Source organism: Panthera onca (assembly GCF_046562875.1).
Source record: "Panthera onca isolate mPanOnc1 chromosome E1 unlocalized genomic scaffold, mPanOnc1 haplotype 2 h2.Chr16_ul_13, whole genome shotgun sequence".
Classification (NCBI taxonomy): Eukaryota; Metazoa; Chordata; class Mammalia; order Carnivora; family Felidae; genus Panthera; species Panthera onca.
In genome coordinates this window covers 73,843-145,462 of record NW_027675812.1, presented here as the reverse complement: position 1 = coordinate 145,462, position 71,620 = coordinate 73,843, and the positions used below count along the sequence as shown (strand labels likewise).

The 71,620-nt window shown below is 42.5% G+C and overlaps 2 protein-coding genes across 5 annotated transcripts; both read right to left on the bottom strand.

Annotated features, from left to right (window-relative positions):
* Positions 1 to 16,750: 16,750 nt before the first annotated feature.
* On the bottom strand, positions 16,751 to 40,486 carry LOC144615334 (EF-hand calcium-binding domain-containing protein 13-like). Its single transcript, XM_081794746.1, has 10 exons — positions 40,366 to 40,486; positions 39,995 to 40,066; positions 36,821 to 36,964; positions 36,175 to 36,246; positions 32,221 to 32,370; positions 30,651 to 30,701; positions 26,867 to 27,010; positions 25,011 to 25,082; positions 20,715 to 20,858; positions 16,751 to 16,824 (listed from the first exon to the last, which is right to left on the bottom strand). The coding sequence occupies exons 1-10, from the start codon at positions 40,484 to 40,486 to the stop codon at positions 16,787 to 16,789; spliced, it is 1,008 nt and encodes a 335-aa protein (XP_081650872.1). The 3' UTR covers positions 16,751 to 16,786.
* LOC144615312 (pleckstrin homology domain-containing family M member 1-like) lies at positions 40,208 to 60,677 on the bottom strand. Of its 4 annotated transcripts, none has more exons than XM_081794750.1 (8): positions 60,543 to 60,677; positions 57,973 to 58,115; positions 54,724 to 54,812; positions 50,980 to 51,227; positions 48,619 to 49,245; positions 42,751 to 42,977; positions 41,663 to 41,821; positions 40,209 to 40,817 (listed from the first exon to the last, which is right to left on the bottom strand). In XM_081794750.1, the coding sequence occupies exons 3-8, from the start codon at positions 54,769 to 54,771 to the stop codon at positions 40,693 to 40,695; spliced, it is 1,434 nt and encodes a 477-aa protein (XP_081650876.1). In that variant the 5' UTR covers positions 54,772 to 54,812; positions 57,973 to 58,115; positions 60,543 to 60,677; the 3' UTR covers positions 40,209 to 40,692. The 4 variants fall into 4 exon arrangements, with proteins under 4 accessions (XP_078298342.1, XP_081650876.1, XP_078298341.1 ...); XM_078442217.2 differs by having other exon boundaries at positions 40,210 to 40,795; positions 60,543 to 60,674; XM_078442216.2 differs by lacking the exons at positions 57,973 to 58,115; positions 60,543 to 60,677 and adding an exon at positions 55,213 to 55,394 and having other exon boundaries at positions 40,208 to 40,817.
* Positions 60,678 to 71,620: the final 10,943 nt, after the last annotated feature.

Sequence of the window (71,620 nt, the reverse complement as noted above, 5' to 3'; positions counted from 1 at the left end):
TTGGCAGTTTCTTAAAAAGTGAAACATACACCTACCATGTGAACCAGCCAATCTTTGGTAACTACTCAAGAGAAAGGAAAGCATATATTCATACGATGAATATTGTTGTACACAACTGTTCATAACAGCTTTATTTATAAGAGCCCCAAACTGGAAATAGCCTAACGAGCCGCACCAGGTAAGTAGACAAACTTCAGTGTATCAGCAAAATGGAGTGCTATGCCAGTAATAAATGACAATGAACTGCTGATACATCCTACGTGGATGAATCTCAAAATAATTATGCTGAATGAAAGCATCTAGCAAAAAAGAATATACCCATTTTATAAAAGTCTGGTAAATGCCAATGGATCTATACTGGCAAAAAGCAGATCAGTCGTTGCCTACGGATGAGGAAGAGGATGGGAAAAAGGCAGGAGAGATTACAAAGGAGCATGAGGCAGTTTTGCAGGTCAGGGATGTGTTCATTACCTTGATTGTGATGACAGATTTATAGGTGTGTGCATATGTCAAACTGTGTACTTTTAATTATAAAAATATACAGCTTTTGAATATCATTTATAGCTCACAATACTGTTTAATAATAACAAAAGGCAATGGGAAATATGACCCACCTTCAAATTCAGGAGCTGGCTTATTTGTGTTCAAAGCCTCCAAAATTTGTTTGAGACTTACTTCACTATTTTCTAAAAAGTAAAGTATAAGGATTATAAAATGGCAAGGTGTCAATATTAATAATCATCATTAAAATAACCATGACAGGGAATGGTGTGTGTGTGTGTGGGGGGGGGGGGGGGGGGAGGGGACAAATTTTGTTAATGTCTGAAAATTAGCCAGATAAAAACTAATCAATTTAAAATAATTTTACCACGAATCTATTCCCTTAAAACAAGAAAAAATTCTAACGGTATTATTTGTCTTAATTAAATATTGATGTATACATTTTACAAATGTGATGCCAGACAGAGGGTGACTCTTAAAAATATTTCCAAGAGTAAAAAAATATTAATTTTAATTTGTTCTCAGTATGCCTATATTCTCATTATGTTTCTAAGACCTAGTTTATCTAAAACATACATATATAAAACATATCCCAAGCACACAGTAAAACTAGGACTTCAACAGAGATTGTTCTTTTAAAAAGGACTCACCATCAATAGATGCTTGACCCAGAATTTCCTGGAACGTCTTGTTGCTTAATAGAATTCTAGCCTTCCGGAGTTGGGACCTCAGCTCATTTATAGGCATCTTATCATTTCTGATCTTATCAAGAGTTGTAATCTCTTTAAATAAATCTGTAAACATGTCAAGAATAGAGAAGTGATGAGGAAGTTGAGGCAAAGCCCTTTTTTAGACTTAACACCCTAACCTGCACAGAGTAGATGCATTACAAAAGGAATTCTGAGTTAGAGGGCTTTCAAAACATGTCAGTGGGCTCTGTTTTCAGAAGTCACTTAAACAATAAGCAAAATTTAACATACCCCTAGCCAGCTAAAAGTTGAGTTTCTGCAACATTTTGTAGAAGTTTGCTTTTATTTATTAACTATTTCTCCTCAAAGGTTTTTCTACTACATGCTCCAGTCTTTCATAGACTGTAAAGCATTTCAAGAACAGCTTGATAATAAATAGCTTAGAATGAAGTCAAATATCAAAAATAGAACCCAGCTAGTTGGCAAAAGGAAAACTGAAAAATATAAATCTGTTATACTCTGAAAAACAGTCACACCCTCTCCTAGGCATTAGAAAGCCTCTCTTTCTTGCTAGCCTACCTACTAGTATTACATGCAGTAAATCCTTTTTTTTTTTTTTTTTGTACTTTTTTTTAACGTTTCACTATAGGTGAGAAAAAGAAGCATATGGAAATTATCGGAGGTGAGAGAAAATTGTATTAGATTCACCAGGGGAGAAAATGTGTACCTTATACTGGAGCATATACTGAGACAAACTATTTTGCTTTAAGAAAGCATATTCTAGGAATGTAATTCTAAATAATTCATTACAGTCAAAGCACAGATTAAATATGATAAGGAATAAGAAAGCAGATTATAACATCTTGATACAGCAAAGAAAACTTAAGGAATTAAAAATACAGGGGAAAACAAACTATATTTTAGAAAAAGAATACCATTGAATGATCTTAGAAATTTACTTTTAATTTTCATTCTTTTACTATACTTACTATTGAATGGTGTTGATGGTTTAGGTGAATTAATGAAAACATCAATTACATCTTTTAAGATCTTTTTACTTTCTGCAAAGTTAAGAAATAAAATGGAATTTAAATAGATTTTAAGCTCATTAAAGCAGGGATCTGGTATTGTTTCAATTTCATTCAGCTTTCAAACTTCTGTGACCATAATGCATGGTAAGAAATACACTTAGATTATGAGCATGTGCGTGTGCACACACACACACACACACGTACACACACACAAAAAGGGAATGCAAGGAAACACAATCTGGGAATTGCAAGGTACAGTTAGGATTCAGACCTCCCCATCCCCTGCCCCGAGGCAGGTCATAAGACACTCATGTGAGAGATGCCCTTGCTATACCCAGAGGGAGGGTGCATCCTTATCTCTGAAGACTGAGGGTTGGAGGGACACCAAGAGGAATCTGAACGAACAGACCTTACTAAGTTTCCCCTGGTTTACCACCCTCAGCTCATCTCATTTTGTCCTATCACAGTTTTCTACCACTTTCCACACTTCATCAAAGCTAACACCAAAACATTCAGCTTTAACAACTCCTTATGAATATTCCCCTTTCATGTAAAATTTATATTAACTTTGAATGCTTTTCTCTTGTTGATCTGTCTCTTGTTACAGAGCTCCAGCTGGGAACCTAGAAGGGCAGAAGGAAAAGATTGTTTTCCCACTCCTACAGAAGCCTGCTTCAGGGGTCATAGGCTGGTAGCCCACAGACTGAATATAGCTGAGAGTCAGTCATGTCCATTGTCCTAGGGAGTGGTGGGGTTTTCTTTCCATTTGAATTTAACTATCTTCATCTAGGACACATGCTCTCAAGTTACCTTACAGTCCACACCCCTTCCTTTTGTCTTACAGCCAACTCATTTTATTAATTTTGCATTACGTGCCTGGCTACCGCAGGCATTTGAGTTAGCGGACTCTGCAGAGCCTGATTCAAAAGTTACCCTTCTCTATTGAAGTCTATTGTAATTTATCTAAATGGCAAATATTGGAGCTATGGCACTATACCTTTTGAAGTGGCAGGATAATTTGACCCATCTTTCCTATTCGAAGCAGTTAGCTTGGCCTTAAATATTTCCTCACTCCTGAGATTTTTGTAGACTGAGAGTTTTGGTAGGGACTATGTTTGCAAAAACCTAGAATCATTGAAGAAAATATGCCAAATGCCTAAATAGAGAGGAAGAGTTTGTCTGGAGACAGAGACAGAAGGAAAGAGAGGGACAGGGAGGGGTTGAGAGACTAGAGGTTTGATGGGAAAGAGTGAGAATTACCCTGTGGGAGCTTCCCTTCACACAGATGCAGGATTACCACAGGCTCCAACAACAAAGCATCAGTAGAAACACAATGCAAGGAAGTTTTAAAAGCTCTTCCTCTGTCTCCCACATTATGGTGTGACTTTGGAATGGGAGAGGGTGCCAGTAATCAACCACCCTGCCCCCAGGGTCTGATTTAATTTAATTGAAAGAAAAAAATGATTTCAATTTCTGGTATTTAGTAGCCAGATATCTGGATCAGCCCTCCTACTAAAAACAACTAAAAATTCTAAATAAAATTATTGCTATAAAAAAAAAAATCTTGGGGCGCCTGGGTGGCTCAGTCGGTTAAGCGTCCGACTCCAGCTCAGGTCATGATCTCACAGTCCGTGAGTTCGAGCCCCGCGTCGGGCTCTGTGCCGACAGCTTGGAGTCTGGAGCCTGTTTCAGATTCTGTGTCTCCCTCTCTCTTTCTGACCCTCCCCGACTCATGCTCTGTCTCTCTCTGTCTCAAAAATAAATGTTAAAAAAAAAAATTTTAAAAAAATCTTGAATTCATCAATGTGTTGCCAAGAAAGTAAGAAATTCCCAGACCAAACAACTGATGAAAGGCTGTAATCCAGAAACACGGCGACTGTTTTTACCCAAAGAGTGTTTGCCAAAGACAAAACAAAACAAAATTGGATGAATTTTAGTTTGTAGTTTCAAAGGCTCAGACAAAGCCTAAGTTCCTCCCAAAGTGGAGGGGAACGTGGGGTGGTTATCCTCAATTTACAAAAATGTTTCTCTAGATTTCAAGACCCAGAAAAAAATATCAAGAATAAGAAAACGTTCCTCCTTTATAGATAATTTGACTTTTCTCTCTAGCTACCTTTAAGATTTTTCTTTCTCTTTGGTATGTCACAGTTTCATCATGATAACCCTATGTATGGATTTCCTTTCATCCTATGTGGGATTCACTGGAATTCTTGTATTGGTAGGTTTAGGTCTTTCTCATTCTGGAAAATTCTCAGCTATAGTTCTCCAAATATTTTCTCTGCAACCACTCTGTCTCTTCTCTCCTGTGTGGCTATATATCACATCTTTTCATTCTTTCTTTTTCTAGCTTTACTGAGATATAACTGACATGTAACATTATATTAGTTGTAACTAATATATAACGTAATCAGATACACATATATATTTCAAACTGATTGCCACAATAAGTAGACCTCTTCATTCTGCCTTCCTTTTAGCTTCTTCTTCTTCTTTTTTTTAATGTTTATTTATTTGGGGGAGAGAGAGAGAGTAGGAGATGTGCAGAGAGGGAGACAGAGGATCTGAAGAGGGCTCCATGTTTACAGCAGTGAGCCCAATGCAGGGCTCTAACTCACAAACCACAAGATCATGACCTGAGCAGAAATCTGATACTCAATCAACTGAGCCACCCCAGCGCCACTAACCTCTTTCCTATATTCCAACTCTGTCTTTCTATGCTGCATTCTGTATAATTTCTTCAAACTCCTTTGCACTTCATATTTCTCTCTTCACCTATGTTTAATCTGCTAATATTGTTGTCTGCTAATTAATTTTAATTATTATATTTTTAATTTCTTTAAGTCCTGTTTCTTTCTTTTCAAATTTTAGTTTCCCTTACATGTTTTCAAATTTATCTTTTTTTAGAAGAGTACAGAAAGAGTGAAATTAAAAGAATAGAAAATACATATATATCCAAAAATATACTGTATTGCATATTCGCAGGTTGCTCAGAGAGTAAATCTTAAAATTTCTCAACATAAGAAAAAAACCCCTTTTTAACTATGCATGGTGACGTGTTAACTAGATCTATCGTTGTGATCATTTCATTCTATATGTGAAATATATATACAAAATGTCACAAAATCAATGGTAGAGAAGAAAATGATACAGATGAAAACATAAATTGAGGAAACAATAAACACGATAGAGAGGATCAGAAAGCCAGGAATTAGTTAAGAGTTATTAAAATTGACAAACCGCTAGCATAAATGACCTAAAAAGAAAAAAGATGGGGCGCCTGGGTGGCTCAGTAGTCAAGCGTCTGACTTCGGCTCAGGTCATAATCTCGTGGTCCATGAGTTTGAGCCCCGTGTCAGGCTCTGTGCTGACACCTTAGAGCCTGGAGCCTGCTTCAGACTCTGTGTTCCCTCTCTCTGACCCTCCTCCACTCTCTCTCCCTCAAAAATAAATAAAAACATTTTTAAAAATCTTTAAAAAAGAAGTATCTGATTTTATTTATTTTTTAAAATGTTTGAAACATCTTTTTAAACATTTTTAATGGTTATTTATTTATGTTTGGAGGAAGAGAGAGAGGGAGAGAACAGGGGAAGGGCAGAGAGCAGAGAGAGAGAGAATCCCAGGCAGGCTCCGTCCGTCAGTGCAGAGCACTGTGAGATCGTGATCTCAAACCGTGAGATCATGACCTGAGCCAAAATCATGAGTTGGACGCTTAACTGACTGAGCTACCCAGGCACCCCAAGAAGTATCTGATTTTAAAACCTGGATAAAAACAGTACTTGTTTCTACTAGTCTTCTCCAAATAAAGAAGAGTATCCACACACTTTCCAAAAGGGTTACAACAATTCTCAGTAACCAGTTTATAAACATAGCAGTCCCATAACAATCTTCCTAAACCTATGGTATTAGTATTCTTAAAAAAAAAAAAAAAAAAAAAATGAGCCAGCATGAACACGTATAGTCTAAACAGGAAAACTGAGAGGTAACTCAAGAACTCACCATCTGTTTCAGAGTTCAGTAACACCTCAGGTTTTTCTTCATTTAAAGGTTTCTCCAGGCCCTCCAACGCAGATAAAAGGTCTGTAACTTCAACTTTCCTATCAAAGACACTATTAACAACGTTACATGCATCTTCTATTCCTAAACAGAGACATGACAAAATACAAAGATATCTAGTTGGTCAGTCTATCCAGAGAAGCACATAACAACTTGATTTGGGTGAGATGTATTCATTTTCTAGAATACCCAGTCTTGAGAGATTTTGCCTCTCTGAAATATTCTCCAAACTGAAAGCTCTACAACATTTATAGGTTTACAATGCTTATATCAGAAAACAAGACACACTGAAATAGTTTACCTTACTAGTTCAACACAGGAAGGTAAACAAAACAACAAAATACCAAAATTATCTCTAAGAAAATAGTGCCATGATGGGGAAACAAAAGGGGGCACTTGGGTGGCTCAGTCAGTTAAGTGTCTGACTTTGGCTCAGGTCTTGATCTCACGGTTTGTGAGCTCGAGCCCCACATCAGGCTCTGTGCTGTCAGCGCAGAGCCAGCTTCAGATCTTCTGGCACTCTCTCTCTCTGCCCCTTCCCTACTCATGCTCGCTCACTCTCTCTCTCTCAAAAATAAATAAACAAACATTTAAAAAAAGGCAGCCCTTTCTGTCTTTATCTAAACATTTGGAAAGAATGACAGTGTTGTTGATGACATGCCAATAATTTGTTGCTTTACTAACTCAAGTGTTATTCATTTATATCTTTTAATCTCCCTTGTATCCAAGTTACAACTGTCTTCTTTATTATGTCCTCCCTATTTTTTCCCCTTCATCATACTTCCTAAAGAGTTCTTTATTAGTCTTTTGAAAGAACCAACTTTTGGTTATATGGATAAGTGCGTGTGTGTGTGTGTGTGTGTGTGTGTGTGTGTGTGTGTGTTCTATTTCACTAACTTCAACTTTCCACTTTGTTAGCTCCTGACTAGCACTTTTCAGGGGGATTGTACTGCTCTTTTGTTGTTTATGCTGCTGGTTAGCTCTGTAAACTGAACGTTTAAGATAAATTGTTCTGGAGGCGCCTGGGTGTCTCAGTCGGTTAAGCGTCCCACTCTTCATTTTGGCCCAGGTCATGATCATGTCAGCTGCGCTGACAGCAAGGAGCCTGCTTGGGATTCTGTCCTTCTCTCTCTCTGCTCTTCCCCCCCGTCATATGCACTCTCTCTCCGAAAATAAATAAACTTAAAAAAAGATAAATTATTTTTGATATTTCTTGTTTTCTAATAAAAGCATTTAATGCTATAAAATATCCTGTAAGATTGTTTTGGTCACACTCTACACGATTTGATACATAGTGCTTTCACTGTCATCATTTCTAAAATCTTTCAGGTTTCTTTTATTCTTCCACCAAGGAATTACTTACAAGGCAATTTGTTTTTCATCTTAAAAGCAACACTTTTCCTTTCTTTCACAAATAATTTTAATGTCACAACATCATGGTCAGACTATGTGGTCTGAATGACTTCTGATTTTCAGAATTCACTGAAATTTTTATTTGTGGCTTAAATACATCATCTATTTTTGTGGATATTCCATAAGTATTTGAAAAGAATGTGTATGTTTTTAGCATACAGAGTACTCTAATCTGTTTCTGAAGTCAACTTTGTTAATATTGTCACTTCAATCTCAATCTCTTTCTCAATTTCTTTCAATCCGTCTATTTCAATCTTATCTATTTAGAATTCAGTGTTTACCTGGAAATAGATATAAATATGGTTGTGTTTTATGGGCATTAGTAGAAATCCAACTTATATAAAGCATTCTTTGTTATACACGTATTCCATTTTTTCCTTTCTTCATGGAACCGTATTATTACTGAGGTCTCTCTCTGGTGCAAATGTAAATCTAGTTTACTGTTATGACGTGTATGTATGGACCATATTTTATTCAACCATTTCCCAAATCATGGACTCATAGATTGTTTTCATTTCTTCCCTCCCATAATGTTGCAGGGAGCATCCCTGTACATGTCTCTACAAGAAACTTCTCTGGGCTATTTATCTGACAATAGAATTATTGGATCATAAGAAATATGCATACTGAATTTGACAAGTACTGCTAGATTGCAATCTGGAATGCTGTACCATTTTACCTACTCACTAGCAATTTGTGAGTATTGCCAACTCTCTTCATACACATATTTAGCTATGTGGGTTTCTCCTCCTGTATACTAAGTCTTATATCCTTACTTATTTTTCCAATTGATTTCTTTCTTTCTACTGTTGATTTGCAGAATTCCCTTATATTTGAGATATTAATTTTTTGTTAGTTATCTTGTAATTATCTTCTTCCAGTCTGTTACATGTTTTAGAGTCCTTCATTTACCAGAAATCCTTAATTTTGATGTGATCAAATCCTTTTTTACCCCATGGTTGTGCTTTTGGGGAGTAACATCTTTAAGAAGGCATCCATAACCACAAGGCACAATAGTTTTTCTTGCATTTTCTTCCAACAGCTTTATAGTTTAATCTTTGAGATCCATTTTAACATTCATTTGATTCTTTGAAGGTTATTTTTGTATATGGTATGACATAGGGATTCTACTTCATTTTCTCTGCATTGTAAGGCAATTTTCTCAAATCAGAAGCTAAATAATACATCTTTTCCCCCACTAACTGATGATGTCATTTCTATCACATTCCGAGTTCCCATTAATAGAAGTCTCTACTGGGTTCCATATTGTGATGCACTGGTCTATTTTCACAGGTCTATATTAAAACAGCATTATGCTATGTACTAACATGTGACAAAGCAAGATCTTTATCTTTTTTTTTCCCAAAAGGGTCTTAGCTATTCATAGATCTATAATCTTCTATAATGAATATAGCATTAATTTGTCAAGGTTCCCACCAAACTTATCCTGAGATAGTGAGTGGAACTGCATTCCAAGTACAGATTATTTAGAGAGAATCCACTTATTTCAATACTTCTTTTAAAACCCCAGTTTTAGGACTACAGTTCTCAATCTCAATGTCTGTGGTCCAAGGCTGTTTTTAGTGTCCCCATGATAGAACTGTGCTGAAATTTCAAAACAAACCGAAAAAAGTTAAGCATTTAGCCAGTGTTTTTCACAAGGAGATAGAGAGCAAATGTAAAAAAATATATATATGAAGAAATAAACAAGAAAGATAAGAATACAGAGGGGAAAAGTCATTAGATGTGATTTAAAAAAGCAAACCTGTTACTTTGATTATAAGATGGATAACCCCATCAGCATTAGTGAGGACAAAAGAAAGAATATAGCAATAAAACACATGACAAGGAAGAAAGAGAGACAACAGAAATTTTTTTAAATAATTCAAGAATATTACAGTATGGAAAATATGCATCTATGTGTGAAAACCTAGAGTTTACAACATGAACTGAGTTTAAATGAGAAAATGCATAAAAGGGGGGTTTGGTAGAGTATATATAAAGTCTATATACACACATACCTATACATACACCAACCCCCAAAAATGAAGTTTCTGTTCATATGCATTTTGAATTTCATACTTACTGTGGCACTCGATAAATTCATCACTGTTGTTCAATTCTCTGATGAAATCCTTAAAACTCACCACTTCATCTTTTTTTAAAAAAGAAAAAAAGAAAGAATTTAGGTATTATTGTAAAAAGGACCATTTGATGTTATAACACCAGAGCTATAAACACAAAAATAATGGAGAGGACTGGTAATCCTATTGTGACACATGTGATATGCAGAATAGACCTAAAATAAAGCTGTCAGAGATGCACTTTGAACATCAATTCCTCTGATAAAAACCCGTAAATTGATAGACAAGAAACAACTTTTAATTTCTCTTTTAAAAGATATATGGCAGTATATTTCCTTTGGCATTTAGAGTGAAACTTCTGAAATATGCAAAATTTGTTATTTTAAATTGAAATAATTACTCACCGTTAGGATTAGTGTTATCCAAAGTCTCCTTTATTTTATCATCTGTTAGATAGATTCCAATGGCATTTAAATTTTGCTGAAGTACAGGAATGTCTTTAAGTTCATTTTTGTAAATGTTGATGTTGTAAAATTGATTTTTATTTCCTGGGAAGAGATAATCACCTTCAGTTAGAAAGGAATTTTCATGTTTCTCCTTTATATTTTAATTTTTTTTAATGTTTATTTATTTTTGACAGAGAGAGAGAGAAAGACAGAGCATGAGCTGGAGAGGGGCAGAGACAGAGGGAGACACAGAATCTGAAGCAGGCTCCAGGCTCTGAGCTGTCAGCACAGAGCCTGACACGGGGCTCGAACTCACAGACCGCGAGATCATGACCTGAGTTGAAGTCAGACGCTCAACCGACTGAGCCACCCAGACACCCGTCTCCTTTATATTTAAAAAAAAGTGGGGAAAAAAATCTCCCAAGATATAAAATTATACTTAAGAGAAAAGGCAGTATTTGTATTTATTTATGTACCTACAATAATTTAAAATAGGTGACAATAGGTACACAGAAATGTATAAATATAAGTAAGGAAACTGGGGGAAAGAAACAGAAGAGCAGCAAAAATAAGACAAAAGAGAGCAACAGACAAAGTACATTTCATAAGGTCATATACATTAAATTTTGCAACAATATCAAATGTGCATGCATCTAACAAGAGCCTTCCAAATATAGCAAAAACTTGCAGAATTAAAGGGAGGAATGCATGAACCCATAATCAGAACTGCAGATTTGAAAATCTTGCACTTAGTAATTAATAGAACAACTAGAATAAACATCAGGAAGAATTAAGGGCGCCTGGGTGGCTCAGTCAGTTAAGTGTCTGACTTTGGCTTAGGTCACGATCTCACAGTTCATGAGTTAGAGCCCTGTGTTGGGCTCTGTGCTGACAGCTCAGAGCCTGGAGCCTGCTTTGGATTCTGTGTTTCCCTCTCTCTCTGCCCTTCCCCTGCTCGTTCTCTCTCTCTCTCTCTCTCTATCTCTCTCTCTCTCTCTCTCTCTCTCCCTCCCTCCCTCCCTCTCTCTCTCAAAAATAAATATTAAAACAAAAAAAATTTTAATGTTTAAAAAGAATCAGAAATTAGAATATCCAACAAAACTAGCAAACAATCTAACCAAATGATATTTATAGAACACTACCCAACAACTACAGAATATACATTCTTTCAAGTGCACATGGAATATTCACCTAGGTAGACCACATGCTAGTCTTTGAACCAAATCTTAATGAATTTAAAAGAATTTAAATTGTACGAAATAAATTCTCTGACCAAGGTGTATTACATTAGAAATCAGTAACAAGATCCCTAGCACATGTCCAAATATTTGGAAATTAAATAATATAGTTCTTTAATTTTTTTAATGTTGATTTATTTTTGAGAGACAGAGAGAGGCAGAGCGTGGGTGGGAGAGGGGCAGACAGAGAGGGAGACACAGAATCCGAAGCAGCTCCAGGCTCTGAGCTGTCAGCACAGAGCCCGACACGAGGCTCCGACCCAGGAACCATGAGATCATGACCTGAGCCGAAGTTGGACACTTAACCAACTGAGCCACCCAGGTGCCCCTAAATAGTACATTTCTAAATAACTCATGTTTCAAATGAGATATCACAAGGTAAATTAGAAAATATTTTAGGGCGCCTGGGTGGCGCAGTCGGTTAAGCGTCCGACTTCAGCCAGGTCACGATCTCGCGGTCCGTGAGTTCGAGCCCCGCGTCAGGCTCTGGGCTGATGGCTCGGAGCCTGGAGCCTGTTTCCGATTCTGTGTCTCCCTCTCTCTCTGCCCCTCCCCCGTTCATGCTCTGTCTCTCTCTGTCCCAAAAATAAATAAAAAACGTTGAAAAAAAAAAATTTAAAAAAAAAAGAAAATATTTTAAATAAGTGATTATCAAATCACAACATATAAAATTTTGTGAGATGCTGTGAAAGTGCTCAGAGGGAAATTTGTAGTTTTAAATGCTGGAAAGGTATAAAATCAGTAGTACAAAAAGTAGTGGTATGAAATTCTTTTTTCTTAATGTTTATTTTTGAAAGAGAGAGAGCGCGCCTGCGAGCATGAGTAGGGGAGGGGCAGAGAGAGATGGAGACACAGAATCCAAGGCAGACTCCAGGCTGGCACGGGGCTTGAACTCACGAGCCGTGAGATCATGACCTGAGCCAAAGTCGGACGCCTAACCGACTAAGTCATGCAGGCACCCCTGAAACTCCTTTTTAAAAAATTCTTTTTTAGAGTTGTATAATACTCTACTGTACATAGAAACTAAAGTTTATTCAACTAACCTCCAATGTTTACACATTAAGTATTTTCATTCTTTTGCCATCTCAAATAATTCTGTAATGAATAATCTTATGTATCTATATTTTCACATTGTTGGAAGGTATCTTCAGGGAAAATTCCTAGAAGCAGGATTGCTGGGTCCAAAGGTAAAGGCATATGTAGTTTTGTTAGACATTGCCAAATTCCCTCCATTAGACTGGTAGCATGTTAAACGCCCACCAGCTATAGGTAAACGTCTTTTTCTCTACAACCTAACAGTTGTGAAGGTTTTCAATTTTTGCCAATCTAATGGGTGAGAAATTGTATGTCCATTTCAATTTGCATATTTCTTATTATGAGTAAAATCAAACATCTCTTAATATGTTCATAAGCCATTTAAGATCTTTTTTATGATTTATATATCCATGACTTTTGCCCATTTTTCTATTTTTCTTCTGTGATATACATTATAGTTTCTACCATATTGTTATTTGTTCTTTGACTTTACCTATGATATTGTATTAATAGATAAAATTGTTTTTTTTTTAAATTTTTTCCAAGATGGATGTCAGAGAGCTTACTGCCTATGTTTTTTCCTAGATTTTTTTTAAACGTTAAAAAAATTTTTTTAACATTTTTCATTTGTTTTTGTGAGACAGAGAGAGAGAGAGAGAGAGAGAGAGAGCGAGCATGAGCCGGGGAGGGGAGGAGAGAGAGGGAGACACAGAATCCGAAGCAGGCTCCAGGCTCCGAGCTGTCAGCACAGAGCCCGACGCCCACAGACCGCGAGATCATGACCTGAGCCAAGCCAGACACTTACCTGAGTCACCCAGGCGCTCCTCTTCCAGGAGTTTTATGGTTTCAGGTCTTACAAGAGCAAGTATTTAATCATAGTCTAAGATAGGAATCCAGTTTCATTCTTTTGCATGTGGTTGTCTAGTTTTCCCAACACCACTTATTGAAGAATCTGTCCTTTCCCCACTATATATTCTTGCCTCGTTTGTCATAAATGAATTGACCGTATATGCAAGGGTTTATTTCTGAGCTCTCTGTTCTGTTCCACTGATGTCTGTTTTTATGCCAATACCATAGAGTTTTGATTACTATACTTTTGTAATAAAGTTTGGAATCAGAAAGTATGATGGCTCCAGCTTTGTTCTTTCTCAAGATTGCTTTGGCTATCAGGGTTTTCTATGGCTCCATACAAATTTTAGGATTGTTTGTTCTAGGTGTGAAAAATGCCATTGGAATTTTGATAGGGATTGCATTGAGCCCGTATATCGCTTTGGGTAGTATGGACATTTTAACATTATTAATTCTTTGACTCCACAAGCATGGAATATCTTTCCATTCATTTGCATCATCTTCAATTTCTTTCTTCAATGTCTTATAGTTTTCAGTGTACAGGTCTTTCACCTCCTTGGTTAAATTTATTCTTAGGTATTTTATTCTTTTCAATGCAATTGTAATGGGATAGTTTTCTTAATTTCTTTCTGATAGTTTATTAGCAAATAGAAATGCAACTGGTTTTTCTATTTGATTTCATATGGTGCAACTTTACTGAATTTGTTTATTAGTTCTAACAGTTTTTTTTTAATAGGGCCTTTAGGGTTTTCTACATATAATATTGTGTTATCTGCAAATAGTAACAGTTTTATTTCTTTCTTTCCAATTTGGATGACTTTGTTTCCTTTTCTTGCCTAATTGTTCTCGGTAGGACTTCCAATACTATGAACACAAGTTGAGTAAAAGTAGTGAGAAAAATTACGGCATAGGGAATATAGTCAATAACACTGTAATAACATTTTATTGTGACAGATGATAACTACACTTATCATGGTGAGACGTGAGCAATACATAGAATTATTGAATCACTATGTTGTATGCCTGAAACTAATATAACATTTTATGTAAACTATATTTTAGTAAACAAAACAAAACAAAAAAACTGGCAAGAATAGGCATCCTTGTCTTGTTCCTGATCTTAGAAGAAAAGCTTTCAGTTTTTCCCCATTGAGCATATATGTGGCCTTTCGTATATGGCCTTCATTAAGCTGAGGTATGTTTCTTCTGTACACACTTTGTTGAGAGGTTTTTTTTAATCATAAATGGATGTTATCTATCATAAATTGATGTTTGGCAGTTTCTATCAATTTAAATATATATCCCAGCAATCCCATTTCTAGGTATTCAACTAGGAGAAATGAAAATATATGTCCACACAAATACCTGTACATAAATATTTATAGCAGCTTCACTCATAATCACCAAAACCCAGGAAACTTCAATAGTTTATCAATTGGTAAATATACAAACATTACATTCATGTAATGGAATAATACTCATCAATAAAAATAAACACACTGCATGCAAAAAGTTGATGAATGTAAAGTATAATATGCTATGTGAAAGAAGCCAGACTCAAATGAGCTTCATATGTTATGATTCCATTTACATGACAACCTAGAAAAGGCAAAACTTTAGAGTCAAAGAATAGATCAGGGGTCACCAGGAATGAGGGTTAGCGAAATGGATGGACTACAAAAGGACACAAAGAAACTTCTGTGGTGATACAGTCTATGTGCTGTTTAGTAATGGTTACATGACATTATTTTTAAGAATTCAAAAAACAATATACCTAAAAAAAGGTGAATTTTACTACACGCAAGTTATACTGCAATAAATATAAATTTGCTCCTCAAAAATATAGTCAAGAGAGTAGTTGAGAATACATAAAAACAGAAAAGATAGGTATAAAATCCACTTTGCTAGGTTGGTCAAAAGTTTTAAAGTTGTCTTCTTTTTATTTTTCAAATTTTTATTCAAATTCTAGTTAGTCAACATATAGTGTACTATTGGTTTCAGTAGAATTTAGTGATTCATCACTTACATATGACACCCAGTGTTCAACGTAACAAATGCCCTCAATACCCATCATCCTTTTAGCCCATCCCCCGCCCACCTCCTTCCACCAACCCTCAGTTTGTTCACTATAGTTAAGACTCTTCATATGGTTTGCTTCTCTCTTTCCCCCACCTTCCCCTATGTTCATTCGTTTTGTTTCTTAAATTCCACATGTGTGAAATCATAGGTATTTGTCTTTCTCTGCCTGACTTATCTCACTTAGCATAATCCAGTCTGGTTCCATCCACATTGTTGCAAATGGCAAGATTTCATTCTTTTGATGGCTGAGTAATATTCCATTACATATACATATACATACACCATAACTTCTTTATTCATTCATCAATCCATGGACATTTGGGTTTTTCCCATAATTTGGCAATTGTTGACAATGCTGCTATAAACATCAGGGTGCATGTGGCCCTTCAAATTAGTATTTGTATACCTTTTGTGTAAATACCTAGTAGTGAAATTGCTGGGTCATAGGGTAGTTCTATTTTTAACTTTTTGAGGAAACTCCATATTGTCTTCCACAGTGGCTGCACCAATTTGCATTCTAAAAATTATTTTCTCATTGTTTATAATATTCTAATAAATTCAGGTCAGATATACCTAGTGAATAATCTCAGAGAACAGTATATAATCTAATATTTTTCTAGCACTATCAAAGTAAAACCACCCATAACTTTGAGTTTGGGGTAAATTTAGCAGTCTTTGCCATATAATTCAAACACAAGTTATATAAACTAATACTGTATTGTTTTATCTTTAAAAAAATTTAATGTTTGTTTATTTTTGAGAAAGAGAGAGACAGGGAAACCGAGAGCGAGTGGGGGAGGAGCAGTGAGGGAGGGAGACACAGAATCCGAAGCAGGCTCCAGGCTCTGAGCTGTCAGCACAGACCCTGATGGGGGGCTCCAACTCACAGACCACAAGATCATGACCTGAGCCGAAGTCTGACGCTTAAACAACTGAGCCACCAAGGTGCCCCTATATTGTTTTATCTTTATATTGTTTCTTACTTACCTGTGCTTTATCTAATCCTGTGTGTTTTTTAAAAGATGTTTTAAAAAACATCTTTTTTTTGAAAACATCTTTGTTTGTTTGTTTGTTTACTATTTTAGGGAGAGAGAGAGCACAAGCTGGGGAGAAGGATGAAGGGAGAGAGGAAATCTTAAGCAGGCTTCATACTCAGCGCGAATGGATGCAGGTTGAGCCCATGACCCTGGAATCATGACCTGAGCCGAAGTCAAGAGTCAGTTGCTCAACCAACTGAGTGACACAGACGCCCCAATCCTGTGTTGTTTTAACATGAAAACCACTGCCTGTCCTTCCACACAGAGCCAGTAGATACATATTAAGTGGAACTCACCTGAGGCTTTAGGCATGTTCAATGTATCACAGAACTTAATAAAAAAATTCTTCAAAGGTAATCTTGCCATTTTCTGTAATGCAAAGTAAAATGTAGATGAAGGAATTACTGCTTCTGAATTAATCTGTCAGCAGTTAATAGTCAAGTTATAACAAAGGTGAAAAGCCCGGGGGTCAGCCTGTACTGTTCCTTCTTCCTTAACTTCTGCATACATATGATTATCAATTTCTATTCAATTATTTCCAAATACTGCTTGAATATATCACTATATTAGTTAATGCCTATGCTATTACAATAGCATTGCTAAAAATCTATCGCATCAGTCTCATTTCTCTCCATTTATTTTAAACAATGCAGCAAGAGAGGTCTTTCTCTTTAAAAAAAAAATCTGGTTACTCCTCTGAATAAAACCCTTCAGTAGCTCCTACTTGTCCAAAAACTACAAAAGCAAAACAAAACAAACACACGGTGGGCAGGCAAAGAGGCTATAGGCCAATATTCCTTACAAATGTGTTAACATCTAAGTGAAATTCTAGAAAATAGGGTTTAGCAGTATAAGCAGAAACTAAAGTTCTAGATACCTTTAGGACATGCATTTTCACTGAGGGTGATAGGCTTTCAGGAAGGAAAACAGGTTCTTGGAGGGGAAAAAATCTTAGCCATTACAATGGTTTGTGGCCACAGTACATAAGCAAATATTTATTTTTGGCATTAAACATTCATAGCGTGTGGGATGGTGAAAAAGACAAAAATGTCTAAAAAGTCTCCTTAGGGGAGTGATATTTTTTTTTAAAGGTTAAGAAACACTACTTTTAGGATAATGGTAACCACCTAAATTTACTCTGGAGAAATCTAAGAAAAAGGCTTAGAAATCCATAGGACCAAAGATGGCATCTTGATGTGGAACTCAGTGCACAGAATTTGGTGGTGAAGGAAAAGAAAGAAGCAGTTAAAGATGAAGTCCCTACTAAACAGTATCAAAATGTCAGAAGGCTCACTACCCCCACCTCCCACCCTCTGCCCCAAAGGTGCCATTAAAGTAAACGGACTTCATTTACTTCAGTAGAAACTGAAGACAGAGCTCCACACTGAATGTGCCACCCAACACCCTCAACTCTTTCAACAAATCAGGATAGAAATGGACAAAGGAAGATCTGAGATGGGAGCCAACAACTCAGAAAATAGACTGTGTAGAAAGACCAAGTCAGCTCCAAAATAAAGACTCAAGTAAAGTAAAGGTACACAAGGTAGAATGGATATGACAAACTATAGTAAGGGACATAAAGGATAGACATGAAAAGAACCAAAAGGAAAAAAAAAAAAAAAAAAAGGAGGGGGAGAGAGAAAAGGAAGAAAAAAAAAAAAACCCAATGCAAAAAAAAAAAAAAAAAAAAGTAGAAAAGTTTACAGCAGAAGTGACAGAGCCCAGAAATAAACCCCACATATGCTCAACTAATATTTGACGAGGCAGCCAAGAACATTCAATGGAGAAAGGATGGTCTCTTCAACAAATGGTGTTGGGAAACTGAATAACCACTTGGGATACTCCCCAAAATTACCTCAAAATGAATTAAAGATTTAATTGTAAGATCTGATACTGTAAAGAAAACATAAGGAAACAGCTTTCAGACATTGGTCTTGGCAATGATTTTTTGGACATGACACCAAAAGCACAAACAACAAAAGCAGAAATCAACAAGTAGAACTAGATGCCATTTAAGATTTTTCTTTTTTTTAATGTTTATTTATTTGAGAGAGAGAAAGACACAGAGCATGAGCAGGGAGGGGCAGAGAGAGAGGGAGACACAGAAACTGAAGCAAGCTCCAAGCTGTCAGCACAGAGCCCGACATGGTGCTTGAACTCAAGAATCATGAGATCAAGACCTGATGTCGAAAGCTTAACTGGCTGTAGTCGGACGCTTAACCGACTGAGCCACCCAGGCACCCCAGAACTACATTCAACTTAAAAACTTTTGTACAGCAAAAGAAACAATCGGCAAAATGAAAAGGCAACCTACAGAATGAGAGAAAATATTTGCAAACCATATATCTGATAAAGGATTATTATCCAAAATATATAACAAAGAATTCACACAGCTCAATAACAAACAAGCAAATGAACTATTTTAAAAATGGGCAGAGCAATAGAATAGGCATTTTCCCAAAGAAGACATCCAAATGACCAACAGGTGCATGAAAAGGTGTTCAACATCACTAACCATCAGGGAAATGCAAATCATAACCACAATGAGATATTGCTCAAACCCGTTAGAATGGCTATCATCAAGAAGACCGGAGATAAGGATTTGTGATGATGTGGAGAATGGGAACCCTCATACACTGTTGGTGGCAATGTAGATTGGTGCAGCCACTATGGACAATAGTATAGAAATTCCCCTCAAAATTAAAAATAGAACTACGATATGAACCATCAATTCCCCTTACAAGTGTATATTCAAAGGAAACGAAAACAGGATCTTGAAGACATACTCCTGTGTCTATTTCAGCATTATTCACAATAGCTAAAATATGGAAACAATCTAAGTGCTCATCAACAGATGAATAAACAGAGGTAGTGTGAAAATAGACAACAGAATATTTTTCAGCCATGAGAAAGAGAGAAATCCTGTCATTTGCAACAAGATGGTAGGATCTTGAAGTCCTTATGCTTAGAGGAGATAAGCCAAAGACAAATGTTGTATATATCGCTAATATGTGGAATCTAAAAAAGCCGATCTCACAGAAAGAGAGCAGAATGGTGGTTACCAAGGACTTAGGGGGTGGGGTGATTGGGGAGATACTGTTAAAAAGTACAAATTTGCAGTTAAAATGAATAAATTCTGGAAATCTAATGCTGTGCTGATCTAATACTGTATTACATAATTGAAAGTTGCTAAGAGACTAGATCTTAAATGTTCTCACCACAAAAAAAGAAATTGTGATAATTACGTGATGTGATAGAGGTGTTAGATAACATTACAGTGATAATTATATTGCAATATATAAATGTATCAAATCAACACATTGGACACTCTAAACTTACATAATGTTATTATATGCCCATTATATCTCAATTTTACAAAAAGGAAAAGAAAAACTCTGTGGAGGTGGAGTGGGGGGAAAAAAAAGCTCTAAGTCACTAATATTGAGGATGAAAATGAAGGTATCATTACAGATGAAGCAGAAATCAAAAAAGATAAAAAGCAGATGTCAAGGACAACTTTATCCAATACATTTGAAAAGTCAGATGAAGTGGACAAATTCCTATAAAGACACAGCCTGCCAAAATTGACAGGAAAATAGAATATTTTCTTGGTAATACCATACAATTTCAGAAATTAAATCAATAGTCCAGAATTTTTCCATAAATAAAACTCTAGGCCCATAAGGCTTCACCTGTGAGTTCTGCTTAACATTTGAGGAAGAAAAAAAATCTCTTACAGAGAATAGGAAAGTAAAGAATATTCCCCAACTCTTTTGAAAACGTAACAAAAATGATATTCAACAATACCAGTCATTAAAATAACGCAGTTATTTTGTACATTTATAAACATCTGCTTCCTTGAGCCAATGCCGCAGGCAACACCCCCTGAGGTATTCCTGGATATCAGCATAGTTTACCTTCCAAAGGGTTAACACGTGGCGAAGGGCCTCACGGACTCTGTTGTACTCTGTGCATGGCATTCTGACTGAATACTGCCCGTGCCAGTCAGTTCACAAAGTGACCTCATCTCCCAAGTACCACCACCCACAGGGATAAAGTAGGCCCAGACTCACCCATCTGTTCAGTTTCACAGAGCTCAGGCTTGGCACACTATGGTGGCACTGGTGCTCACCAGTCATCTCACTGCAGCGCCCCCCCCCCCCCAGGGTGCCCTCCATTGCTGTATATCCCATCCATACATCTCCCATCCCCACTGGTAGATGATGGCCTTTACAACTAGATGCATTCAGACTACTAACCATGTTCAGGTCCATGTCTTAATACTTCATCAAGTAAAACATTAGCTGCATGAAAGTCATTGTTCATCAATAATGCCTTGAGGCTAGAGACATCAATTAGATCATTCTGGAGAATTTGAATAGTAATGAAGAGTAGCTGTGTAACTGAGAAAAAAAAAAAAAGAGCAAAAACGTGCTTCAACAGCAGAAATAAGAGTACATTGTTCACTTTCACTTAATGGGCTTGAGTTGCATAAAAGAACTTTACATGAAATTACTAGTAGTTTTAAAAACCATTGTGTAGGGGCGCCTGGGTGGCGCAGTCGGTTAAACGTCCGACTTCAGCCAGGTCACGATCTCGCGGTCCGTGAGTTCGAGCCCCGCGTCAGGCTCTGGGCTGATGGCTCGGAGCCTGGAGCCTGTTTCTGATTCTGTGTCTCCCTCTCTCTCTGCCCCTCCCCCGTTCATGCTCTGTCTCTCTCTGTCCCAAAAATAAATAAAAAATGTTGAAAAAAAAAAAAAAAAAACAAAAAAAACAAAAAAAACCATTGTGTATTGTAACAGCTAGCAGTTACTGAACACTAAGTGCTGGAGACTCTTCTGAGTACTTCTACTTTACCTACTTAAGTCTATTATTACCTATAATAATTCCAAGATAGGCATTATTATCCCCATTTTTCAGATGAAGGAATTGAGGTTAGTGAGATTTAAAAAAAAAATTTAATGTTTATTTATTTTTGAGAGAGACAGACAGACAGACAGACCACGAGCGGGGAAGGGTCAGAGAGAGACAAAGATGCAGAATCTGAAGCAGGCTCCGGGTTCGGAGCTGTCAGCACAGACTCCAACGTGGGGCTCAAACTCACTAACCGCGAAATCATGACCTGAGCTGAAGTTGGGCGCTTAACCAACTGAGCCACCCAGGCGCCCCGAGGTTTGTGAGGTTAAGTGATTTACTAAAGAATACACTGGTATTAAGTGGCAGGGCCAGGATTCAAATCCAGGCACGATATTTCCAAAGCCCATGCTCTTAACTACTGTGCCTTTCAAGTAGACGTATGTAACTGGTCAACCATGATGCCTACAGCTACATAATACTTCATATGTGGACCCTGAAATAATTGTGAAGCATTACAAAGAAGTTTACATCAAAACTTTATTGCCTTATTTCACTTAAAGTTATGTTACAGAGACAAAATAAGAAGAAGAAGAAGGTGCTGTTTCTGTAAGTCGTGCTCTTTATATTTATCTTATAGCCCCACAAATCTTGACAGCCTTGGTCACTTTCCAATGCCTTCAAACAGTTGTGGTTGTTGATGCTGTTTAATTTAATCCACATTTTACTAGCTGTTCTCAGCAGGAGGGTTGGTTTCACATAAGCTACTCCATCATAGTCAGAAGTAGAACCAGGTAACTCAAGCTTTATAGGTAAATTTGATGCCCTGCTCTGGTTGAAAATTACTGTTTAGGTTATTACTTTACTACAAAGCTATAGTGATTAAGACCATGTGGCATAAGAATAAATAAAAATCAATGGAATGGAACTGGGAGTCTAGAAATAAATCCATACATTTCTGATCAATTGATTTTTTACAAGGATGGCAAAACCATTTATTTAAGGGGGAAAAGAATGATCTTGTCAACAAATGATGCTGGGGTAACTGGCTATCTGCATGCCAAAGAATTAAAGTGGACTCCCATCTCACACCACATACAAACATTAACTCAAAATGAATCAAAGATTGAAATTAAAAGGCTAAAACTATAAAATTCTTAGAAGAAAACATTAGTATAAATCTTAATCATCTTGGATTATGTTTAGACATGATATCAAAAGAAGTGACAAAAGAAAATATAAACTGGATTTCACCCAATTTAAAAACGTTTGTGCTTCAAAGGACACCACCAAGAAAGCGAAAAGACCCATAAAATTAGAGAAAAGATTTGCAAATCATCTATCTGATAAAGCTATAGTATCCAGGACATAAGAACCCTAACAACGTGACAAATAACCCAATTTTAAAATAAGCAAAGGGTACATATCTCTAAATGGCCAGTAAACACATGTAAAGATGTTCAAAGTTATTAGCCATCAGAAAAATGCAAAACAAAACCACGGTGAGATACTTGTGAGACTAGGCTAGAATAAAAAAGACAGACAATGTAACAAGTACTGACAAGGATTTAAAAACTTTTTTTTTATTTTTTAATGTTTTTATTTATTTTTGAGACAGAGACAGAGCATGAACGGGGGAGGGGCAGAGAGAGAGAGGGAGACACAGAATCGGAAGCAGGCTCCAGGCTCTGAGCCATCAGCCCAGAGCCTGACGCGGGGCTTGAACTCACGGACCGCGAGATCATGACCTGAGCCGAAGTCGGACGCTTAACAACTGAGCCACCCAGGCACCCCAGTACTGACAAGGATTTAAAGAAATGTACAATGCTGTTGGGAATGTAAAATGGGGCAGCTGCTTTGGAAAATGTTCCAGCAGCTCCTCAAGTTGAATGTAAAGTTACCACGTGACCCAGCAGTTCCATTCCTAGGTAGGTACCTGAGAGAAATGTAAATGTACGTCCACACAAAAACCTGTACTCAAAAAAATGTACACATGTTCATAACAGCATTATTCTTAGTGGCCAAAAAAGGGAAACAACCCAAATGTCTATGAACTGATAAATGGCCAAAGAAAATGTGGTATAACCACAGAATATTATTCTACCACGAAAAGGAATAAAGTACTCATTTATGTTATAATGCAGGTGAACCTTAAAAACAGTATGCTGGGGCGCCTGGGTGGCTCAGTCGGTTGAGCGGCCGACTTCAGCTCAGGTCATGATCTCATGGTTTCGTGGGTTCGAGCCCCATATCGTGCTGACAGCTCAGAGCCTGGAGCCTGCTTCAGATTCTGTGTCTCCCTCTCTCTCTGTCCCTTCCTCGCTCTCTCTCTCTCAAAAATAAACATTAAAAATTAAAAAAAAAAAACAAACAACAGTATGCCAAATGAAAGAAGCCAGACACAAAAAGCCACAAATTATATGATTCTAGTTATATGATGTTCAAAAATCAACACAGATAGAAAGCAGACTAGTGGTTGTCAGTGGCTGGGGAGAGTGGGGAAATAAGCACTACAGGGTACAGGGGTTTTTTTGACGTGATGAAAATGTCCCAGAATTAGAGTGTGATGGTTGCACAACTTTGTGAATATACCAAAAACCACTGAATTGAACACCTTAAAAGGATGAGATTTGGGGCTCCTGGGTGGCTCAGTCGGTTAAGCAGCCGACTTCGGCTCAGGTCATGATCTCGCGGTCCGTGAGTTCGAGCCCTGCATCAGGCTCTGTGCTGACCGCTCAGAGCCTGGAGCCTGTTTCAGATTCTGTGTCTCCCTCTCTCTCTGACCCTCCCCCGTTCATGCTGTCTCTCCCTGTCTCAAAAATAAACATTAAAAAAATTTTTTTTTTAAAAAAAGGATGAGATTTTATGGTACGTGATTTATATCTCAGTAAAAATGTACATTTGATAAATAATGCCATTGATTATAAAGGTGTTCTAATTTTAGAGATATTCAAACGTGAAGAAAAAAAGACATTTGTTTCCCCAACGCATTTAGAAATACATTGTTGGCAGGGGTGTCTGCATTTGCGGAGAGTTCTTTGGTAGGTGTTCTCTGTAGACATGGGCGTTTAGGGAAAGATGCTGGTGTTGAAATGGTTTCCCTAATTTCAAGGAGCACGAGAGGAACTTTGGGGACAAAGACCAAGCAATTGTCTTTATGCAGCAGGGGCAAAATGATGTGGTTAGGCCACAGAAATGACATGGTAGTAAGAATGATACAGGGATTAATGGCCCAAGCATTTAAAGAAACTAGATAGATGAAGCTAAGATTTCTATAAATGAAATCAATGGCCAGTCCATTTGGGTAAACCTGAAAACTCCAAAGGCCTGTCTTGAGACAGCACAGAGGGTAGTGGTCCTTCACCCAATTTCCACACCTGATTTAATTCATAGATCCAGAACCCCTTGAGTGAAGAAAAATTTATCTCCTCTTGAGGAAGGACTTTATATTAACAGCAAAGGTATTTACTGTGTATCTTCTTCGACCCTGTTTTATTTCTTTTCCCTCCTTTATAACTTTGTCCCATTTTCACTTGTTTTTTTTTTTTTTTTTTTTATATCGCATAAGCTGCTTGAAATCCTTTTTGACACTATAGAGACTACAAATTAAACACTTGAAATCCATTTAGTGATTTTTTTTAAATGTGATTTCATTATCTTTATTTTACAGTCACTTCTTTAAACTGGAAGTATTCACTTACCTACGGACTCTTTGAAAGGTGGACTTCCTTTAATTCTTTCAAAGAAATCTTTTAAATTCACCTCATTATTATCTGGAAATATCAAAATCAAGCATATTGTCATTAAAACCCTGATACTCAGTCAGTACACAAAATAAAGGCTCTGATTAACAATACCTAAAGTCTCATTCTACCTTATTTTCTCTCTCAAATGGCTGAAACTATTTCAATGTAATTTTTCATACTTTCAGGAACCACACCTATTGATCAGTTAATGATATTAATAGTTCACTTTTTTTGACTTCTTACTCAAAAGTAAGAACTTAAAATAACTTTTGAGTTCCTTATGTATACTAAGTATCCTTTTATGATGCTTCACATTTATTAACTAAAATATGCACAAGAATTCATTCTATAACATGCTTGATGTGCCTATCCTTAAAAGATGAAAGCAAAGAGAAATTAAATAACTTGTCTAGGTCACAAGAGCCAGAAAGTGCTCGAGGCTGTATTTGAACTAAGGCAGTCTAAGGCCAGAGGTGACAATGTTAACTATTGGGACACACACACACACACACACACACACACAGGAAATAAAATGCAGTAATGTAACCACAGCAGAAAATATAGGGCTATACCTACAATGAAAAGACTTTAACTTATAACAAAATGGCAAGCTGGGTAGCACAGGAATGATTACAAATTCCTAAAGATGCTGTATGAAATACTTTATTCTATAAATGCATTATCAAGTTGTATGAAAAGGAAATAATAAAACGTTAAGTGGGCACAGAGATCCAGAGGGGAAAACCAAGTGAATACTAAGCCTACAGCTATTTGGGGATACATATTAGATCCAAAAGCAGCAAGGTGCTTGATTTAAATGTTCATGCATATTCATAAAAGAAATCTTGGGTCCTGCTACACGGAGAGTTTGAATTTAGATACCAAATGAAACTGGGATGCTTAAAGAATTTCAATCCAGTGAAAGGGAGATTAAAATATTATATTCACTGGCCCATGTAAACACCAGGGTGACCTAAATCTTCCCAATTTTGAGAGGCAGTGGGTAAAAAAGATCACCTGTGAAAAATCTCCTGCAACTCATGTGGGCTTAGGGTCTAAATTTATACCACTCTCATGATATGAAAAACTCCAGGTCAAAACATAAAAATTGATTGAGGTCAATAATAATCTATGGCAAAAGCAATAACCAATCAATGCTGGGGAGGTACTCTTAAACCTAAGACATGCTCATGGGATTCCCATAGAAAAAACAAGCTGGTTAAGATAAACCCCAAATAAAAAGCCACCTAAAACTGGTAAAACTCACCAGCTTCTAGAAGTATTCCCACACGATTTGACACTTAAGAGTGGATGTAAATAGGAAAGGAGATCAAGTTCACAATACATGAAGTCAAAGATGGAAAACAAAGATAAATATGTGACCACTTGGAAACAATGATCAAGACTAAATAATTATTCTTCTGAGATGTAATGAAACCTTGGGTATTTCCTTTGGTTAAAAAAGCAGAATGGGACAAGCAAAATAAAAGGTGAAATTGGGTCTCCTCTGAAGAAAGACTGCAGATCAAAATGAAGCTGCTGATGTCATGTCTTTGTTTTATTACATAATGGTATTTTCCCACCCATGCTTACAAGAAATGAATGCTAATTATCTAAATAAGCATATGTAGAGTATGAACAGATAGATACGGTCAGTAAATAAATTAGCAGACTATTTTGGCTCTAATTTATATCAACCTAGGCCTCACTGCGACTGCCTTTAGCATTTTACCTCCATATAAAACACTCTAAAACTGGTTCCTATAAACAGGAAAAAATGAGCAGAATCTCAAGCCAAAAAAAATGCTCACCACCGATGTCACAATATTTAAGGGCTTCACTGACGTCCTCCTCAGCTAAATTAACATTCAAACTTTTCAGGGCATGCTCCAAGTTACGTATGCCAATCTTGCCATTATCAACACTTGTCAAGATATAAGCAGCTTCTTTAACTGCTACAAAGATAAATAAATATATATAAGATACTATTATTTTAAAAAATGCAAAATAGTTTGCCCAGAGTCCACTATAGGTGAACTCTCAATTTAAGTATATATATTTAACTAAAATCTCTGCAGAAAAAAAGCAAAGTATTTTCTACTTGTAACTGACAACCTATTTATTTCAAGCAGCATTTAAAAAAATTAAGGGCGCCTAGGTGGCTCAGTCGGTTAGGCATCCAACTTCAGCTCAGGTCATGATCTCATGGTTCCTGGGTTTAAGCCCCGCATTGGGCTCTGGGCTGAAAACTCAGAGCCTAGAGCCTGCTTCAGATTCTGTGTCTCTCTTTCTGCCCCTCTTCCACTTGTCCTCTCTCCCTCTCTCTCTCTCTCTCTCTCTGTCTCTTAAAACTAAACATTTTAAGAAAAGAAAAAATTAAACCAAAAAATTATATGCAGAATATGATGGGTTACCTGAATCCACTCATCCATTAAATACTGAGTAAGCTGTGACCCTTTCTTAAATAATAGTAACATCCTGTACATGTAGATCTAAAGACTTCTATCAACTGATGAAATAAACGAAAAAAAAATGCTAAAATTTGAGATTAAAGCTCTTGATCTCCAGGGCCACTACCAGTCTATATTGTGCTTTTGTGTGAATTGAAAAAAGGCACCCCTCTCTATGTATCAATTACAAAGAGGCATACCTTCCTCTAGGTAGCTGCAATCTAGCATTGGTGGTCCTAGCCTGGAGAGCACAGTGGAATGTAGAATGCATTTCAGTCTCTACTTGTACCCTCTCAACCAGGCATCTTTGTGCAAGCACAACCCATACAACCAAATGTAGTCCTGTTGATACCACACCAATTTAAAATATAAAACATGATCATTACTGGGAGTTTCAATTTTTTGTCAATACCATTTCTCACCCCATTTCTCTCTCAACCCCAAAACGAAGTTGTCATGTATGTTTCCACAGTCCGAAAATCGTTGCATTATACTAACAGATCTAAACCTTCAGTTGGAAAGAATACCATAATACCATTTTAGACCTATATTCATTTTTACTAACATTTATCTTATAGCTACTAAGACCAACAATGAAAATTTCAGCCCTCTTAAAGAGTTTCCTTTAAATTCCTTGAAGACAGGGACTGAATTTGTCATGTCTGTAAATAAAATTATAATACATTATATAGTTGGTACTATGAGAAAAATGTGTGCCAGATATGAGCACTGAGCACTCAGATATAAAGCACTGAGACAGTTCACCTAACCTATAACTCTGAAAAGTCTTATGGGTTGAGGAGTGATGTTTGAGCTGAGTTTGGGGGGAAAATGTGAATTTGTTTGACAGAAAATATACAGAAAGGAAACAGCACATGCAAATATATGGAACCAAAAGCACATGGAAGATATGGAACCAATTTAAATTATAATAAGTAATATGGTTACAGAATAAATACAAATGCAGAAGTGATGAGAGATGAGGCTAATGAGATAAGAAGACAGATTTATTGTCATTCTTTAATTCCATAAATATTCACAATTATATAAGTCAATAATATAAAAGATTTGAAACAATGCCTAGCACAGTAAATATCATCTAATATTAGCTATTAAATTAGCTATTAATAAGGGGCTTCTGAAAGCCAAAATTGTGCTAGGATCTGGAGAAACAATGCTAGGACTTGTAGCAAAATGGAAACATGGTTCTTGGCCCAATGATGCTTCCAGGCACGTAAGAAAAAGAATCATTAACCAAATAATCAAAAATATGACTAGAAAACAACCAGATTTTAACATGGGCAGAAGACCTAAATAGACATTTTTCTGAAGAAGACATACAGATGGCCAACAGACACACGAAAAGATATTCATCACCAATCTCAGGGAAATGCAAATCAAAATAACAATGAGATATCACCTTACACGTGTCAGAATGACTAAAATCAAAAACATAAGAAGTAACAAGTGCTGGCGAGGACGTGGAGAAAAAGCAGCCCTTGTGCAATGTTGGTGGAATGTAAATTGGTACAGCTGATGTGGAAACAGTATGGAGGTTCCTCAAAAAGTAAAAACAGAAATACTATTTGACCCAATAATTCCACTACTGGGTATTTACCCAAAGAGAACAAAAACACTAACTCAAAAAGGTATATGCACCCCTATATGTTTATTGCCGCATTATTTACAACAGCCATGATATGGAAGTATCTCAACTATCTATCAATAGGTGAATGAATAAAGATGTGGTATATTATGGAATTTGACAAAACCATGGAAAAGAATGAGATTTTTTTTGCCATTTGCAACAACATGGATGGACCTAGAGGGTATTATACTAAGTGAAATATGTCAGACTGAGAAAGACAAACACCATATGATTGCACTCATATGTGGAATCTAAAAAACAAATAAAAAAAAGAAAAGCAAAATCAGACCTATAAATACAGGAACAAACTGATGGTGGCCGGAGAGAAAGGGGGATAATGGGTAAAAGGGGTAAAGGAGAGTAGGAGATACAGGTTTCCAGGAATGTAATGACTATGTCATGGGAATAAAAGGCACAGGAAAGGGAATATAGTCAGTGATATTGTAATATTGTTGTATGGTGACAAATAGCTATATTTGTGGTGAGCATAGCAAAATGTATAGAGAATCACTACACCTGAAACGAATATAACATTGTGTGTCCACCGTACTCAAATAAAAAAAGTTTAATGAGAAATTATATTATTTTGGTCTTAATGAATTAAGATAATTCAAAGTTCTCTAATATTTTTGCTACTTTTTTTCCTAAGTAAGCTCTACACCCAACATGGGGCTTGAACTCATGACCCTGAGGTCAAGAGTTGCATGTTCTACCAACTGAACCAGTCAGATGCTCCTACTTTTGTCACTATATAAGCTAAAATATATTGAGCATTTCTAGTGTCATTTAAAAAAATATTAATGGGTATTTATAGTATGAAGTAAATGCTATGAAAAAGACATAGTTTAATGAAAGCTTATAATAAAAGAAGCTGACCTCGACTAGCAGATAATGACAGGCTCCCTAGAGGAAATTGACATTCATTCAATTTTTTTTTTAATGTCTATTTTTGAGACAGAGAAGGAGACACAGAATCTGAAGCAGGCTCCGTGCTCTGAGCTGTCAGCACAAAGCTCAGCACAGGGCTCAAACTCACAGACTACGACATCATGACCTGAGCCAAAGTGAGACACTTAACCAACTGAGTCACCCAGGCACCCCATCACTCATTTGAAAGATGAGTAAACATTAACTAGGCAAAGAGTGTCAGGGAAAACTATTCCAGGGAACAAAATACGCAAAAGCTTTGTAGTTGGAGTTCTAAGGAAATGAAAGAAAGCCATTGTACTTGAAAATGCAGAAAGCAAGGGTAATGGTACAAAATTATACCAGAGAGCTAGGACATGCAGGATTTTGATCTTTAACAACAATGAAAAATGTTTAAAGAGTTGAAAATAGGGGGACATCACACAATCAGATTACTTTTTTGAAAAAAAAAAAATTACTCTGGCTGGAGTGGGAAGAATGGACTAGGAATCCATTGGCACCTGGCAATGATCCTAAAAAATAACTCCTTCATAGGGAATGCTTTCTTGTATACATATATAAAGTCCTTACCATCTGCTGTTGGTAGTTTCAGATTTGAAGACAAAGCCTCTTTCCTAAAGTCTGCAAATTTAAATAGAGAGATTATGCCATAAGGAACAGCATCCTGATTTTACCCAGTTTGGAAGAAAACCAATGGATAAATTACATACTTCATTTCTCAATAACATTTAGCATTGACCATCCCCTTCTTCTCAAAATCCTCCACTAGCTTCCAGAATAACGTTCTCTACTCATCTTCCTCTTACTTCTTAGACTCCATGGATTCGTCAAGCTCCACCAAGCTTCTTAAATGTGGCTGAGATTCTAATGTTACAAATGCTTCCTTTATCCCTAAGAGAACAGCTTAATCCCCAGGCTCATATATTCAATAACGTGTTTAATTATTAGTCTGAATTGTCCTTTTTTAGTCCTGCCTGCCTACCTATCTATCTAATTCTGGAGCTTTTCCTAAGGACAAGGTGCAGTTATACGCTTCATCCTATACATTTTCTACACAAATGCAAATTGATACAGAGATCTATTTGAGGGACAAGTGATAGAAACAAAATATGTCCATTTGCATAGATGGACCACATCGCAGTTAGAGAGCAGTTTAGAATAACTCACAACTAGTACAGGTATTACCTTGAAGCAAAAGGAGGTTAGAATCAAGATACATTATATTTACATTAATTTTTAAAATGTGATCCAAGCAGGATTAAAAAAATATAACTAACCTATTAAAAAGTACTTTCAAAATAGTAGGTTTGGCAATTTTACAAGATAACTCTAAAACAGAATTTCTCAACCTGAGCAAAATTACATTTGGGGCCAGCTAATTATGTGGGGGAGTGCTGTCCTATACATTATAGGGTGGTTAGTAGCATCCCTCACCTCTACTCACCAGATCCCAGCATTCCTCCCCCATCAGTTTTGACAATCTAAACTGTCTTTGCAGATTGCCAGTTTTCCCTGAGACACAGATCTGATCTCATTTTTTAGCTGAAGTTAAATTTAAAGTCAGGGGATGGCTTTCCAAGTATTGATAAAACCCATCTGGGTATATCCCAGATAAGAATATGGATGGATCAGGTAAATTCTTTGTAAATAGAGCAAATAGCCAGATCAACACTTACACAGAATGTTATATAGACCAATGGTTTAATTGTTCAACAATAACTTGTATTTTTCAAAGAGCCTGTCACCTAAAAGAAAAAGAAAGCTAGACAACTATTAGGACCTCTCTAAAATTCATAAAAGGAAAGGGATTAACTTTGAAATGAAATTACTCTAGAAAGAAACATTTTAAAGCCATATGACAACGTATATAAATACTTTCAGACCAAGTTTACAATGCAGTCCAAGAGATCATCCAGGAATTTGATACTGTAATAACTAAATCTCCGTGAATATAGAATATAAGATATATCTCTAAATCTGATCTGTAGTAAATTGCATTTCAATACATTTACAGTAGTATTTAGGAACTAAGTATTAAGATTTAATTAATTAGTATTTGGTAAAATATTTTAAAACCTTGGATAAAATTTTAGAAGAAATTTTTATTACAAGTTGCTGGTTATCTGCTCAATCAACTCACCGTCGAGCAAGGAATCATCCAACACTTCTTGAAAACTATTATCAGTGAAATAAATTCTATTGGTGTTTCCAAGTACATCTGCATAGTTGTCCTTGCCAGACTGATCACTTTCTTCCATACATTCCAATGTACCGATGATGTCATTCAATACTACAAACACAGAGAATATACATGCAACATGTAATTCAGTCCATGGATCTAAATTTTTGGAACATAACAGTAAAACTGATGGATTCTTCCAGTTTTGCACTGTCCAAAATGGCAGCCACTACCCACATGTGGCCATTTAAAAAGGTAGAGCAATCCGTTCTCCACTATAGTTTTCTATAGCCCCTTATCTTTATTCTTAAAATTATTTTGTTAAAACTCTGGGTTCTGCGTGGGCTATTCCTTTATGAACAAAAAAGTATGCCAAAGTTTCTCTAGTGATTCTATTAACGAGCTCACCATTTCATAAAAAATACCCTCCATTCGTCACACCTGCTCCCAAACTCCAATCCTTCCCTTTCTACTTTCTTTCCCTACACCCCTTGCTCCTGTCAGCTCACTTTACCCAATTTAGAGAATCAGCAAAGCCTATTATGTTTAGCATGATAATATCAAACATCTGAACTAGGAAATCCATGACTGACCACCCCCCCCTTAATTAAAACAAACAAAAACCTCTTCACATTTCTAAAGTACATGTCTAAAAAAATAATCTTTCAGAATTCATTAAGAGAAATATATAATAAATTACTTTAAAATTAGCTAATTTATGTGAAAGTATAATTTAATATATTATGTTGTTCCATGAGTTAGTCATTAGTCATTGGTAAGAAGTTTCAAAAATAGGCCATGTGAGGAATGGTTGAAAGGAAATCTGAGTCCAGAGAAAAGATGATTCAACATAAAAGAAAGAAAATATAAGAGCTCTCCTCCCATCCCTGGAGGGCTACTGACGGGGAAGAGTCCAAATGTTAAGTTTGGGAATGGAATTATAAGGCAGGATTTCCATCAAATATGTGGAACAATTGACTAGTTCTACAGCTGTCCAAAAATTATGGAATGCGCTGCTTCAAAGAGTCATAAGGATTTCCAAGACAAACAGTAGGATGAGTGTCCCTTACGATTAGCCTGTCCCTGAAGCCCACTAATGTGTTTTTTTAATTTTTTTTTAATGTTTATTTCTGAGACAGAGAGAGACAGAGCATGAGTGGGAGAGGGGCAGAGAGAGAGGGAGACCCAGAATCTGAAGCAGACTCCAGGCTCTGAGCTGTCAGCACAGAGCCCGACACGGGGCTCGAACTCACAAACCGCGAGATCATGACCTGAGCCAAAGTCGGACGCTCAACCAACTGAGCCACCCAGGCACCCCTAATGCGGTTTTTAAATAAACATGTAAAAATCGAAAAAACTCCGTATCTAATTAACACAGAAACTATCAAATCCTCTACTATAGACCTCATTCTCTGACCACAGTAAACTAAAAATAAACAACAAAGAGAGGACAATAATGAAATTCAAATTCAAATTTAAAATTTTTAAATTCATTTAAAATTTTTCAAATAATTGCTTTCAAATTTAAGGTTTTTCTCTTAGGCAACTCTTACATCAAGGAGAAAATCAAAATACAACTGAATATGCTTAGAAAAAAACAAGAATAAAGACTTTGATAAACCAAAGTCTTACTGAAATGAAAATTGATAGTCTTAAACATTTATTTCTCAGTAAGAAGAAAAAAGTAAGTTCATAATTTAAACAACTTAGAAAAACTACAAAATGGACAAAAGGGAACAATAGAAAGGACATCCTAAAGATAAAAGCAGAATTTTTTTTTTACTACAAATAGAAACACTAAAGATAAATCTAAGATGTAGAGCTTTAAAAAGAGAGATAATTAAAAGATCTGCTAGGAAATCTAGAAGAAGATATATATATATATATGTGTATATATGTGTGTATATATACACACATATATACACACACACACACACACACAAATATATATATACAAATTTAAGAATGAGAAAATAACCAGACACAAAAAAATCAAAAGAATTATCACTGCATAGGATTGTACTAATATTCCCAAAAAACACTTGAATAAAATAAATTTCCTAGGAGAATAAAAATTACCAAAACTGACAAAATAAAACAGAGGATGGCAATAAGCAGTCCACCAAAATCAAAGTCAAAGATGAATAATAAACTAGAAAAAAAATGGCAATAGACAAGACAGAACATTAATGTCCCTTATATATAAAGAGCTATTTAAAAAAAAAAAAAGAGCTATTTATAAATTCATATGAAAAAGACAATCTAATTAAAATAAAAGAAAAGCATATTCGACAATCATATGAAAAATGTTTTACCTCACTAGTCATTAAAGACATGCATATTAAAACAATAATAGAATTCTTTTACCAGCAGAATTTTCAATAAATAATATCCATTACTGATAAAAGTGTGAATTTTTACAAACTTTTTGGAGGATAATTAAGCAGTAGCTGTTAACATCTCACATCTGCATATATTTCAGTCTAGCAGTGTGACTTCTGAGGGTTTTATCCCCCAGGAGAACTTTATGCACATATATACATACAACAATGCTCATCAAAATGTTTCAGTGGTGAAAAATTGGCAAATTTTCAGATTTTTAATTGGCAAATATCATCAAAAGTGTTGTGGATAAAATGACAGTACATCCCCCAAATGGAATATTATTGCAGTCTTTAAAAAGAATGAGGTTGCGGGGCGCCTGGGTGGCGCAGTCGGTTAAGCGTCCGACTTCAGCCAGGTCACGATCTCGCGGTCCGTGAGTTCGAGCCCCGCGTCAGGCTCTGGGCTGATGGCTCGGAGCCTGGAGCCTGTTTCCGATTCTGTGTCTCCCTCTCTCTCTGCCCCTCCCCGGTTCATGCTCTGTCTCTCTCTGTCCCAAAAATAAATAAAAAAAAAGTTGAAAAAAAAAAAAAAAAAAAAAGAATGAGGTTGTTTATGATACAATGGAACATGGAACAATATCTAAGATACACTGTTAATTTCTTTAAACCTGCAAGTCGTGGAATATTATGGACATGGTAATTTTATTTTAAATTTTTTTTTTAACGTTTTATTTATTTTTGAGACAGAGAGAGACAGCGCATGAACGGGGGAGGGGCAGAGAGAGAGGGAGACACAGAATCGGAAGCAGGCTCCAGGCTCTGAGCCATCAGCCCAGAGCCTGACGCGGGGCTCGAACTCACCGACCGCGAGATCGTGACCTGGGCTGAAGTCGGACGCTTAACCGACTGAGCCACCCGGGCGCCCCCATGGTAATTTTATTTTAATTAATTAATTATTAATTAATTGATTTATTTATTTAGAGAACAAGCAGGGGCAGAGAGAGAAGAAAACAGAGGATCTGAAGTGGGCTCTGTGCTGACAGCAGAGAGCCCAATGTGGGGCTTGAACTCACAAACCATGAGATCATAACCTGAGCCAAAATCAGACATTTAACCAACTGAGCCACCCAAGTGCGTCTAATTTTTAAATAATATCAGAATACACAAATATTCATAGATTCAAATAAAAAAGGCTAAAGGGATATTTACCACACTTTAACAGGGATATTTCCAGAAGGTGACATTACATGAGCCTTGCACTTTATATCTCTTACATTTCTGGTCACTAAATTTTTTTATAACAGTTTCAAAATTACCATTATTATATAATAAAATGTCCTTACTTTAGCTATTGGAAAACATCATAACCTTGTCATTTTCCCAATCTTTTCCATTCAAATACAAATTCTTAAATGAAAAACAAATGTAATCAAGTTTGCCATAACTGGAAGAGTTCAAATGTAGATGAAACAAACATTTGGCACAGATACTACAAAGAAGATCTGAGCACCAAATATAATGTTTGGCTACGTGACCTCTGAATGAGTCCTGTGTTGTTTGCCATTCAACAGTTTTACCATAAAGTTCTTACCAACAAAAGTGGAAAATTTCTGAGTGTCCTTCAAAGCCCTCATACAGTCTTTAACATTCACCACGTTGTCATCTGTAAGAGAGAGAGGGGAGGGGAACAGACAAGAATCCCTGGAAAACGTAATATTAAAAAGCTCATATGAAAATCAAAACCAGCATACAATTTCTTTACTTTACATACAAGATACTTGGGATTCATTTTCACCCACTGTGCCTTGCAATTAACCTTACAAGATTGTAGATATGCTAGTTCTGATTCTACCTGTAAGGCAACTAACCTACTAAGAAAGTTGTAAGTCCAATAACTTTACTTGGTACAAACCAGCAAAGCTAGGTTTTCTATTCACAGAGCTGGAATTTCCAAACTATGTGTTAGTCACTAAATCAAGATCTATCTAAAGAGAGTGGATACCAATGAGCCCACTCCCCCACAAAATTTCTACCTGCTTGCTAAGAGTATTCTCATTAACTGTAAAAAAGGACTTTAAAAGAAAGTCTCCTCTTTAAGGACATTTACAGCAATACAAGCAAATACCTATAGATATTAGCTCAAAGGAGCCCTATTCGCTTGAACAAAAACCTTGCACACTTTCTTCAGTTACTCCTACCCAAAACAAAAAAATGGATAATAATATTTAAATGCTTACCAGAAACAAGATCTGACTGAAGAATTTTCTCTACCTCTTCTTCAGGTGACTTAATCCCAATATTGCCTAGAAAGCTCTCCAAGTTCTTCCCAGATATCATGTCACCTTCAAGCCCATCAAGAGCTAAGACAATGTCTTGTAACTCTAGAAACAGAAAAAAGTGATTCGGTAATTGAACTAACCTCTGACTTAAAAAACAACAGTAGCCATCACTCAAGACTTTTGTCAGTGGTAGTCCATGATTTATGATCACCTCTTGAATAAGAAATCTCAGTGAAGAATCCAGCCCTCAGGAAATTCTAAGTCCAGCAAAACAATATGCTTGGTCTGCCATGTTTCTTTGGTGCTAATATAAAATTGGCACAACCAAAATGGTTGCTATGGCTGAATTTTTCACTGCAATGACACAAAGTAGTTATTTTAAACTAGAGCTCTAATGGTAGCAAACAAAATTAACTCATCCTGGTGGAAGTGAAATAGATTTCAGAATCATGAGAAATGTAAAATTGTAAACACAAGTATCACAAAGACTCACTCACCTTTTCTTTTCAATTCTACCAAGATCCAGTTGTACTCTGGCATCTGGAATTTTGCTTTATTTCCAGCCCTTTCAAAGGAGGCAGTGTTAAGTACATTCAAATCCTGGCTCCAGGATTTGTGACCTGAAACTATCTGACCTTGAGCAAATTATTACTATTTAACCCCTCTATCAAATTCAGTAGTCTTATATCTAAAATAATTTAATAATACTATCTACCTCACACAGTTAATATGGAGATTAAATATATGATGTATGAAAAACACTTAAAACAACATTAGGTATATAGCAAACACTAAGTGTCATATTAATAGCAATAAAGTTACTATTATTATTATTATTATTATTATTATTATTATTAAGCCTTCAGGAATAGCTGCAAACAGTAATCACAGCTTCTTAGTACCTTCGATCCCGCTTCACTTTCTGTCCCCCTAACATCTCAGCGAGGCAACTGCAAATGACAGTCACCTAAAAACCTGTATCAGCTCTGCTTGTTTTACCTAAAGCTTGGTTCCCTTTAAAATATGGTTTCTTTGCACAGACACCTTAAGAGGAGTCTGCTCATCCTCCCATGCTCCACATAGGACCAGGAAGCAGAGAAACACTCCTAAGATTCTGCTGTCTGGCTATTTTAGTTCCACCTTCAATCAAACCTATCCCTCCCCTGAGATTCAGGCCTGTCATTGACCTACACTACCCTCCGGACACCATCATCTACTGACTTTCTGATCACTCTTTCACCTTCTTGGAGGATCTTTGGTCACCCTGCTCATAATCCTCCCTCAGCCCCATTTCCCATTATCATCTGATGACAATAAGAATGACCTTGACCTCTCAACTCCAAAAACTTTCACTTCCTTTCCAAAGTCATCCAGATCAATGGCTATCCTTAATCCTCATCAATACCTAGAACTGCCTGCCCAACCTCTAAAATCTTCAACTACAAGATCAGACACTGACCATAATCCCTTAAAACTGTGTGTATACTGAAGGAAAGCATAGAACTTGATCCACAATATGCCTGTTTTCTCAGCCCCTCCAAGTTTGTCAACAAATAGTCCAGGCACAGTGAACTAACCTTATCAGTCAGTAATGAAGGGAACAGTCTGAGCATATGACAGTCAACCTTGCAAGGAGACTTTTCTAAAAAGAGCAGTTTCAGGCCTGCTATGTTAACACTTTTCTTCCAGGGTGGCCCTTCCTCACTCTTCCCTGTAATTATTGGCCTTTTCTTGCACTGGCTGACAGATTCCAGTGTCAACCCCCAATCATTATGACCAGCTCCCAGATTCAGGTACCTAAACTACACCTTTCTCCTTTTTCACTGTTCTCCTTTCTCAATGGTTTAGTTTCCATTTTTTTTTCCTTCCTCCACATAAAAAGTTATCTGTCCTGAATACCAGTCTTTCTGAACTCTGTTTTCTGATTTCAAAATTAACTACCATTTACCAAGTATATAGTATGTGCCTAATAATTAGATTATGTGCTTTATATGTGTTTTTGCAGTTGATCCTGACAACTCTAGGAGAAACGTGATTTTATTAGCTTCCTTGTTTTAAAGATGAGGAAACCAGAATGACCTACAGAGACTACCCAGCTGGTAAGTCAAAAACCCACAAACCACCATGTATCAAACTCCATAGCCCATGTTCTTTTCTACCTGTATGCATTGTTTCCTATAGCACAGCTAATCTATTTCACTATACTATATTGATGCTAATTATGTTATGTGACCCAGGTAACATATTTATATGTCAACAGGGAATTATTAAGTACTTTTCTTAACCTAAAAGAGAAACAATGATGTTAAAAATTTTATACCAGGGCAGAGTGGTTATGAAAAATCTGAAAAGTATCTATCTACTTCTTTACACCCAGAAATGACTCCGCTTCCGTTTTCCTAAACATATACCTATGTTGTTATTCTTCTCCTGACAGCGCTCATTGACCAAACAGTCATTTGAATGTTATTCAAATAAATTACCAGTGATAATTAAGTTTTAAACTTATTTTCCCAATAGAAAAGTACACAAACTCCATGAGTATGATCTCCATTGGTTTTAGGTCTATGATTTAACTTTTAAGCAAAAATGGAAGTCAAGTGGTAGGAAATAGCCATGGTACCAAAATGCACATGGTCACTCTTGTATGTTAACAAAATCCAAAGAAAGGAACATGAGGAATGTCTACTAAAGGAAGAGGTAGAAGATTTCTGAGAAATTCTATAATATATAAGCCTTTACACAGGGTAGAGTCCTAAGTCTGAGGCTAAAAATGGTATAGAAAATTTTCATATCTGAAAAATTGTAAAGCTAGTATCTGACTTTACATAAAGTCCAGAACAAAACACACACACACACACACACACACACACACACACACACACACAAATAACAACAACAAAAAAAGGGATTTAAAATAGGTTACACAGGCCCCATTCCAGAAAAAGGCATTTTTCTTTCATCATGGATGCTGCCAACTTTTAATCAAAATCAAGTTTTGCCTGCCTTAAAACAGATCAATGCCAACATGGTAAGCAGAAATTAACAGAACTAGAAATTCTAAAAAACAAAACACAAAGACATCCATTCAATAAAAGTAAATTTAACAGTCACAAATAATTTACTAGTTACCTTTTAACCTGGAGGCATCACGAATATCCTTTACCACTTGTCCAAATTCTTCTATTTGTACTTCATCATCTTCTGCAAGAAAAACATTTTTTTTCAGTTTATTTATTTATTTTGAGGGGGGGGGGGAGGGGAAGAGAGAGAGGGAGAGAGAGAATCCCAAGCAGGCTCCATCCTGTCAGCACAGAGCCAGACAAGGGGCTCGAGTCAATCAGATTCTCTATCCCAGCCCCTTGGACTCTGGGGCTGAGACTAGCCAGTCTCCGTGACTGCTCAGAACATTAGCCCGTTAACTTGGGGGCAGCCACAGTCTGTCCTCTGGAATGGGGAGCAGAATATACTGCTCTACAAAGAAAGTAGTGAAGGAAATGCACGAGGAGGCAGAAACTTGTCAGGAAAGCCACACTGACAGTTCCCAGCTCCGCCTCCGTTCTCTTCCAGAGAAGAGACCCCTTGGGTAAGCTCGGTGAGACACCTTGTCCCCTCCGAAGCCATCTCCCTCAGCTAACTCAAGTTCCTTTGCTACTGTGTCCAAAACAGTTTTAATACAACATCAGAGAAAGACCCAGATCCCAAGTCTTGTAAGTCCCAGTTCCAAGCCCGCCGCTCTCCCACATTTTTCTAGATGGTTAGAAGGGGTGGAGTCCTTGCCTCCTGTCCCCTCCTGTCACTACATCCTTCTTGGGGCTCTGCCTGCTGACTTAGTCCCACAGTGACCTCCTCACCAGTTCTTCATTCCCCCTGCTCCAGACACAATCTTTTTCACACAGTTGATGGTTGAGAGAAGATCGGGGCTCAGCAGTTCTGAAGGGGAGACAGAGAATACCTGTGAGAACACAGAGGACAGTCCCAGAGACTGAGGCACACACCGGCTCTCCCCGCCCCCCGGGGGCTGAGTCCTTCCAGATTAGGCAAGGGCTCCCTCCCAGAGGCCCATGGAGATATCCCTACAATGGCTGCTAGAGGTCAAGGGTGGCTAGGGGTGGGGGCAGGAGGGGCAGGAGTAAATGTATGTTTACTACCACACATCCTAGCTAGGGTACATGCTGGTTCGCGCCACGTTTGAGGGTTTCTAGGGAAAGGAAATGTCAAAACAGGCAGCACAGAGGCCGAGGTAAACCTTGCCTAATGAGAGAGGCTCTTCAGGTGAAGAGTGCAGGGATGTTGATCAGAGTACGAAAGAGGGAGTAAGGGGCAAAGTCATGGACCTGTGGAGCCTCCACGAGTGGCTCTGAGGTGGGGAGTTTGCCCTTGGCCTCGAATCAATCAGGCCATTGACCAAAGTCAGGACTTGATGGTTAGAGCTGAGCCTTCAGGGCCACCAGTCTGGCATTCAGCACTGGTTCTATGAGCCTCAGTTTGCTCGTCTGTAAAGCGGGGATCATAATAGTTTCCACCGCATGAGAAGCTGGCATGTGAAGTGCTCAGCATACAACACACTCTCGCTAAATGTTGGCCGCTGCTGTCCTCTGTTACTGGGTGTGCAGAGCCTTTCTGGAGCCTGCACCCCGGAGAATCTCCTAACCGGAGGGGCATCGTAGCCACTAGTGAAATCCTCTGCTCAGCAAAGGCACTCCTGGGTGCATTCCCAGGCTTGGAGTGGGACGAGAAGTCCTGTGAGTAGACCCCACTCATCCTCTCCCCTCTCCCACCCTGAGACCCCGGCCAGACCTTTGCAGTCCTCGTGGCAAATGTTTTCCGAGTGACTCTTGTGATCATTGCACCAATAGTGGCTGTTGATCTGGAAGACGCCATAGTCGAAGCTGCCGTCTGCATTTTCATTTACCTTTGATAGGTTGAAGTTGCTCTCCACAAAAGCCAGGCACAGCCCTTAGAACAGGGAGAAGAAGGTTTTTAGAGGGCTCTGAACTGAGGGACAAAGGACACGGAGGAGAAAGGGAGACGGGGAAGCAGAAGAAAGGAACAAGGCCTAAGAGGCTAGACGGGGCGAGCTGGCCGGAAACACCCATTAGCTTCTCTCCTCGCCCTTCGGTCCATCCACCTGCCCCTCAGTACAACCGCTCATCATCCCGCTGTCCATCCGCATCTCCTGCACTTGATGATCGCCTACTGTGTGCCATGACCCGTGCAAAGCCCAGTGAGGGACATTCAGCTGGGGCAAAGGCAGCTGGTGCCTTCAGCAAGAACGAAGACGCACCCCTTAAAGGACCACAAGACAAGATAAAACGAGAAGGACGGCACAAGACAGGTGTGTGCAAAATCTGGGCAAAAGGAAGCTAGCCCCACCAGGGAGGAGGACGAAGCCTTTGCACTGCCTGCTCCCTCTGCCTGGAATGCTCTTCCCCAGACATTTGGGTGACCCGGTCCTTTGCCTCATTCAGTGCTGCTCAATGTCACCTCCTCAGAGAGGTATTCCTTGACTTCCCCTTCAAGGACAAGGTTACCTCTCACTCCCCTGGCTTTATTCTGCTGCATAACATTTATCACCACCAGGAAGTGCTTCATATGTTTGTGTGTTTGTTTGGGACTCGCCTCTCCCCCTAGAATGCGAACACTGTGAAGGAAGGGGCTTTGTTGATGTCTCTGTCCCCAGCCCCTAAAATAGTTCCCGGTACATAGTAAGTGCTCAGTTAATAATATTCAGTGGAAGGAATATAGAATGTTGGGAGGGGCTTCTCGGGGAGGGCTGCTTTTTGAACTTGGCTTTGAAAGATGAATGATGGAAAGATGGCCACATAGGAGGTGACCAGGAGCAGAAGAGGAATGGGGGGGCGGGAGTGTGAGAAAGCAGCACTCACAGTCACTCAGGGAGTAGCCCTCACACCTATCCAGATCCTCCTTGTGCAGCACTCTGGCCAAGTCACAGCGACTGATGAGCTTGGCCTCATTTATGGCAACGAGGCAGCTGACCAAGGACATGAGTAGCATCCTCATCATCTTCGGAGGGGAGAAGGTGCAGCTGAGGGCCTGTGGTCCCGAGGATCTCCCAGACGTGCTGCTGGTCTCCTCTGAGCACCTGAGGAATCTGGAGACAGCAGCCAAATGTCCCGGCTCACTCACGGCTCCCCGCCTGGCTATTTCTCTTTCCTCTCACCATTTTATACTTTCTTTTACTACAGAAACTTTCAAACATTTACAAAATAAGAGAGAATAATATCATGAATCTCCATGTAGCCACTGCCCAGCGTCAACAGTGAAAAACCGAGGCTGATCTCCTTTCATCTATAGGTTTTCTCCTGTTTTAGCCATTCTCACTCTTGTAAAGGACACCTGGCTATGGGCAGCATTTGGGTACAGGGGTGGGGAGTGAGGCTGGCAAAGGAGACTGATGAGCACTGGACTTTACTGGTACTTGCGTGTGTGGGTTTGAACATGTGCTCTCGTAGGAAGGGCCAGGCCACTGGGTGTTGGTCTGCCCTCAACCCCACGCTCCCAGACGCATGATATGTGACTTTTCCCAAGGGTATACCCTGCCATGTGCAATTCCTGAGAGGCTGTCTTATAAGCTCTACACCTTTGTTTCCACTCAAAACTGGGGTCACTCAAGTAAAAGTGACCTTGTTGAAGAAATAAACTTCACTTTCACACTCTGTGTGTGTGTGTGTGTGTGTGTAGGGGGAGGTGCAAGGGGCGGGGACTCTGGATTCACATCGCCTGCTTTCAAAGGTTGGGCTGCAGTGTGACCTTGGGCAATATACTTTACCTCTCCGGGCCTCATTTGTAAAAGGAAGATATGCCAGTACCCACTTACTAGGGTTGTCATGATGATTAAACGAAATGATAAATGCCTAAATCTTGGTTTTGCATTCCCCCCCAAAATAGGAAGCAAGACTTCTGGGACAAAGGTTGATTCCTAGGCTGGAGTTAGGAAAGAGTATAAAATAAGTCTGAATTATCTTGTGCTAGAAAGTAAGAAAGTGCTCAAAATATGGATTGGGGCACGTCAAATGGACATGAGAGCCAGCTCAGAGGGGCACCCACTGGCCAAATCTGGAACACTTTCTTGGTAACAGCTTTATTGAGATAAAATTCACAGTACATAATTCACATACCGCACAATCACTTAATTTAAAGCGTGCAGCTCAATAGTGTGTTTGCAGAGCCGTGCGACTATGATCGCGGTCAATTTTAAAACATTTTCATCAACCCAACAGGAAACCCCATACCCATTAGCTGTCACTAATCCACCCCTCCTCCAACCCCTGCCCACCACAAGCCTACTTTCCATTTCTCTAGATTTACCTAACCTGGACACTGCACACAAATAGTCACACCATAGGTGGCCTTTGAGCCCGGCTTCTTTCGCTTAACGATGTTTTCAAGATTTATTCATGTTGTGGCAGCCACTGGGATCTCATTCCTTGTGATGAATCCTTCTTTTGTCTCTCTATTGATCGTTTTATAGACTTTTGGGCTACTTTGGGGCTATTATGAATGACGGTGCTGTGAACATTCACGCACAAGTGTTTGTGTGGACAAATGTTTTCATTCCTTCGGGCATATACGCCAAGGAATGGAACTGCTGAGCCATAGAGTAACTTCAAGTTTCAACTTTGGAGCAACTGCCTGACTTCAAAGTGGCTGTACCATTTTACATTGCCATCGGCTTTTCCACATCCTTACCAACACTGGTTACTTTAAAAAAAAAAAATTATAAAGTTTATTTAGTTATTTTGAGAGAGAGAGAGAGAGAGAGAGAGGGTGCACAAAAGCTAGGGAGGGGCAGAGAGAGAGGGAGAGAGGGAGAATCCCAAGCAGGCTCCTCACTGTCAACGCAGAGCCCAATGCGGGGCTTGAGCCCACAGACTGTGAGATCATGACCTGAGCTGATATCAAGAGGCTCAACTGACTGAGTCACCCAGGTGCCCCAACGCTTGTTTGTTTTTTTAATTCAATTTACTCTTTTTTTTTAAGTAGGTTCTGCCCATGACCCTGATGTTGAGAGTCACCATGCTCTATACCAACTGAGCCCACCAGCACCCCCCCCCCCACTAACACTTGCTATTAACTGTCTTTCTGATCAAAGCTCTCCTAATGGGTGCCAAGTCGTACACATGATGGTTTGGATCTGCATTTTCCTGGTGGCTAATGACGCTGAGCATCTTTCTATGTGCTCTTTGGCCATTTGCATATCTTTGGGGAAATTCAGTATTCAGATCTTTTGCCCATTTTCTAGTTGGGTTATTTGTCCTTCTTTATTGAGTTGTAAAAATTCTTTATCAGATGGGAATGCAAGCTGGTGCAGCCACTCTGGAAAACAGGATGGGGGTTCCTCAAAAAACTAAAAATAGAACTACCCTACAACCCAGCAATTGCACTACTAGGCATTTATCCACGGGATACAGGTGTGCTGTTTTGAAGGGACACATGCACCCCCATGTTTATAGCAGCACTATCAACAATAGCTGAAGTATGAAAAGAGCCCAAATGCCCATCGATGGATGACGGATGACTGTATATATATATACAATGAAGTATTACTCGGCAAGCAAAAAGAATGAAATCTTGCCATTTGCAACTATGTGGATGGAACTGGAGGGTATTAAGCTAAGTGAAATTAGTCAGAGAAAGACAAACATCATATGACTTCACTCATATGAGGACTTTAAGAGACAAAACAGATGAACATAAGGGAAGGGAAACAAAAATAATATAAAAACAGGGAGGGGGACAAAACAGAAGAGACTCATAAATATAGAGAGCAAACAGAGGGTTACTGGAGGGGGTGTGGGAGGGGGGATGGGCTAAATGGGTAAGGGGCACTAAGGAATCTACTCCTGAAATCATTGTTGCACTAGATGCTAACTAATTTGCATGTAACTCTTAACAAATAAAAAATAAAATTAAAAACAATAAATTAAAAAAAATAAAAAATAAAAAATTCTTTATGAGATACATGGCTTGCAAATATTTTCTCGCATTCTGTGGGTTGCCTTTCACTTTCTTGATGGTATTCTTAGAAACAAAAGAATTCAATGATGATGAAGACTGTTTTCTCTATCTTTTCTTTTGTTGCTTACGCTTTTGGTATCGTAGCTACAGAATTAATACAGAATGGTTTCTAAGGTAGTCTGGGACAGTTTGGCCATCGACACAAATAAAGATAGTGACAGGGGAGCTTGGCCGGCTCAGTTGGTGGAGCGAGCGACTCTTGGTTTCAGGGTCATGAGTTAGCACCCCACCTTGGGCCTAGAGCGTCTTTGAAAAAAATAAGGATAGGGACAGATTATAATCTAGTGAAAGAGATAGGAATCCCTGAGTCCTTAATAGTAATAAATAGACAAACAGATACATAACGGGGATGGGGTTGGAGCTCTTCCTGACAATAAGATGGTGAGTGATAAACGTGGAGGTGGTCATGAGGTTGGAAAATCATCACTCTGCAGCCATCATAGATTAGTTTGGGCAAGAATCATCAATGGATATTAAATCTAAGGTGGTGGGAAGCTTGGTGAAGAACTGGATGGGGCACCTGGGCTGGCTCAGTCGGTTAAGCATCCAACTTCGGCTCAGGTCATGATCTCGTGGTTCATGGGTTCAGGCCCAGCATCGGGCTCTGTGCTGACAGCTTGGAGCCTGGAGCCTGCTTTGGGTTCTGTGTCTCCCTCTCTCTCTCCCCCTCTGCCGCTCACACTCTGTCTCTCTCTCTCTCTCTCAAAAATAAATAAACATTGGGAAAAAAAAACTATCAATGCCATGAAAACACAGAATGGGGCTATTTCTGTCACCGTGTGCATGTGTGTGTGTGTGGTGGGTGTGTGCATGCGTATCTTTCCCCTGAAAGCAGGTGTATGTTCCTGAGAGCAAAGGCCTAGGTTCCTCCACCCACAGGCTGCTGCTTGGGCAAGATGGCTGCCCTAATGGCCTTGTTTCCTCACAGATGTCTTCTAAGCTCACTCCGTACCAGCCCGACTCTTGATTTTGGCTTGGGTCATGATCTCACAGTTCCTGGGATCAAGCTCTGCATCACGCTCTGCACTGACAGCGAGGGGCCTGCTTGGGATTCTCTCTCTCTCCCCCCGCCTCTCTCTCTGCCCTTCCCCCACTCATGCTCGCTTGCTGTCTCTCTCTCTCTCTCTCTCTCTCTCAAAACAAGTAAATAAACTTGAAAAAAAAGTTTATCATGTTCTACCTATTAGATGAGCAAATATCCAAAAGTTTGATAATACCTTCTGCCTACAAGGCCGAGGGGGCACAGGTACATTCCTGACAGAGTGTAAACAGGCGATTATCTATGAAAATTGTAGATTCATTTATCCTTTGCCTCAGCAATTCTGTTTCTGGGACTTTACTGAACAGAGATAGTTGCATAGAATTCAAAGATCACATACACACGGTTATTTACAGAAAGAGTGAACTCCAGTGTCCAGGAAATACAGGGCTGGTCAAATAAACTAAGGTACATTCATACAATGGAAACACATGCCATAGGGGGGAAAAAAAATTAAGAAACTGATATGAAGCTCCAAAACAAAAATCCTGATCTCTTCTAAGACAAGGTATCAAACAGTATATTTATAATAGCTTTGTGGGGATGGGGCAGAGATAAGAAATATAAAAGACATTTAAAAGTCTATTACAGATCTATTAACAGATATTAACAGTTATTAACAGATCTATTCATATCTGTTAGATGCATTTAGAAACATCAGAAAAAGACATGTAAAGGGGGTGCCTGGGTGGCTCGGTCAGTTAAATGTCTGACTTCAGCCTAGCTCATGATCTCACGGTTCGTGAGTTCGAGCCCCACGTTGGGCTCTCTGCTGTCAGCACAGAATCTGCTTCAGATCCTCTGTCCCCCTTTCTCACTGCCCCTCCCCTGCTCATTCTCTCTCTCAAAAATAAATAAATAAACTTTAAAGAAAAGAAAAAGAAAGATGTAAGGAATTAATAATTATGGTTACAAAGGTGGAGAAGACGTTTCACTGTAGGTAGACTTTTTTTTCTTACCATAAAAATAAATCTATTAAAAAATGAGTGTTTAAAAAGGGCCTGAACGAAGAAGGCTCTGCTGGGGTGAGCATGGTACAACATAGAGAGATGGTGACTCACTACCTTGTACACCTGAGACTAATGTAACACCGTGTGTCAACAATACTCAAATAGAAAAAAGTTCTTTTAAAGAGACAGCTCTGCCCAGCGTCCCTTCTCTAGTCAAGTTCATTGCTCCCTGTGCTCTTCCTCCACTCACTCGCTTGGCCCCTTTTGTGCACCACCTCCTCCAGGCCTCATTCAGGGTCTGTGTCCTTCAGAGGCCTTCTGGGAGGTCGCAGCGGAGCACCCAGACGCGCTGGGCTTCACTGCGTCTTTTGGAAGTTGTATATCTAACTCCGAACCGTTGGTTTCCGCCCTAGAGGCAATAATATTTTACACGAAGCCTCAGAGAAATTAGGTAACTGGTCGAAGATCAGCCAGGGGCAGAGCTGGAGCCTGATTCAGCTCGAGCCCTCCCTGAATCCATTCTCCTCGCTGCCCCATGTTGCCTCCAGTTACAAGTCCCGGCAACTCCAGTCCCTGAGGAAGAGCCACGATCCCCTTTTCCTTTATGCCCTTAGAGAGGTCAATGCTCAGTGACAGGCAATCACATGCTATAGGGAGGGAGAGAAAGAGGAAGAGGAGAAGGAAGGAAGGCAGGGGGAGGAGAGGAGTGGGGGAAGGACACTCACTCTTGCAGAGACGGGTCTGAATCATCGGCATTTGCTGTCCCCAGGTCGGAGTCGTAGGACATGGGCTCCTCGGAACGGTCTGGACTCTTGGAGCCATTCTCTTGGAGTAGGCAGCTATCAGAGTTTAGGCTGCAAGACAGCTGGGATGAACCGGCGGTGTCCAGGCTGAGGGAGGAGGCCGTGAGCTTCCGGTTCCGTCGGATCTTATGGCCTGAGTGCTGGACTTCGATGTCCTCCGAGCCTGAGGAATGGGAAATTGAATCCAGAGACTCTTTCCGCTGTAGTTCTGTCCCAGAGGTGGTGAGGGGGTCGAGCTCAGAGAGCGGGCAAAGCCCAGAGAGAGCCAGCGGGGTGAGCGTCCACTCGTTTAAGATGGCGGACTTGTAGGAGGGCTCGAAGGATAAGGACGTCAGTCCCTGCAGGAAGCTGAGGAGGAACTCGCCCTCCTCGGCGTCTCGAAGCAGGGCTGTGGGCTGATAGTACTCGCACAGGCGGGCGGGCTCCTGGAGGAGCAGCTTCAGGTAGCACTCCATCAGGCCGTCATTGAGGGCCAGCCTCAGCCAGGCCCGGCAGCGGCCCACGTCCGTGCTGACAAAGATCAGGTGCTCCAATTCCGAGACGATGTGCCTGGGGGTGGAGAGGACAGGCTTGTTTCAAGAAGTGAGTTCAGATCACAGAGGATCATTTTATCCACTGGTGAGCAGGAGCCAGTAATAACGACTGCAAGTATATACAGGCTTGGGAAAATATCTCAGATAGCAGTGTTCTACAGGGAATTGAGAAATATTTAGCTACAACTCCCCACTTTTTCAAGGTTACTGTCATGCAGGATAATTGCCATTTTAGTTTCAACTCCCCAGGCGCCCTTGACATCACCTGCTCATCCGGCATACATGTGATGAGCCCCTAAGTGCCAGGTCTTTGGAGCTGTGAAGATACAGGATACAGACATGGTCCTGCCCTCAGTCCAGGTTACTACCTTTCAAGGGCACACGGAAGTGAACCCTGTTGTCAGTAGAGCTGGGGTGGGGGGAAGGCAATCACTTCCAGGTTGCAGTAAGGACAATGCCTTAGGCAAGGCATTGCGGGATTAGGCATAGGGATTAGGCACAGGCAAGGCATTGAGCTGGGCCTTGAGCGATTTCAAGCCGCAAAGATGGAAGGGGAACCTCAGGCACCAAGGACTGACAGAGAAAAGGCACCAAGGGTAGGGAAGCAGCAGCTGTGTATCAGGAGTGGTGAGCACTCCCGTTACAGCACGGGGAGGAGGAGGAGTGGCTGATTGGGTTGCAAAGTCAGGTGATGCAGGGTCTTGAGCATCCAACCGGTGAGGCAAGGTGGGGCAAGGGTCCCCACACCTGGCTGTGCGTCAGAATCACCTGGGAACCTGGTCAGGATACAGATTCCGGGGCCCCAACGAAGTGAATGGAACTCCAGGCTAGCACTGGGGAGCCTGAGAGTTTTTACACCGGGAAATGACTTGACCGCAGTCGCGCAGACTTCTGGGTGGGCTGCTCGGGATAAGATCATGTACCCAACTCAGTTCCCGAACCCTTGGTCTGATGTAAATGCCCTTCCTCTGACCATCACAGTGCCCTGAGCACGTCTCGCCCATAGGAGTGCGTGCGCCACAGGGCTCAGGGAATGAGCTCGGGTTAGCTTAAGCTCAATAAATGTTGACCAGCTGCCTGACCTAAGGACAGACACAATGAGATAAGGGGGACAATCAGAAAGCCACTGCCACCTAGGAGTGAGGTAAGAACCTGAGATAGGGCGGTGGCAGTCAGCATGAAAAGGAAGATACAGACTGACAAGGCACCTTCAGGCTGAAGGTGGCATTTAATAGCCCTTAGAGGCAACGTGCCAGCAGCTGCTTGCTCCAAAGCCCAGGCAGTTAGGGCCAGGGCCGCAGAGGCAAACGTCCCAGGGTGGATATTCAGATGATCTGGATTCCACGTCTTTAAAAAATGCCATAGCCTGTTAGGATATAATACTTAGCATAGAGATGTTCAAACATTCCAAGGCAGGGTCAGCAAACCTCTTCTGTTAAGGGCCACTTAGTAAAGATTTTAGGCTTTGCAGGCCACACATTCTCTGTTCCAACTACCCAACTTTGCCACGGTGTGGCAAAAAGGCGGCTCCTGCTAAAGGCGACCAGCCAGGGGCCTGAGCAGCCCCAGGCCATTGCCTGTGCGCTGAGGGGCTCTTGAGGCTTGGTCTAACAATAACCCCTATCTCACCCATCTCCATTCTAGAACACAGAGCATCTCTGCTGCTTTCCCATATAGCTGTAGAGGGAGAGCCCAGGGTCACCCACACTGAAGCTCCTCCCCAAAGCAAAGCCTCCCCTGCTGATCTCACTTGTGGGTGACAGCTTTCAGGAGGGGCCAGAAGACAGGCTGAGGCAGAGGCTTCTGGTGGGCGCTCTTCTTCCTTTTCCCTCCGGCCTCGGCTCGGATGTGCTTGGCATGCAGGCCGTGGATAAATACGGCCTCCAGGGCACTGCACATGGTGTTGGCATCTCCGTCTTCGCTAGTGACCACTGTGTCCGAGGACACGTACTGCTTCTGCAACGCCTTCACAGATCCCACTAGCTTCTTCTTGATGACCTAGTCGGTGTCAGACATAACACAGGCCTTTAGAAGATCCTGCGGTGACCCCTGGAAGGTAAGTGCTTATCACCAAATACACGCACACCCACACACGTGCTCACGTCTACCTGTGGGTGTGTATACAGCAAAACTAGCACAAGCTAATCATAGAAAACAAAGATGGGCGCCTGGGTGGCTCAGTCGGTTGAGCGTCCGACTTCGGCTCAGGTCGTGATCTCACGGTTCATGGGTTCGAGCCCCACGTCGGGCTCTGTGCTGCCAGCTCAGAGCCTGGAGCCTGCTTTGGATTCTGTGCCTCCCTCTCTCTCTGCCCCTCCCCCACTTGCACACGCACGCACGCTCTCTCTTTCTCTCAAAAATAAATAAACGTTGGAAAAAATTTTAAAAAAAGAAAGAAAACAGAGACAAAGCATAGAGGAGAAAAGGAAAATTACGTACTTATACCACCCAGAGATAGTTATTTTTTTGCAAAGATATTTGTATATTTTTCTTTTGTTTTGCTTTTTAAACCGAACTTCAGTGATTTGATAGCCATAGAAATCTTGTGTTTAAATACCGGCTCCATCATAGTTACAGGTGTGGGAGCCTGGGTGATCCATCTAGGGCAGGGGTGAAGCTTTCCACCTTGTTTAGGGGTCTACGATTCCATGAAGAGGCAACAAGTGCCACTTTAGAACCATAAAAACACCAAGAAAACAGGAGCATGGTCCACATTAAGAAAGATCGTAGGGGGGCGCCTGGGTGGCGCAGTCGGTTAAGCATCCGACTTCAGCCAGGTCACGATCTCGCGGTCTGTGAGTTCGAGCCCCGCGTCGGGCTCTGGGCTGATGCCTCGGAGCCTGGAGCCTGTTTCCGATTCTGTGTCTCCCTCTCTCTCTGCCCCTCCCCCGTTCATGCTCTGTCTCTCTCTGTCCCAAAAATAAATAAAAAACGTTGAAAAAAAAAAAATTCAAAAAAAAAAAAAAGATCCTAGGGGCACCTGGGCGGCTCAGTCAGTTAAGCATCTGACTCTTGATTTCAGCTCAGGTCATGATCTCACGGTTTTTGAGTTTGAGCTCCGTATCTGGCTCTGTGCTGACAGTGTGGAGCCTGCTTGAGATTCTCTCTCTCTCTCTCTCTCTCTCTCTCTCTCTCTCTCTCCCTCTCTCTGCCCCTCCTCTGCTCATGCTCACTCTCCCTTTCAAAATAAATAAAATAAACGTTATTTATTTAAAAATATCTTTTTAATGTTTATTTTTGAGAGAGAGAGAGAGAGAGAGAGAGACAAAGTATGAGGAGGGGGGAGGGGCAGAGAGAGAGGAAGACACAGAATCCGAAGCAGGCTCCAGGCTCTGAGCTGTCAGCACAGAGCCTGATGCAGGGCTCAAACCCACGAGCCGTGAGATCATGACCTGAGCTGAAATAGGACGCTTAACTGACTGAGCCACCCAGGCGCCCCTAAAATAAATAAATAAACTTTAAAAAGAAAGAAAGAAAAAAGGAAAGATCCTTGACCTGGCAGTCAGAGGCAGATGTTAGTCTCAGCTCTGTTGGTCAACAGCTGGGTCACTACAGACATTTCACTTAACCTCACTGAGCTTAATTTCCTCATCTGTTAAACGGAACGAATACTTCCTGACCTACAGCACAGGAGTTGGGGGGCGGGGGGATTACTCTGAGGGCAGGACTTGCTTTTTTTTTTCATTCTTGCATCCTCAACACTTGGCTTGGTTCCTGACACATGTAAGTATTCCGTTAAGGTCTGTTACATAAATCAATTATAAAATACATATATGTAAAATCCTTTGGAAAGATAAAGACAGTTCTGTCATAGTATAAGCATGTCAAAATTACCTATGTGTTTTGGAAAAGGATTGGGAGGGAATACAGAAAACCTGGTTTGAACTGTTAGCTGATAGGATTATGGATAAATATTTTACTGTTTTATTTTTATCTTAGCCCAAACAGTTCATGTTAATGTTCTTTGAAAAGTCGAATGTTCTTTTTTTTTTAAAAAAAAAAATTTTTTTTTTTTAATGTTTATGTATTTTTGAGACAGAGAGAGACAGAGCATGAACGGGGGAGGGTCAGAGAGAGAGGGAGACACAGAATCTGAAACAGGCTCCAGGCTCTGAGCGGTCAGCACAGGGCCCGACGCGGGGCTCGAACTCACGGACCGTGAGATCATGACCTGAGCCGAAGTCGGACGCTCCATCAACTGAGCCACCCAGGAGCCCCTGTTTTTTTTTTTTTTTTTCTTTATAACAGCTTTAATGAGACACAATTTACATTGCCTAAAATTCACTCATTTAAACTATACAGTTCAGTGATTTTTGGTATGTTCACAGAATAGTGAAACTACAGCCACTACCTAATTTTAGGACATTTTCATTGTCTCAAAAAGGAACACTGTGCCCATGAGCAGTCACTCCTCTCTAGTCCCCTCTCCCTCAACCCCTAGCAACTACTAATCTACTTTCTGTCTTTATGGATTTGCCAATTCTGGACATTTTGTGTAAATGAAGTCATACAGTATGCAGTCTTTTGATGTTAGACATCTTTTCATATGACTTATGGGTCATATACTTCTTTTATTGTTTGCTTATTTGACTGGAGAGAGAGAGAGAGAGAGAGAGAGAGAGGCAAAGAGAGAGGAGGACAGAGGATTCAAAGTGGGCTAGGGAGTGACAGCAGCAAACTCCCAAATCGTGAGATCATGACCTGAGCCAAATGGACGCTCAACCGTCTGAGGCACCCAGGCCACCCTAATGCCCTCTTTTCTTTTTTTTAATGTTTATTTATTTTTGAGAGACAGAGAGAGACAGCATGGGAGGGAGAGGGCAGAGAGAGAGAGGGAGACCCAGAATATGAAGCAGCCTCCAGGCACTGAGCTGGCAGCACAGAGCCCGATGCGGGCCTCCAGCCCATGAGCCGTGAGATCATGACCTGAGCCGAAGTCGGATGCTCAACCGACTGAGCCACCCAGCTGCCCCTTCTTTTAATGTTTACTTATTTTTGAGAGAGAGAGAGAGAGAGAGAGAGAGAGAGGGAGAGAGAGGGAGAGAGAGAGAGAGAATGTGCATACATGTATGTGCCTGTGGGGGAGGGGGCAGAGACAGAGCGGACCGAGGATCCAAAGCAGGCTCTGCTCTGACAGCAGAGAGCCCAATGCAGGGCTTGACCTCACAAACTGCAAGACCATGAGCCGCTTACGATCATGACGCTTAACCGTGTGAGCCACCCAGGCGCCCCATATGTATGACTTCCTTTGAGAAATCCTTGGTCTTCAGGCAGCCCCTATTAAAATCCGTTGTTTTTTATCAATTCCCATTCTATCACCAATAAGATGTTCTAGAAAGGGCAGGGTCTCCTCAGAGCCTGCTTCTGCTATAACTCTTTCTCAGCCCGAAGCCTCGCTTTCCAGACAGTACTCATTCATTTCAAAGTGAGGAAGACCAATGACATGGCTGTCCCGTGCCCCCTTCCCCACCCTTGAGCCTCTCCGACTGCCTACCGGGATGGCAGCCCGGGGGTCCAGTCCATTCTCCACCACCGAGAGCATTTCCGCTCACACTGCAGCTCCCTCGGAGAATCACATGACACCTGCAGAGACAGACGGCGCGGCCAGATGAGCAGGTTCCAGCTCACCACCCCCAGCCAATTCTCCCCCTCCCCCCAGCAGGCAGCGGGTCAGCCCATCTTCCTCAAACTGCAATGCAAAGGCCTCTGAATTCAAAAGTAAAAGCCAAGAGTGGATTTTAAGGAAGGAAACAAGGGAAGAGAAGAAATCTGAGGGCTCGAATCTCAGGAGGTGGGGAATCCTATGTGCCGTGGGTGGGTCCACCCTAATCAGGGCATGGAGAGGCCTCTGTATGCCACACCAAACGCTGGCACAAAAAAGCAGGGAATGAGGGGCCGATTTGGATACAGAACTAAGGGTGCGAGGGGGATGCTGCCGCTGGAGGTGCCAAGAGCCCACGTGGACCAGGAAGCAGGGGCTCACAATTCACATTCGGAGCCTCTGACTCCTGTGCCAGCCCGATGTCTGCCAGCTCGGCAGGGACAAGCACAACTGAAGGAAGTTTCCAAAGGGAGGGCCTCTTGCTACATAGCTGCTTCCCCTCCAGGCACGAGGGTCCAGCTGGAGCAGCACAGGGACACGCCTAAAGGGAAACAACACGGGTTCGAATCTCAATTTGCCACTAACCACTTAGGCATGCTAGGTGGGGCACCACGGCAGACGTCTCAAACGGAGGTTATGAATGTGGAAAACGCCCAGCACAGTGCCTGACGGTACTAAGGATAAATGGTATCTATTACCCCGGTTGGATGTGGCCAAGCCTTATAGGCAAAGGCCACTGTCTGAATGAGTCCGCTCAACTACCTGAAGTCAGTACACAGGTAAATCCCTCAGGGCACTGGCTTCCCCCCCACCCCCCCGGGGGTGGCTTAGGTGGGGGGGGGGGGGGGGGGCTCAACCTGAGCCTCGGGGGGTGGCTGTTGGCTCGCCTGGACCGCCCCAGCCACTTGGACGGACCAGGATTGGGCAGGCACATTCCCATCTAAACAGATCTCTAGTGACCACGCTGCCGAGCATGGAGGGACACCAAAAAATAGGTCATCGCTGTCTCTGTTCTCAAAAACCTATGGCCCAAAGAAGTTATCAAATGGAGGCATGATGAATGGATTTTGTACTGTTTACACACATTGCTTCATTCATTCCTTGTAACCACCCTAGGCGAGCTCTTTTATTATCCAGATAAATCAAAGCTGACCCAGGTCAGGGAACTTCCCAAGATCCCAGGGCTGATCAGTGGCGGGCTCTACCACCTTCGGCCAGGATGACATCCACCCTTCTGGAAGAGGCGGGTGTGAGCTAGGGCTAAGGGGTGGCTGGGGAGGGGGCAGGGAAGTCTTGGGAGGAGGGCTCTCCAGCTGGGGGCCCAGGTGGCGGGATGCAAGGGAGCATCAGGGTTGAGTCTGGCAGGAAAGGTTTACAGGCGAACAGTGAGGCATGGAGAACGGCAGGGTGGCCCTAAATGATGAAAGACGCTCTGATTCAAGCCCTGGCCTCTGGATCCGGCAGAGGGTGAACAGGACCCAGCGCCGACCTTCCTAAGTAAGGACATGCAAAGGCAGATAGGTGTGTGGAGGACGGCCCCCACGAAACCAGCTCTGGTCAGCGCACAACAGACTGACAGGAGGAACACTAGCCCCTGGCCACAGCCCATCAGACTGTCTCTCCCTCCACCACTTTCCCAGCTCCTACCCACTGGGAATCCTCAGGACCCTTCGCTGGAGACCAGCTCCATGCTCTGGCCACCAGGGCACCGGGAGAAGGGGACATACTATAGAGTCGGTCCTGAAACCGTGCCTGATCCTAGAGGCTGGGTTTCTTCAAGGCTACCCTACGCAGCCCTGCAGGCCACGTTCAGGCTCGCTGGCTTTGAGACCCTGGCATCCAATCCCCTCTGGCAATTCCGGGGGCCTGCCCTTCTAGACAGAGCCTCAAGCCCTAAAACTGCCCTTCCCTCAGCCGGCCTCAAGGCTTGGGCCTCAGCAATCTGAAGAGGAAGACCATTGAGGCCTCATCAACTAATTCACTGAATATAATATTCACTGGAGGGAGGGAGGCTTATCATTAAGTGGGTGCTCTGGCCAAGTCAGGGTCTGCTGAAAAAACAAAGTAAACTGACACTGAGGTCAGAGCAGGGCCAGACAAGAGACAACTGTGACCTAAAACAGTGTCGGGAACGTCACAAAAGGACAACAGTGCAGAGAAACCTAGAAGAATTGCCACTTGACAATTCACAAAACAGAACTGAGACGTGGGGGTCAGGCCAAAGTTCCGGGCACATCTTTCCTTGCAGGAAGCCAAAGCTCCCTACATAGGCCTGTCGGTTCTAGAACGCCTCAGGAAGGCAGGAAATGGCTCAGAGGCAGGACCACGACCATCTACGATGTGAGATCTCTGGGCTCTGGGTCTCCTGACTGCTAGGTCAGCACTCCAGCAGGCTCCTTGGGTGAGCCAGACCCCCATCTACCATGCTATGGGACTGGTTTCACTTTCTATCTTCAGAGCTGTCTTCACTGACACCAAGAAGCAAACGAAAGAGGGGTGGGTCTTCAGGAGACCCAGAAGAAAGAGAGCAAGTAGAGAGTTCAAACATCCCTGATACAGTGGAGCAGAAAAGGTGAGTGCCGTGTGCCTTTAGGAAACTCTTAAGTCACCCTTCGTCTACCTCTGCCCCTCTGTATTGGTTCACTCTGGCACAGGATCTCATTCTCTATCCTCATTTAATTCTTAAAACAATCCTGTGAGAGAAGGATGAGTATCCCTCATTCACAGAAGAGAAAACTGAGGCTCAGTAGAAACATGCCTCAGGTGAGGGACAGAATTTTCTCATTCCAAGCTCTGTGCCTTTCGTCAGTTCATACTGTCCCAGGTCCTTGGTTCAAAGAGTTTCAGGCAAACTTATTATTCACAGACTCTTCAGAAGCTCCACCTTATCAAAGAAGGCCTAACACTGACAAGAAACAATCTTGCCCATCAGATCTGTGGCCCCAACTAGCTGACCACAGGTCCTTTCCATGGCAGCCAGGTTTCCGAGCTGTCCCTCCTCAAATGTTCCAACACACAGGAAGGAATCGTTGGGGTTGATTCTCTTCGTGATACTGCCTGGCCTTCTATAAACATCCAATTTCACTTCCTCCAGAGACTAAGGAAGAACGAAAAGAGGAGAAGGACTCAGATGAGACTTACATTAGAAGAAGAAATGGATAACCTGGCTTCACCACTTTCGAAACACTCCGTTCATCAGTAAACAGCAACCTCTTCTTCTTAGAGACTTCCCCGCCATCCGCGACAGCCTCGTCTCTACGGCCTGACTCCGATCCTGCACCTGGCTATGCAGGACAACAGGCCGGTGTTTAAGCCCTCCAGCTGCTGTACCAGGTGATGAGTCAGGGTTTTCAGCTGGAAACAAATGACAAAGTTATCTTCTGATTCAGAAAGACAGCTGATACTTCAGACATGTGAGTGCTGAGTAAACAGCACCTCCTTCTACCTGAAGAAAGTTGGATTTCTAGACAAGAGCCCTGTGGGGGGTGGGATGGGTGTGGGGGGGGGGGAGTGGGTAGGGCGACAAAGCAACTGAATATCAGCTGGAGGGCAAGCAACTTCTAGCTCGTGATTCCCAGTCCAAAGGCTAGTGGGTGAGGCCAGAAATGTGAGGTCTAGGAACACTGGGTATCTTTCTTTCCTCCCTCCCTCCTTCCATCCAACAACACCCATCTCTCCCATATTCTTGTCCCAGATCCCTTAAGATTCTGGCAAGGACCAAACTCTGAGTGAATGAAAGCAGGACCTTTGCCTGACTCATTCACCATTGTCTTTCTAATGCTTCAAACAGTGCACGGCACACAGTGGTGCTCACAAAATACTTGCTGAATGAACAGATGAGTAAAATAAAAAGGCTCAGACCGTTTCAGACTGTAAGAAGTTGAGGTATACAACTTCTCAGTGGTGGGGTCACTGCAGAACTCCTTCCATTACACCAAGCTGCCAACAGGCTGAAACCCTTCAGAGATCACACCTTAACGGAAGGGGATATTGAAGGTAAAAGGACATCCGATTCTCAAAGGCGTGAGACTATAAATGCAAGCAAACACAAGGGGTCTTCTTTGGGGTCCTTTACAATGGCTGTCAAGTGGCCAATCCTTTGGAGTTTGGTCACCAGAACTTAGAGGGGATGTGCACCCCCAAATCCCAGGAGATTATAAATGTTAACCATGGAGCCTGGGTGCCTCAAGAATGTCTAGCTACTCTGAGATAACTTGACTCTCTGTGTTCATGGGTAATCAAAATGGTCAAAACTCAATGATCCAGCACCTGCAAAAAGAGGAAGCAATTCAACAGCCTCCACGGAGGCCTCGGCGTCCCCAGGATCCACTCATCTCTACTCTTCACAACATGTAACGTCACCTCTGGCACATTCGGTAGCGGGACTAATCTACAACCAGTTCTGGCCAGGAGGAGCACTGGGTGAGGGTCCTTTCTGAGCGGCAGGGCAATGCACATGGACATGATTCTGTGACCACAGCCAACCCCACACAGTGGAACCGCTTGAGTTTCTCCAGATCGTCACCCAAAAGGAAGTGATAAGCTTCCACTGCCCCAGCTGAATGAGTAGCTCCCTCACCTTCCAGGTATTTGGATGATACCTATCATTCCAGCAGCCAACGCGAGTAATGTAATATGGATGCCAGGAATACAATCCTTAAGGACAGGTACAGGGGGCCTGACATCCAGGAAAAGCACTTGACCCACGGGAGAAGGATCTCTACTCCTCCACACTTACTTACCATCTGAGGCCCTGCCTCAATTGAGGTGTTCGGCAAGTGCCTGGCTCTGAGAAAGCAGGTGGGGTTGGCAGGGGACTGCACTAGGTTCTCAGATCAAATGGGGACCACATCAAGGGAAGAGTGGGCACAGAGCTGGGATGAAGAGTTGAAATGGGGATAGGAAGACGTCAATCTAACAAGATTGGGTAGGGGTGGTGGGAACTAGGGCAGCAAGAGTTGGGGGGTGGTTTAGCAAAGACTCAGGAATGAAGTGTCCTCAGGCTGGCTGGGGATGGAAAGAAAGTATGCGGTGGGCTTGGAAGTTAGGGGTTGAGTGGGTGAGGGCAAGAAGATACATACAAGACTTGAGATAGGGCTGAGATCAGAGTTATCAAGAAGAGGGGGGTAAGCGCAATAGGGCATCTACTGTAGTGGTAGGTATTAAATGAGTGGGGGGAGGTGGGTGTTTTGGCTGAGCAGACCTTGGGGGGCTGAGCAGGGGGGCTGGGATAAGAAAGCTGAGCCTGAAAAGGGGTAAGCCAGAAAGACGGGGAGGGGGAGGGGGGGCTCGAGGAGGTTTGCGTGGAGCACTGGGATTGCCAAAGGGGTTGAGGGGTGAGAAGGAGATGCGTTAGAGGGAGGCGGAGGGAAGTGGCTGTCCTAGGGGTTGGAAGTGGGCTACCGTGGGGTCGAGTGTGGCTGCACTTACGCAAGACCAGTGGTGAAGGGGTGAGGGTAAGGGCTGGGCTCGGGTCACGGGTGGAGAAGAGGAAGGGGACGGGTCAGCACTGGCTGTTTGGGCTGAAGGCTCGGGTCCGAGTGGGGTAGGGTGCGGGGCTCAGGCCGGGCAGGGAAAAGGCTCTGAAGCAGGACAGTTTCAAAGCAACCAAGGGTTTGCGATCACGGACAGGGCTGGTGACCCATCGCCCGTTCTCGTCTCGGCCCCGCCGTCCCCTTCTCACCCTCCTCGCCCTCTGACCCCTAACTCACCAGAGGGAGCGGGGAGGGGGCGCGGGGCACTCCTGGCCACTGCAGCCCCTAAGCCTCCGACCAGGCGCTGCGGCCTCCGGGCCAGGGACAACAGGAAACGGCGCTCGCGGCGCCTGACGCCATCACGTTGGTTCGGCGTCCGGCCCCGCCCCCGGACCGCGGAGCCCAGCGCAGGGCCGGCGGAGCCTCGGGGCGGGGCCAGCGCTCAGGAAAGCCCAAGTTCCCAGCTCCAGAGCAGGTGAGTGATCTGGGAGGCTGGGGACTCTGCGACCCGAGATGCGCACGAAGAGGCGAGGCCACCAGGCTAGCCCACCAGTGTCGGGCGGAACGTGTCCTACTGCCCGCCCCCAGCAGTGTCTGCGTCTCACTAGATCCCGGCCGCCTTCTGGGTTCACGACCTTGCCTGGGCACAGCACTATCTACCGTGCTGTCTACCGAGGCTGTCTGTTGGCCTCCTGCCCGGAAGGTTCCCACTTGTAAAATCGGACCAATAACGTCTACCCTAGTTTTGCCTCCCTGAGGGCATCAGTGCAGTTGGTGCTTCCCGCCTGGTGGTTCTCAGGACAAGCATACAGGTTTTGATCACCCCTATCACCAAGGGAGCACCTTTAGGTACCCGTCAGCCCCCAGGCATGAAGCTTAAGGTTCTGGTTATTCTCATCTAGCCAGGAAGTTGTTTGTTTCCTTTACTTGGTAGAGTTGACATTTCTCTTTCACATGGACCCAGAACAAAAGGTCAAGAGTGTGTGTTGGTGGGGGTGGGGACAGATGTCTTGTGCTTTGGACACTTCATACCTGCAGGCTCAGGTCAAGTGGGATCTTAGGGCCTGAGTGTGGGGTGAGTACTGGGGTGGAGAGGTACTGCTACCTGCAGGTCCAGGGGGACTTTGGGGGTGTCTACAGGGCTGGTCTGGGAACGGGACAGTTCTTGGAAGAAAGCTCCACTGATCTGGGCCAGGCTCTCCATCAGCCTTTCTGGGAAGGGGAGAAGAAGGGGTCCCAGTGCCTGTTTCCATTTATAAAACCAGCTGTTGGAGATGTGGCACCTGAGTGTGTGCGGGCTGCCTCTTCAATAATTCTGTCTCTAGGAGCGAGAACCACCTCTCCTCGATTTTAGACTAGATGAATCTGAGTACATTTAGTATGGTTAACAGTTGAACAGAAAGTTAGAAATAAGGACACGGAGGGATGCCTGGGTGGCTCGGTCGGTTAAGTGTCTGACTTCGGCTCAGGTCACAATCTCACAGTTGTGAGTTCCAGCCCTGCATTGGGCTCTGCGCTGACCGTGCAGAGCCTGCTTGGGATTCTCTCTCTCTCTCTCTCTCTCTCTCTCTCTCTCTCTCTCTCTGCCCCTCCCTCGCTTGTGCTCTCCCTCTCCAAAGTAAATAAACGTTAAAGATAAATAAATAAGGACACAGAAGCAAAGCATTATCTTAGCGTTAAACAACTTGGAAAGTAAGGAATTTACTGGGAAATCCAGTTTCCTGGGCAAAAGGATAGTGTTTCTGGTTATAATTATAGCACATCAAGAGCATCAGTGTCTTGATACAAGCATGCCCTCCCCCAGATGGAGCCAGCAACATTCCTCAGTTCTTCCAATGAATTTTTGCGCAGCCGCTGTCTGCAAAAGCTGTGGGAACCCCGCATGGTAATCTCTTATCTATCTTTTCAGGAGCCCCTGTCTCCTGGTCTTCTCTTACTTCTCAGGCCTCTCGGCCCCTCTGCAAAGTCTACGGGCTTGTCCTCCTCTCTCCATCTTACTCTGGCGCACATTTCCACCATTCGTGGGCCACGAGTCCACCAGGTAATCTGAGGCCGGAAAAAAAAATCTCCCATTACCCTGTTATTTGAGCAATAATAAAGGTACGTGCAAAGTGCCATGGTGCCAGGGAAGAGGCCTTGAAGGTTATCCTGGCGGAAGCAACTTTTATCTGAGCCTTCCGGGTGGACACAGGAAAGGGCAATGCCTGCGAAGAGACTGGTAGAGAAACGGCCGGTGGGTAGGAATGCAGACTGAGCTCAGGGGAGGGTGCACGGAGAGGTGGAGAGGAAGCTAGGAAGTAAGGCTAGAGTAAGGGGAGGGGGCTTAGAATGGAAGGGGGAGATAAAGACAGATTGGGCAATGGGGAAAGGGAGGAGGCACAGACAGAGCTGGAGGCCAGTGCAGGAAGGGCTCAGACGCTCACAAAGGCACTGGTCTGTCAGATTTCAAGCACTACGCATAGTCATTCAAAGCCAGGCAGGAGGACTGCAGGCATCTGAATTTCTCGGGGGTCTAAGGTGTAGATTCCTGAACCCCGCCCCTGCCCTGGAGAGTCACTCTGGGATGAGGTCCAAGTATTTAGCCTTGACCCAAACCTTTTCTGTCTCTTGCCCTACCACCCGTGGATCTGAAGGGTGAGAAAATGTGAGAATCTCTCCTTAACCTAGGAGCTGAAGGGCAAGGCATTTAACAGGTGTGGAAAATAGAGGCTCCTATTTGCCAGATAGGAATTTTGATTTATCCTTAGCAACCACCCTGAAGGTAAGCACCATTGTTATCCCCATGGCATAGATGATAAAACAGGCTTAAGAGAGGTTAAGGAACTTGGGGGCCCAAGGCCATACAACTCATAATTACTACAGGTGGGATCCTCACCCAGCTCTGATTCTAGCTGGAGAACTAGCATAATTCAGTGGCCGAGCAAGTGGGCTTTGGAGCCGGGAATGCTTAGGTTTGAATACCGGCTCTACCCCATACTGTTTTCTAGGCCTTCCCTAAGACAGCGCAGGGCCCAGCACAACCCAGCAAGTGTGGGCCTGAGACCACTGCCACAGTCAGTGGTTTTCATAGGCCCCTCGAGATGGCACCAGAGATAGAAACTTCTAAGTTTGATTGGTGGTTAGAAAAGAGAAGTAAATCACAACACGCTGAGGCCCCTCTGCCTCAGGCAGAGGGGCCAGAGTGTGTGACTTCCGGGAAGTTCCCCAAACTATCTGAGCCTCAGTTCCTCATCTGTAAATTGGGGAAAATATCAGTTGCCATGAGGATTAAATAAGATAATATCCTCAGGACGGTTTCTGGTCTGAAGTAAGCACTTGAGGATAACTAGCTATATTATTATTATTATTATTATTATTATTGTTACAGTTTTGGCTAATTCGTACCTACCCAGTTCAGTCAGATCTCCGTTTTCTAACTGGTCTTTGAGCACTGGAGTGAGAGCCTCTCTTGTTTGAACCCCAGATGTATGCTTACTTGGTCTCTGACCGAAATCATCTAAGCAGAACTAATGCCACCATTTCTTTTGAAACCGGAATAGGTAATGTTCTCATGGCTTCTGTTGCAGGAAGCTGGTTCTTCCCACTCTCTTTAAAAAATGGATTTAAAGGGTTCGTAAAAATTATGTGTCAATTCTATCTCAATAAAGTTGGACACAAATACAGCTTTGAGGTGCCGTTGACAAAAGAATGGACTCTTTAAGCCTCCCAAATGTTATCACACATAGTTTACAGTTCAAATAGTACGAAATGAAGTGGTGAGGAAACAGAATGACCCGCAGCAGCTTCTTGCCTCGACCATCCCCACCCTCCTGGGCCAGCTCGCCAGTCCTCGGTCCTCCTTACCTCTCGCTGGATCTTCTGGTGCTTATCTCCACCTATCTTGTGTTTCTAGCTCTTAATTCTTCCATTTAAAAGAGTTTTTTAATTTTTTTTTTTTTTTGAAAGAGAGAGAAGGAGAGAGAGAATCCCAAGCAGGCTCTGCGCTGTCAACACAAAGTCCGATGCGGGGCTCGAACCCACGAACCGTGAAATCGTGACCTGAGCTGACGTCAGACGCTCAACCGACTGAGCCACCCAGGTGCTCTGATTCACCCATTTTAGACGCTATCTGTGGACTTCCTAGCAACACAGGCAAGGAGTTAGGTCTTTAACACCCCCCACCCATTCCATTCTTGGGGTTTAGTTTTGTCACTCTTGCCCCATGATTGATAGTGGTTGCAGAATTGTGACTAGGTAAGCATTGTTCACCGCAGAGCTTGCTCATGTAGTCCGATGGCACTCATTTCTGTCCCCTGACCCCCCGGGGTTTAATTTCTTCTCCTTCTCTTTCTGTGCTGCCCGCCACGATCACTTCTCCACTCCGCTCCAGTGCTCTGGCATGACAGTTAGTGCCGTTTCCCTCGGCTACCTCCTTGACCTGTCATACGCTGCTGTCCTGGAACCTTCCTTCGCTGCTTCCTGGGCTGGGGTTTTCCTGGCTCCCTTCTCTTCTTGCTTTCTTTACTCTCTCTCTTAATCTGCAGTTAAGAATCCCTTTCTAATATTAAAAAATAGAATGGTCTTCGGACCTGCTCGTGATCGTAGGGATCCTTTCGATATCTATTAATTGGGACAAAAAATACAGAAAGACCAAAAGTTACTATGAAGGCACTCCTGCTCTTAAGTGAATTTGTGTTTTACTCACAATAGCATCTATGAACGTGTGAAAGCCTGTTCAAAGTTTAGGCTTAGGGTTAGTTCAATCTAGCCTCAATGTCTGGTCTTCCATTTGTCACCTCGCCCCCTCAACTTGCCGTGAGACAACCCCCTCTCTTGACTTTCTATTCAGTTCCTGTGCCCTAGCAGAGACTTAAGTACTGGTTTAAGGCCCACCTTGCAGGTGCACGCTGACCATGGCTGGCCAATCAGGGTCTCCTCCTGCCAGATACAGGGTCCAAGCAGACCAATCAGAGGCTTTTTGAAGACTGGCTTTCCTTTATGAGGCTTGCTCAACCTCAGTGGAGAGTTGGAGTTACTAAGGACTATCTTTGCAGTCTTGGGGCATCCATCCTGTGGCCTGAAGCCGTCATGGAGGAAAGCACAACTGAGGGATAGTTGGGGAGAGAATGACGTTTGAGCGCTAGATGCGGCCAGCTTGAAGATCTTAGGCTTCCCGGTTATGTGAGCCGATACACCGTATGACATTTTTGGCTTAAGCATATTTTAGTTGGATTTCTTTCACTGGGAGCATAAAGAGCGGCGACTGATATCCTGTCTTTGTGAACTTGGGCAGGTTATACAAGCGGTGCGTACAGACTTGGACCGTGACAACGCAGCTCCCACTAGGTCCCCTATGGCTGCCCTGTTATCAGCCTGAGCCTGAGACAGCTTGACATTGAATAGCCCGTTTTAGGGACTGGAGGAAACGACTTACCATGAGTCACTGCCCTAAAATATGCTTTCTACCCACATGCCCGGTGCCTGGAATTCTGTGGTGATGGTGGCATTCGTCAGGGTTAACCATGGCTCTCTTCAAACGGTTCTCCTTTGGAGTGTGAAGTCTGCGATATTTAACTTGTAGAAGTCCTTTCTTCTGGAGGTCCCTCTGGCAGGCAGTGGATCCAGGATGCGGTGTAGACAGACCTAGGTACACATCTCAGTTCCCAATGGCACAGTCCCTTTGCAGCTTTGCGGGCAAACCCCTAGCACTGTGTGCTGACCTTTAGGAGGTCAGTCTGTATCACATAAGGAATCCGACGCAGAGAGTGAAGAAATGGTCTCAGATTCACCCAGTAATCTCCCTGAGTCAGCCCTGAGGGCAGGGCCTGGCCCTAGGCGTTGGGAAGAGGAAGGAGATGTGATTCTTGTCTTGTCAGGGCTCCTGACCTGATAGAGAACTGCGGTTGAGTCTTCACATGGACGGACGCTGTCTTTCACTCTGCGCCATTCGTAGGTGACGCCTAGAAGAGCAGGGCCACCGTGTTGTAGCCTCTGACCCAGGACTCTGTCACATTCTGGGAGAGAGAATTATGGGCCCTCCCCGCATCCCCGCTCCTGCTGTGTCTCCTCGTGGCCACAGTGTACTTTCCCATCCCCTGGCTTGGGGCTGGGGGCTGGTTCCGTGCTTAGGCTCGAAGAGGCCCGATGGCTCTTTTGCTTGCTCTCTTACGCTTCTCTTGGGTAGCCGCTGCCTCTTCAGCCTGGGTCCCGGCAGCAACACAGGGAGAAAAGACCAGCAGTGAGAAGCAGCGCCGATCCAGCCAGCAGGGCATTAAAGTACAGCGGTAACGGCCAACCTGTGAGAATCGGTTTCCCAGCCTCCTCTGAGTTTTGAGGATGGTCTATTAGTTAGCACTGTTGTGGCAAAAGATAACAGATACATGGATTCCCTCCGTTATCAGGTTACGTACAGGTTCAGCTGCTGCAGTAGAGACCCAACACAACAGTGGTTAAGTGATTTTTTTTAATTCTTTTTTTTTAATCCTTTTTTTCGGGGGGCGGGGGGGAGAGTGCAAGCGGGGGAGGGGCAGAGAGAGTGGGGCAGAGGATCCAAAGCGGGCTCTGTGCTGACAGGCTGACAGCACAGAACCCGATGTGGGACTCAAACTCACGAACCCCGAGATCGTGACCTGAGCTGAAGTTGGATGCTTAACCGACTGAGCCACCCAGGCGCCCTTTAATTCCTTTGTTTTTAAATGTTTATTTATTTTTGAGACAGAGACAGAGATTGAGTGGGGGAAGGGCAGAGGGAGACACAGAGTCTGAAGCGGGCTCCAGGCTCCGAGCCGTCAGCACAGAGCCCGATGTGGGGCTTGAACCCACGAACGGTGAGATCCTGACCTGAGCCGAAGTCGGACACCTAACCGACTGAGCCATCCAGGCGCCCCAACAGTGGGTTAAATTAAAAAACAGCTTCTTGGGGGCACCCGGGTGGCTCAGTCGGTCAGGTGTCTGACTTTGGCTCAGGTCACGATCTTGCCGTTCATGGGTTCGAGCCCCATGTCGGGATGTGTGCGGACGGCTCAGAGCCTGGAGCCTGCTTCACGTTCTGTGTCTCCCTCTCTCTCTGCCCCTCCCCTGCTCATGCTCTGTCTCTGTCTCTCAAAAATAAGTAAACATTGAAAAGAAATTTTTTTAAGAAGCAGCTTCTTGATCTCTCATATGATAATCCGGTTAAGTACTGGATCTGGGGCTGGTTCGGTGGCTCTTATGTCAGGGAGCCAGGCTCCTTCTGTTTTCCTGCTCTACCACCCTGGGGTGTAGCCCTCATCCAGACGAGGCCTTTGTACCGTTGAAATCTTCATTTCCTCCACAGTGTGGCGCCAGACCGCTCTCTGCCGCTGCCCTGGAAACACACGCAGCCTAAGCACCATTCCTGCCTCTGCTCTGGGCCTCGGGACTTTTCTTCTTCTTGAATGAGTGTGCTCCCGCCCCCCAGCTGGTGCTCCACGCCATCCCCCAGGTCTCAACAACATACCCCCACCAGGACCACAGGAGCCAGAGCTGGTCGTGCCTGGTGGTCCTCAGGACTGAGAGGCCCTGACCTCCGTGGGGGCAGGAGCCGGCCAGCATGACCAGTCGGGACTCCCAGGTTAAGAATCCAGTTGAGCCTCCTGGTCATCCTCAATCTGCTCTGCCCTTCGTCTCCCACCCCCAAATCCCTGCCGACCTCCAGCCCTGAAGAAGCCGGAGAACCTCTGCTTCCCCCACCTCCCCGTCCGCCTTGTCCTACTTCAGTCGTTTGGTGAGCATAAAAAGGCCTGTCAAAGTGGTCCCTCTGTTTGGGGGATGGGCTCAGGAGGGGTGGGCATGTGGGTTCGGAGGGTGACAGATTCTTTCTCCAAATGCTCGCCAGGCTCCTCCGAGCCCTCTTCTTGATTCGACCTTGCTTGGCCTGTGAAGGCGAACAAACACGGACGTGGTTGCTGGCAGCTCGTGGCCGCATCCCTAGTAGGACCCTAGCCTCCCTTAAAGTGCCTGCCTGCAAAACTCCCGGCTGTCTAAAGGATTGGCTGCTGAGTCCAGCCAACGCCTGAAGATCGGGCCCCTGTCTCCCAGCTTCTGTGAGAGGGCAGGAGCTTAACTTTGAGAAGTGTCAGCAAAGCCAGATGGGTCTCATATGGGCCAGCGTCCCTTCCTGCTTTTTGTCATCTTTCACTTCTGATTATAGAGCCCCCCACTCATTCCCTTCCCTAGTCCCTCATTCTCCCTGTGAAATACCCCATCACCTCTGTAATAATCCCAGTCGGGTGCCTGCTCACGATGAACCCTTTCCCCTACGGCACTGCAATACTATGTTACTGACTGAAATCTGTCTGGATTACTTTAAGTAGTGTCTGCTTTTGTTTGTTTTCATCAGGGGAGGTGTGCAGGATCAGCCTTTTAATTTTTTTATTTTTAATATTTATTTTTGAGAGAGAGGCAGGGTGCAAGCAGGGGGGTGGGGGAGGGGCAGAGAGCGAGTTAGACACAGACTCCAAAGCGGGCTCCAGGCTCCGCGCTGTCAGCACAGAGCCCGACGTGGGGCTCAAACCCAAGAACCGTGAGATCATGACCTGAGCCGAAGTCGGTCGCTCAACTGACTGAACCACCCAGGTGCCCCAACAGCCTTTGAAATTAAATTATTTTCAGGATCAGCTTTTTAAGTAAGCATCCCAGGGATGTTTGCGTATAGAGGTCCAAAGGCTGTATTTTGAGAAAACATGTTTCCCTGTGGAGATCTTTTCTCTGGCAGCCCTTTTGAATGGGGGCTATGTTTTCTCAGATACTGCATTGCCAATAGTCCATCCAGCTTTAATTCCAGTGAGAACGTTCCAGAGATGAAACTAAGAATCAACTCCAGGCGCTTCTCCAGTCACCTCTGGGGATGAGTGTATGTCGTCAGCATCCAGCGCCTCACCTGCTGCCCAGCTAGAATGACACCTTTCAGGGTTTCCGACTTAGAAACACGACCACCAGGTTACTCCACGTGGACACCACCCCCCTTTTACAAAGCCTTTGAACACCCCCCCATCAGGAGGGGTTTGCTGGATGATGTTGGTTGGCTCTTGACACCCATTTCTAGCCCCTTCTTTGCAGGTCCTGGAAACCCACGAACCATCGTTGACAGATTCCCTCGACAGCAGAATTGTGCCAATAAAGCGTACCTGTGTGAAATTTGGAAGGCGGAGGTGGAAGGAGGTGGAAGCCATGCTTTTCTCCTCTGTAGCAGCAGACATGCGGGCCGAATGTTGGAGTCCATACTCCCCACCAGTCAGGCTTGGGGCCATGGGGCTGTAGTGACCCCGGCAGTGGCTTCCCGAAGTTTCCTGACCGAGTGGCAGCAGCAGCTTTGAATCTATGGAGAGCAACTGTGGTAAAGTAACCTGAGAGCTAGTGGTGCGATTCCCCCCTGGCCCTGACCTTCACCACCGCGAGCCCCACCAGTGGTGAGCACCAATTGCTTGTATGACCTTTGTGTGTGTGTGTGTGTTTGCAATATCTAGAATGGTTTGTTTTCCTGGCTATGGTAGTTTTAAAATATGTTCACAAAACTGACGGTTGATGGGGGGTGGGAGGGAGGGGAGGGTTGGGGATGGGTATTGCGCCTGGGTGGCTCAGTTGGTTGAGCGTCTGACTTTGGCTCAGGTCATGGTCTCACCATTCATGGCTTCGGGCCCCGCATTGGGCTCTGTGCTGACAGCTCAGAGCCTGGAGCCTGCTTCAGATTCTGTGTCTCCCTCTCTCTCTTGTTCTCTCTTCAAAATAAACATTAAAAAAGATGTTTTTTGAGGAATAAATGTTTATTGTTGTTTTTAAAAAATTTTTTTAAATGTTTATTTTGGAGAGAGAAAGAGACAGAGACATAGAGTGCGAGTGGAGGGGTGGCAGAGAGGGTCATAATCTCGTGGTTGGTTCATGGGTTCGAGACCCGCATCGGGCTCTGTGCTGACAGCTCAGAGCCTGGAGCCTGCTTCATATTCTGTGTCTCCCTCTCTCTCTGCCCGCATGCTCTGTCTCTCTCTCTCCCTCTCTCTCAAAAATAAACGTTAAAAAAATTAAAAGAAATACGGCAAGGTAGCATTTGAGACTGATAAGTATTGTGCAAATTTGAGGTCGTGTTATAGAAACAACATTTTCTAAGCTTCACTTTATGAACCACATTTGAGCTAATGGAAATATTCCAAAATAGGAGAATGGAGTTGCCTGGAATCCCGGCCCACACTTCGGGAAGCCCAACTATGCACAGATGGGTCTTCTTGGTTTCTCGTCAGCTCTGTCTCTGTGTCCACCTCTCTTCTTCAAAAAGTCACCACCGGCCCCCGCTCCACCCAGCTCATGAAGGAGTTTGAGCTGGCATGAGGAGTTTCTGCCCTTGTGACCTAAGAGTGACTAAAGGGCCTAGTACTGCGCCTGGCTCAAAGCAGGTGCTCAACAAACAGTAGCGGCCACCATCCTCATCGTTATAATTATTGATTCTTTGATGGTAACCATGGCTTAGACGTCTCTGTACCCCTGCACCCTGCAGCAGGGCAGTATAACCGTCAGCAGGCTTTGGAGTTAACAGGCCTGGATTAAACCCCTACCTGGCAGTTTTGGATTTGCGGCCTTGGGCACCTGAACAGGGTACCTACATCCTTTAAGCCCTGTCCCCTTATCTGCCAGATGGGGATAATAAAGTATGTTTTCACGGACTGTTGGGCTAAATTAAGACTGCAAAACACCCAACCCAGGCCTTGACACCAAGTAAGCAAATAGTAAACTAGGTGCTGCTGCCGCTTCCGATTACTGTTACTCTCTAGTCTTGTGCTTTCAACACAGTTATTTGTTGGCTGACGTCACCACACAGAGACAGACACTTGGTGGCCGTTCTCACTAAAACGCTGGGGGAACGGGAGCAGGCACCAGGAGAACAGGTGTCCTTGCCCAGCAGCAGCAAACTAATAAAGCCGAAGAGGCACTGATGGGCCAATCACCCCGCTTGGAACCGTTCCTACCAACCCTGCCAAACCTGCTGGGCTGTGCCCCAGTCCTACTGTCCCCTCGGGGGACTCTGTTGGTGGCCAGCGGTTGGTGCCATATTCCATCACCTATCGCTAAGCCACCAGCATTTATTTGGGGGCATTTAAAGAGATTGTCAGGGGCGCCTGGGCGGCTCAGTCGGTTAAGCATCCGACTCTTGACTTCAGCTCAGGCTGTGATCTCACGGTCGTAAGATCGAGTCCCTCGCATCGGGTTCCACACTGAGCACACAGCCCGCTTGGGACTCTTTCTCTCCCTCTCTCTCTGCCCCTCCCCCCTTGCTCTCTTTCAAAATAAACAGACATTAAGAAAAGAGATTATCAAACCTTGTTAAT

What these genes read in the sequence shown, in the direction of transcription:
- LOC144615334 (XM_081794746.1), bottom strand. Translation starts at nt 40,486, where the DNA reads ATGGCTTCGGAGGGGACAAGGTGTCTCACCGAGCTTACCCAAGGGGTC. An exon ending in TGATGCCTCCAGGTTAAAAG is followed by an intron (nt 36,965 to 39,994) that starts GTAACTAGTAAA and finishes TTCTGTTTCTAG; the next exon opens with AGTTACAAGACATTGTCTTA. An exon ending in GGATGATTCCTTGCTCGACG is followed by an intron (nt 30,702 to 32,220) that starts GTGAGTTGATTG and finishes TTAAATTTGCAG; the next exon opens with ACTTTAGGAAAGAGGCTTTG.
- LOC144615312 (XM_081794750.1), bottom strand. Translation starts at nt 54,771, where the DNA reads ATGCTCTCGGTGGTGGAGAATGGACTGGACCCCCGGGCTGCCATCCCG. An exon ending in CTGAAAGCTGTCACCCACAA is followed by an intron (nt 49,246 to 50,979) that starts GTGAGATCAGCA and finishes CTCCACCCCCAG; the next exon opens with GCACATCGTCTCGGAATTGG. An exon ending in TCAGACCCGTCTCTGCAAGA is followed by an intron (nt 42,978 to 48,618) that starts GTGAGTGTCCTT and finishes TGCTGTCTCCAG; the next exon opens with ATTCCTCAGGTGCTCAGAGG.